The sequence below is a fragment of the Hyperolius riggenbachi genome, chromosome 2 (genome assembly GCF_040937935.1).
Source record: "Hyperolius riggenbachi isolate aHypRig1 chromosome 2, aHypRig1.pri, whole genome shotgun sequence".
Classification (NCBI taxonomy): domain Eukaryota; kingdom Metazoa; phylum Chordata; class Amphibia; order Anura; family Hyperoliidae; genus Hyperolius; species Hyperolius riggenbachi.
Window position 1 is genome coordinate 337,277,232 of NC_090647.1, and position 72,089 is coordinate 337,349,320.

Sequence of the window (72,089 nt, forward strand, 5' to 3'; positions counted from 1 at the left end):
TGGTGCCTTTTCTAAGTGCCTGAAACGTTTTTCTGTTTTTTTTTGTTTTAACTGCTTGCCAATGGGCGTGGCCGCAGCGGCAGCCCCAGGACCAGCTAACGCCGATTGGCGTAAAGTCCTTGGGGCTCGCAGTGCAGGAGATCGCGCGCACACTGCGCGCGCATCTCCTGTTAGTGGGCGGAGCAGAGCTCCGCCTTCAGTCTCCGAGCGGCGGTTGCCGCTCGGGAGACTATTAGACGGCGGAATCGCCGTCTAATTACATTGTACAGCGCTGCGATCTGCAGCAGCACTGTACTGGGGACAGCCATGTGACACGGCTGTCCCCATGGGACACAAGAGAGCGATCGGCTGTCATAGGCAGAAGCCTATGACAGCCGATTGCCGTTATTGGCTGGCTGTGGGGTGGGAGGGAGGGAAAACAAAGAGGAAAAAAAAATGCATTTATTTAAAAAAACAAAACAATATTTGTACCATACAAACACTGGGGAGGGAGGGGGGGCAATCAGACCCCACCAACAGAGAGCTCTGTTGGTGGGGAGAAAAGGGGGGAGGAATCACTGGTGTGCTGTGTTTTGCGGCCCTGCAGCTTGGCCTTAAAGCTGCAGTGGCCTTTTTTGATAAAAATAGCCTGGTCTTTGGGGGGGGGGGGGGGGGGGGGGGTAAAGCCCATGGTCCTCAAGAGGTTAAAGAAGTTGAAATATCTCCTAGGAGAAAAGTCAGGAGAAAAAGTTAATTGCATATGGGTCCAGGCCTGATATGAAGAAATGGGGCTTCTTTGCAACCTGCTGCATGTAAACAATGGAGTGTACCTCAGTATCACATCCTGTTCCAATAGATAAATGAGTAATACAATATGACTGCATTATTGCTAAGGGAGGTTTTAAGCACCACGCCAAAATGTCCTTTAGGTAAGGTGCATACATATGCAACTTGACAAAGTGGCCAGGCGTCTGTCCCTGACTAGAATCTAGCATCTATACAGCATCACAGAAAGATCCAGAGTGCCGGGTCATCTCAGCTAAGCGCTCCTCTCCTGATCATGCCTCTTTGAAGCTGCTCCATTGTTTGCTGTGCCTTCATCCCTCTTGTCCCCACTGTAGCAACAGAATGCATCACTAGGCTGTAGTCTAGTGAGGAGTCTGTAAAGCATTTGGCCACTAACTGTCATGTGGAAGATCAAGTCCCAATCCCTGGGGGCGACAGCTGTGTGTGTGCATGCATGCTTACACTATACCACAGACATACAAGACATGAAATACTATGCCAATTTAGAACACCATGCCAAACACAAAGACCCAATGAAAGTGTTATCATTCAGGGTGTTGAGGGGATAAAGTTGGCCAGGGTAGTAATGAAAGCTCTCAATAAAAATCAAACTTGGTTAAGCATTGACTTAACATTGCATGTTGTAATAGGCATTCTCAGGGATGACAGCTTGTGTAATGGAGATGCTTATTTACTGTGTTTTCATCTCTCACCACACACCTGTCTTTTCTCCCCTCCCAACTTCTGGCAGAGCATCAACTCTGCAAACATAGCCCTTGCCCTGCAACTGAATGACGCAGAGTTTTCAGCTTGGAAAGTTAAATAGCTTGGTTTAGAAAAGATCAGGTGAAAACTTTTCCTTGGGGGTGAGGTGCTTACATATGTTAAAATGCTACACAAGATGATGTGACACTTGCGTGGACTGTAAAAGATCAGTTGAGTTTATTGCTATTAATAGTTTGCAGTGAGTTCTAGCACACAGCTTACAACACAGTTATGTTGCTATGGGTATGGTAGCTGCAACTGATGGTCAACCTGCTGCAAACTTTAAAGAAAAAACTCATGTAAAACGCACACAATTTATCTCAATGGAGACACAGAAGAATACGTTTTTACGTTTTTTTTTTTTTAAAATAGGATACTATATTTTTACTCCATTGATTAAGGAAAACAATAAAAAACACAGTTGTGAAATGCACCAAAATGCATGAAAAATCAAGAGCCATGAACTAATGATGTCACAAAATTGTTGCTTGACTCAGCTTGTACTTTCTAGCAAAACTGATAAGTGGGGGGAGGTTTCAAACATATTTTATCGATAAGTTATGAAAATATCTCCTGAGAGAAAACTTAGGAGAAAGGATAAATTGAATCAGTCTGCAAGATTATCAAGGCAAAATTAAAAAGTTACCCTGCGGGTTTATACTTACTGGGGGCTTCTTCCAGCCCCCTGTAGTCCATTAGCTCCCTCCATTTCGGTCCAGGCCTACCATTGCGACACAGTGGAGTCTGTAATCCAGCCGGGTTGCAGGCCACAGTGCAAGCGCGGCCCCAGCCGTGCACAACCCGATCATGCTCCAGTTCACGGGACCACTGTGTGCAAGCGCAGTTACAGTCTTAGCGATTGGAGGTGTGCGAGGTCAGGACCAAGCATGCACAGTAGTTGTCAAGTGGCTTAAAGTGTACCCGAGACAAACCTATCCTAGAGATAGGTTTGTCTCAGGTACACTTTAACAGCACGTATGATTCTACTGCCCGGTCCGATGGGTGCAGAGTAAGCTGAACCACGGCTCACCCTACTACCGGCAAAATTCAGTGCAGCGTTAAATACTATTCCCCTCCGAGTGGTAGTAATTCGGCGGGAGAAGTCGTTCGGAATCCAGCTATCGCGGATACAAAAAATTACTTTGTAAACCCTGCTGCGCTGCTATAGACGTAATCTATGGTGGCAGCAACCAGAAGAGTGGATAGGGTGGCACTAGATGCCCTGGTAGGCAGCCCCAAGGGGGTAGCAGGGGTTAGAGACCGTGCCTCCGGAAGAGTAGGTAACAATTTATGGCACAAGAAAGTATACAAATATCCGGGCACCAATCAGCAAGATAATGCACAAACTCCTTTAATCCTTCCCCAAGAATTCTGACAGACGAATTGTATGGCCTAACAGCCGTTTCACAGAGAAATCTGCTTCTTCAGAGGCAACAATAATAAGGATTGCCTTGTTGCCTCTGAAGAAGCAGATTTCTCTGTGAAACGGCTGTTAGGCCATACAATTCGTCTGTCAGAATTCTTGGGGAAGGATTAAAGGAGTTTGTGCATTATCTTGCTGATTGGTGCCCGGATATTTGTATACTTTCTTGTGCCGTAATCTATGGTGGCACCCAGGTCAGAGAGCACGCAACCAAATTACCTGCTTCACACTTTAACTACCTTAAGACCGCTCCACGCCCGTGTTCGTGGACGCGGCAGCAGCCCCAGGACCGCCTAACACCAATTGGCGTCAAGTCCTGGGGCTGCACTTTGCAGGAGATCGCGCGCATCTCCTGCTCGGAGGGCGGAGCTCCTCCCCCTCTACAGTCTCCAAGCGGCGCTCGGGAGACTGTTAGACAGCGTGATCGCCGTCTATTTACATGTACAGCGCTGTGATCGGCAGCAGTGCTGTACTGGGGACAGCCGTGTGACACGGCTGGACAGTGATCGGCTGTCATAGGCTGAAGCCTATGACAGCTGATCACCCTGATTGGCTGGCGGTGGGAGGGAGGGAGCAGGGGAGTATAAATAAACAAAAGTGACATTTTTATTAAAAAACAAAGGGAATAAATATTTATATAAAAAATAAATAAACAAATGTGGAGCAATCAGACCCCACCAACAGAGAGCTTTGTTGGTGGGAGGAAAGGGGGGGGGGGGGCAGGGAAATTACTCGTGTGCTGTGTTGTGCTGTCCTGCAGTTTGGCCTTAAAGCTGCAGTATTGCTTCCTTAGTTTAGTGCAGCACACTATCAAAACAAACTGTCAAGCAGACACATTTACAATTGGCACACAGCGTCAACATGTCAATGAAAAAGGAAATACACACCAAGACACATTTATTCCATGTTATTTTATTGATAGAAATATTCTTTAAACGATAAGGAAAAATTTCTCATTTTTTTTTATTTTTTTTTTCAATTTTAACATTTTTAACATGTTTTTTTCAATTTTCCAAGCACTTCATCCCAATCCCGTATAACCACCCTCCCTCCCGGCCAAGGATCCCAAACACTCTGCACACTCATCTCATGCATGTCTGACCCTGAGCACACACCCTACCTACTGAACGCTCACACCATAAAAAAATACATGAAGTAAGGAGCTTTTTATCCCAAAATTATATCTATTTATATATATTTATATATTTTCCTTTTAGAGGCAGGGCTGAAAAGCACATTCCTACAATAAAACCTTTAGTATGTTTCCCCAAATGACAGTAGCCAAGCTCAAAACTACGAAGTGTTCTTGATCCATATTAACTAGCCTACTTCATTTACGTGAGAGGACATGAACATGCGATGGATTTATAAGAACTAGTTTTAGGAATCCTGGTCTTTACCTCGATAGCAACTACACATGTCTGCTAGTACTGGAAAATTGAATGGCATTTTAAAAGGCATCAACAAAGCATACTTTGCAGAGTTTCTTATGGTGAGGTACGAAGTTAGGAGAATGCATCTAACTAGAAACAAGCCAAGATTGCAAAACCTGGGAGATGATGCATTATGAAATAAATATCTTCAACCTCTTACACTTTGGTAGCATTTAATTTATAACATTTGGGAATTAAACGGCATATTCTACATGGAGCTATGAAATGAAGGTATCTGGCTTGCTGCCAAAGGCAACGCCTTTCTACATTTTTGTAAATCTACCTCTGTTAAGCAAAGCAGAAACTCACCATCCAGTTTACTGAACTGTACGTGATGTTATGTTTAAGAACATGTCAGACATAAGATAAAACCTCACTGTCTTTACATTAAGTCATTTGTAATATATGATGAGTACATTTATCTGTGTGGAGAACAGCCTCATTAAAGGTGTTCTCAGTTATACCTGAACATGCCACACACATATATCTCACCCTTCCATTTAATATTGTTGGTAGCCTTTGGCCTGCAGTTTCAGAGCTATTGATTCTCAACATTTGGTGTTACAACTCCACTATTCTAGAGGTGAAATTTGATGGCATACTTGTACCAAAAATGTATACATTTGGTTGCAAGCTACCTTGGTTTTATTGAAGATAACTTTTTGCCGAAGAAGCATTTGTATGTTTGTATGTAGAAGCATAAACTCTCTAAGCATTCTACCTTTCTACAATGGGAACTCAGTTAGCTGAGGTATTCCTTTAACTAGTCGCTAAAACATTGGTATACTTTCTGTGACTCAAATTCAACACCAAGCAACAGAACTAGAAAGTACCCCATATAAAAGGTTAGCTGCACAAACTCCCATATAAATACCAGATATACACTATGGCCTCAATTCACTAAGCTTTATTAAACACTTTATCAAACGTTTGATAATTTACCTCATGGGTAAAATCTAAATTTGAATTCACCAAGTTGTTATAGATTTATTGAACGTTTTATCGATAAAACATTTGATAAATCTATAACACCTTAGTGAATTCAAAATTAGATTTTACCAATGAGGTAAATTATCAAACATTTGATAAAGTGTTTGATAAAGCTTAGTGAATTGAGGCCGATGGCCACGAGAATCTTAATATGCCTTCAACTTAGTGGAATTGGCCAGTTAAAGTGAACATATAGATAGTAAACGATATATCACACATTGTGTCATAACATACACAAGATATCAGGGCACACACTTCAGCTGAACTGCACACCCCCAGACCCTCAAAGTTAATATTCAAATAAAGACCCTTCTTTAGTTCTCTATCTGTATAAGCTTTAGATGCCCAGGGTCATATGCAATTCACCTTTTCTCCTAGATGATATTTTCACACCTTAGCAATAAAATGCATTTTAAGCCAGTGTGCCTCAACCCTGTCCTCAAGGCCCACCAACAGTGCATATTTTGTGGAAATCCATAGAGGTGGTTAATCAACACTGCTAAAGCACTAATTACTGGTACCTCACCTGTAAATGCTTGCGGTTTCCTGAAAAACATGCACTATTGGTGGGCCTTGAGGATAGGGTTGGGGGAACACGGTTTTAAGTCCTCAGCAAGCAAGAAAATACTCAATTTTGACAGTACTTTTTCACTTACTTTTTTAGTACTGTTTCAACTAAAGAGAGTATGAAAAATTATCTCCTAGGAGAAAAAAAAACAGAAGAAAGTGAACTGCTTATGGACCCCAAAGGGCCCATTCAGACTGCAAAACGCGGACGGCCACGCATGCAGAACGCAACGCGTACGAACGCACGCCATCCGCGTTCGTATGCGTTGCGTGGCTGATCCCATCACTGAAAAGTGAATGGGACAGCCGCGCGTTTTTGTAAAATCTGCGTGCAGCATGAGTTCCCGGACCGCACAGGTCTGGAACGCATGCAGTGTGAACATCAGACAGTGCACTCTATACACTGTCTGGTGTCCTGCGTGTCGGCCCCCCGCACGAGTTTCCAAAACGCGGCTGGAAACGCGTGCAGTCTGAACGGGCCCAAAGGCTAATAATCAGGAATATTCACCTAGTCCCACTGCTGCATGACTTGAAGGTCAGGGGTGTAAGCTAAGCTTCTACAAAACAAGAATCTCATGGGTGTACAGTAAAGGTAGCCATACATCTAGTGATTTGGATTCAACTGACTCAGCAATTAACTTCAGTGTGGTTGATTGAAAGTCGGTTGACTTGTGGCCCACACACTACAAGTGATATCCTATGTGATTCACCTTCACCAATCCATCTGACCGATGTTGTGCCTCCATGCTCTGAATGCAAAAATTGTTTCAGTGTCGATAGACTTATACGTGAACAGTAGCAGATTCCTGTGAGATCGACCAAAACCTTCCATTCTGCTTGATTGACTAAGTTGGTAGATTTGACATGATATTGGCCACTTCACATTGCTTGGGAATAATGGAACAAACTCCATTCTCTATTGATTCAATAAAACAATCAAATTGAATGGTCGATCGTACAGCCAAATTTCTAGATGTACGGCCACCTTAAGTGCTGTTTGATAGCAGTTTAACTTCCCTACAGGTTTGCTTTAAGACACACCTTCTGCCAATACAGGTGTATAATTAAGCACACAGCCGAAAGTATACAATAGTAAATATCTCCAATACATGTTAACATGATTAAAGCAATACAAAACATAATAAATAAAAGCATTAAAAGAGGAACAAAATACAGCCTTTTTTTCATTAAAAAAAACCTTTCCCCCCATGTAGTGAATAAAATTGGTAGACCTGGCTGCCACCGTGCAAGAATTATGTAAAATAATCTGCCTCAGTGCTGACTGAATGACATTCTTCAGTAGAAACCAACACTGAACTATAGGCAACTACTGACAGAACACAGCGTTTATACAATTCCCAGACAAATAAGCATGGCTACCAATATGAAAATCAGATTTTCTATACGACTCATTTCTGCTGGGCAGCACTGTCCTTCCACAATTTCAGACATTGGGACAGCGATGGATTGCAAATATGGCAGTGAGACTAGCTACTAGAATAGAATTAACATGCTTTTCGAATGCTGGTAATCTTACAATTCTTAGAGATTTTGACTGAAGAAAGCATTTGTATTACTATGATCATGTTATTAAGACTGTTGATATGGATATACTTTCTTTAAAGGTGATTTATATATAAGCCTGTGCTGTGCTTCATATTTGGGAACCTTTCCTTCTTTCTGTTGCAATTCCTTTTTCTGCTCTCTTGGGTAGCACCCCAATGTGACTGTTGTACACTACTAATGTGGACAGAGATCAGGCACCCAGAGGAGCTCTTTTCCACAACCCAGACCTGTGGTGTTGTATCGTGAAGAAACAAGGTGAGGCCAAGCTAAGGCCTACCCAATGTCTTAATGGGCGACTTAAGGGCCAAGTATCAACTTGTGAATATTACAGTACAATACTTTTATGGAAAACAAATGGATGCACTCCTAGTTGCTTACACTGTCCACATGAGCAGTTTTTATTTGTTGCTTTATTCAGAGCAGGGTGGGATGATCTTGGTAGTTTATAGTTAAATCCTTTCATGGTTCTCTGACCTAGCCAAACCCATCCACTTCCAAACAAAATATTTGCATGTTACCTTAGTTTTGTACTATGCTCTGATGCGCAAACAGTATGAAACACAGCTGGGAAATATGTGCTCAAATTCTCTGCATTTTTAATGAAAGACATTTATTTCCCCTCAATGAGCCACTCTATGCTATCTGGTGAGCAGCTAGGGATATTTCAATTTACCGTAATCTTAAAAACCTAACCAAACTATTGTGATTGGTGTAGGGTAACGAAAGAAAATAGCTCCCTACACAAGACAAAATGACTAGTTACAGAGGAATGCTTGTGGAAAGCCCTCCATAAAATTAAAAGCACAGACAATTTAACACAGTAATGTGAAGTATTATTTCTAAGCTTGAAACATACTATTTTTTTTCTCCATTTTAACAAAGTTAATGTAGAATTTATCTTTGCAACCCCGTACAAAAGGGAAAATAAATCGATAGCGATTTTTTTTTCTCTGTAAAACTGCTGCCACTTATTTCAGGAACTCAACCAAGCACTTTGGGAAATTTAAAAAAAATGTATTGAATAAATTCTAAAAGTTAGTACTGTAACTATTTCTTTTTTTTTTAATATAAACCTTAATAGCTGCATTTGAAATGAGCACAAGAGCAGGATCTATGGATGTGATTTTTTTTTTCTTAAAAGGGAACCCGAAGCGAGGATGATCTGGAGGCTGCCATATTTATTTCCTTTCAAACAAAACCAGTAGCCTTGCAGTCCTTTTGATCCTGTGTCTCCATTACTTTTAGCCATAGACCATGAACAAGCATGAAGTAGATCAGGTACTCTGACTCTGATTTTACTGGACTAGCCATATGCTTGTTCCACGGTTTTGACTCAAACACTATTTATGCCAGTAGATCAACAGGGCTGGCAGGAAACCAGCATTGTTTACAAGGAAATAAATAATATCACTTAAATTCCATATCACTCTCACTTTGGGTTCCCTTTAAGCTGGCCATACACTTATAAATTTCCACTCAACGTTCCAAAATGATTGATTCTTTTCTAAAAAAAAATCTAAAGCTGGCCACTAACGGTCCAATTTCTAGCGAAAAATCGTTCGAGCGATCAGAAATTCTGATCGGACGAAAAATCGTTCACTACACCATCAACTAACCAATCATGGCTTCCTATCTGTCACGACCACCAAGAAAATCCAAATTTTCGTTCGACGAAAATTCATTCGGGCGACATTTTTTCACTCGTTCATAATCAATTGTGTCCACCAATGGAGATTATTTACAACCAATCCGATCAGAATTTATGATCGCTCGAACGATTTTTCGCTAGAAATTGGACCGTTAGTGGCCAGCTTAAGTATACCTACCATACATTGCACATCAATTTTCAATAGATAAAAATTGATTCAACTGCAGAGTTGCACATTTCGATGCAGTGCAAAGCTATAGGCCATCAATCGGTCAATGGTCTTGCCCCGCCCCAATTGTTTTACATTTTCCATCCTGTCAGAATGATACTTAAGATCAATTTTTTGTCAAAATCTATAAAAAAAAAAAAAAAATTGACCTGACATTTTGGGGAACCAATTCCTAGCAGATGAATCGAATCTACAAGGAAGCAAATGAGAAAATCGATGTGTGTATGGCCACCTTATGCCATTTGCAGCTTATTATACATTTGGAAACCATGGCTTTAACGTGAAAAAATAAGAAAAAAAAGCACTGAACTCTTACATATTAACATTTGAACCCATGTTCTTTCTGCCCATTAAATCTTAGCAGACGTGCAAAGGTTGTGCAAAAAAAAAAAAAAAAAAAAAAAAAAAAAAAAAAAAAAAAAAGGAGAAAGAAAGGCAGCACCCGGAATTTAATTATTAGGGGAACCAACACCATTATCCCCCAAATGATCTTCAGTAGGTAACTTGCAGAAGATGTCCTATTTCATGGAGTGGGAAAAGGACACAAGGCATGGGAGAAGACTACAGTTCCTCTTAGGACTCTCCAAAGGGGTAAGGCCCATGCATACTCTGAAAGTAAAGAGAAAACAAAATTAGGTCATATTTGAAGAACAATTCCACATCCAAACCATCCTCTCAGCAAAGCAGTTTTGGAGAAACGGCAGCACGTTCTGAGTAGCAAATAGGAAGTCAGTGTTCTTCTAGATGGGGCACTGCCATGTGCCATATCAAAAAGAACAACATATTAGGTAAATTACTATTGCATGCTGCAAGAAATAGGGATATATGAGACAAACAAGCAGAGCTACAATTTGATCATTCCACAGATTTTAGGTTCCCTTTAAACTTGACAAACAGCTGTAGTATAATACTTAATGGAACCCTAAAGCGATAAAAACAAAAACAAAAAAAACCAAACCCAGTTTAACTTACCTGGGACTTCTACCGGCCCCTGCAGCTGTCCTGTGCCCACGCCGTGAAAAACCAATCCTCCCGGCCACAGGAGCATGATCGAGGACTGGCTCAGTCACCGAAAACGAAACAGAGTTGCGGGGGGGCGGATCATCGGTTTGTCCCTGGGTTTCCTTTAACAGGATTGCTTTAAAGAGGAACTTTAACCAACAATTTAACTTTATTCCAATCAGTACTTGATACCCCCTTTCCCACGGGAAATCTTTACCTTTTCTCAAATAGATAATCAGGAGGGTCTGTATAGCTGATATTGTGGTGAAACCCCTCCTACAACATGTCATGACCAAGGTCCTGACAGTTTGCTGTCTGTGAACCTCATTACATTGTGGGAAAAACGTATTTTTCCAACTGCCAAACAAGGAACCTCTCTGTGGCTACAATTCTCAGTAAACAAACATTCCGTACCGATTACCTGGCAGAACTAAAGAGGTCACCACGTGATACATTTCAGAAAGTAAATCAGGAAGAGGAAAGATTTTACAATGTACAAACACTGACAAAATCATCTATAAATAAATATAGTAAACAATCAATTTTATTCCTCAAGTTATTTTCACTAGTTTCTCTTTAACGCTGGTGCAGTGTGCCCTGCGTTTGAATCAGGGCTGTGGAGTCGGTACAAAAATCATCCGACTCAGACTCCTCAGTTTATAAAACCACCAACTCCCGACTCCAGGTACCCAAAATTGCTCAGACTCCAAAGCCCTGGTTTAAATGTGCAGGTCAAAGCAACAACTTGCTAGCTTTGTATCACTTCACTGCATTTAGGTAAAGTCTTTGTAAAAAAAAAAAAGTTTAAGATGGCTTTCATCCTTCCTGGACATACCCAGGAATATACATACAGGTAAAATGACACAGAGAATAACAAAGAAAAAAAAACCCAAAACACGATGACCCTTATTTAGTTTTTAGACCCATTTAAAAAGACTCTGAAGTCTCCCTATAATGAGGTTTTTAGTTTAAAAACCTCATTAACATTATAGTCTGACCTAAAACTCCGCAGAACCGTGGCTGAAAACCCCCTCGATCACCCCAAACTCATGGGGGTACACAGAGGCAACTTCCGCATAGAGGCAGCACAGCTCTGCCTCTATGCACGTCAATCAGCGCCGTTCGGCGCCTCTCCCCCGCCCCTCTCAGTCTTCCTTCACTGAGAGGGGCGGGGGAGAGGCGGAGATACGCGCTAATTGACACGCATAGAGGCGGGAACAAAATCCACGACCAAGAAAGTCGTGGATTTTGGCCTCGATTCATCATTGTCTTTGAGATAACTTTTTCCAGTTTGTTAAATTACCGAATTTGAAGTTTATCGATTTCTAGTTGTATTCATCAAGGTTTTTCCGCATTGGGTGTGAATTCGATAACATATCGATAACAATTCGGTAACGTGCCGATATTTCCATTTTACAGTGGTAATTTAACACAAGGCCATAAGATTCCCATGGAATGTGGGTAAAAGGCAGTCCTTTGAACACTACATAGCAACATTCTAAATAGGGCTTAACACCTGGACCAGGATTCTGGAAGTGGCTTGGGACAATCCCACAATTTCTCCAGCTGAGGCTTGATAGGAGCCTTTTCTAAAAATAAAAAAAAAATATAGTGCAGCTAGCAAATTAGTTAACCCTGGCACTGCCTGTGTTCTCTTACAAGATGATTCAAGAGAAAAGCAGATGTCCTGTTATAGCAAATTGATATGGTTCTAGACCTTATGCTTGCCCTTCTGCGCCTATGATTCATTCTCAGCTGATACATAACTACTTCAAATGGCTCCACCTTCTCTGTCAGCAATGATCTGACAGGAATAACGACAGAGCAGTGAAGGAGATAACTAATCCTAAATGTAACGCTAAACCACGCCCACTTTCATTTTCATGAATTGCACTTTCTTCTGTTTTAACGCATCACTAACAAATGATTACCGAATTATTACCGAATGCTCGCTGACAGCTGTAAATAAATTTGATGAATCCTGAAATCAACTTAACAAATTCGGTATTTTACCAAACTGTCATTAACCAATTCGATAAGTCTTGATGAATCGAGGCCTTTGTCTGCCCTGTACCCCCGTGAGTTTGGGGTGATCGAGGGGTTTTTAGGTCGGACTATAATGTTAATGAGGTTTTTAAAATAAAAAAACTAATTTTAGGGAGGCTTCAGAGTCTCTTTAAAAGCCTAGGCATTTGTTAAAAGTATTATTATTTATTTTTGGCAAATGTGCATCATTTAACTTATTTCAGCAAAGAGTGGGTCGAATGTACAAAGGATTCCGGAACCTATCCACACATTTCAAGATGTACCGTATATACTCGCATATAAGCCGACCCCCCAACTTTTACCTGAAAAAACAGGGAAAAATGATTGAAGCCGGGGGTAGGAAATGCTGGATTGGTACAGGCCGCGTCATCCCCCCAGTGTGTCCCAGTATAGCTAGTATAGTGCCCAGTATAGCTAGTAAAGTGCCCAGTATTGGTAGGTAGTGCCCCAGTATAGCTAGTAAAGTGCCCAGTATAGCTAGTATAGCCAGTATAGTGCCCAGTATTGGTAGGTAGTGCCCCAGTATAGCTAGTATAGTGCCCAGTATAGCTAGTATAGTGCCCAGTATTGGTAGGTAGTGCCCCAGTATAGCTAGTATAGTGCCCAGTATAGCTAGTAAAGTGCCCAGTATTGGTAGGTAGTGCTCCAGTATAGCTAGTATAGTGCCCCAGTATAGAGCCCAGTATAGCAAGTATAGTGCCCAGTATAGCCAGAATAGAGCCCAGTATAGCCAGAATAGTGCCCAGTATAGCCAGTATAATGCCCAGTATAGCCAGTATAATGCCCAGTATAGGTAGGTAGTGTCCAGTATAGTGCCCAGTATAGCTAGTAAAGTGCCCAGTATTGGTAGGTAGTGCCCCAGTATAGCTAGTATAGGGCCCAATATAGCTAGTAAAGTGCCCAGTATTGGTAGGCTGTGACCCAGTATAGCTGCCCGCTCCCCCCGCTGCTATTACCTGTTTAGGCAGCGGCTTCCTAATCCGGGTTCCCCGCTCTCATGAGTTACGTATTAAGTGTATCACAGCAGCGCGCCCGGCGCTGCTGCTGTGACGATGCAGGGGGGCAGGAAAGTGCGCGGCTCCCTGTAGCGGCGATCTGTATCGCCGTTACCAGGGGAACCGCTCTTTCCTGCATCGTCACAGCAGCAGCGCCGGGTGCGCTGCTGTGATACACTTAATACGCAACGCATGAGAGCGGGGAACCCGGATTAAGAAGCCGCTACCTAAACAAGTAATAGCAGTGGCGGCCGCGGAGAGGGGGGGGGGGGGGGGGCACGGACCACCGACCACCGGGAAAAGACAAGCCGACCCCCCAACTTTTGACCCCCTTTTTGGGGGTCAAAAATTCGGCTTGTATGCGAGTATATACGGTACTCATGGTAAACAAAAGGACCGTTAAAGTACATATTCAGGTTCCAGGGTTGTATGCACATCTGTTGTTCTCCCTACCCATATTTTAAATAGTCCACATTTGCTAAAAATAAATAAATGTCCAGGTTCCCTTTCTGCAAACCTCAGAGTGGTGGTTGAGTGGTCTGTGTGTTCATTTGCAAAAATCTTTTGGATGTTTTTGCAACGACAAACTGTAGCACCTCACCTCTCTATACGTTGCTACAGAACGGCTTGCTGGATGATCCGTTGCACAAATATTTATAGAAGTTTGAGAAAGTCCATTCTGTTCTCTTTCAGGAGTCTCTGATTCAGACCCCCAGGTCCCCATGTCTTCCCCTTCTGGGGACCGATTCTTCTGCGGTGAGGCAAAGGGGTTGTAGTCACCACTTACATTGCGATGAGGTTGAGTGTTGAACTCTGTCTCGAAGGAAGAAAGCTGCTGAGTGACACCTAAGAGGCCACCTGCTTCCACGCTGAGGATAACCCAGATGACATCTAAAAGAATTGAACAATATAAGTTACATGGAAAAACAAAAGAGCATAAGATTGTCATAAAATAGTGATTAAATACAATTTTCTCGTGACAATAAATTGGCATGGATATGGCTCCCAAGACAACAGTTTATATATAATGGCCAAAGTGTGTCCAGTTACCAAATTGAACGCCCAATGTGGGAAGTTGCCAAAGTCAGGTGTAAAAGAACACATTGTACCTTGGCTGGTAAGGCAGAAAAAACATTTTTTTTCAAAATATGCAACCTTCAGGTCTAAGGCTGGGTCCATCTGACTGAGCTTGCGGTCCATCATCCTGGCAAACCTAAACGCAAACGGATCCATGCTGCCCTTTTGCAGCATACGTTTTGGATCCGTTTGCTTTTTTTTGGGGGGGGGGGGGGGGGTCCCCCGTCCCCGCTCTCCCTCCAGCTAGTTGCAATAACTTAAAGAGTAACTGTCAGGCTGCAAAAGCTAATTTAAACCTCTGTTCTCCTGTGTTAAACAGTTTAGAAGGAAGCCAAAAAGGCAATACTGAAGTTAAAAATCTCTCTTACTTTTGATGTGTGCTGAACAGCAAGGCTGTTATTCCCAAGCTCTTAAGTAGGACGACAGGCTGCATAACATACTGCTAAGCATTATGGGGCTGCTTCTCCCCACCTTGGGTAATCCCCTTAATTTCCCAATCACGCCCTAAGGCTGCTAGTGAGAAGTTACAGGCTCAAGTTACAGCAGCTTGTAACGCAGCCCAGCTCACAGCACTGAAAAAATCACAGGGCATATGTTCCCTTAGAGTATACTGCATGAGTCCGCTATTGTTCCTAGCCACATGGCTAATTAATATTCACTGCACAGTAGTGTTGTCCATTAGGATCTTTTTTGTGAGTCGAATCATCAGGAAGCAGGGAGGACATGACGACACAATTGGCTTCATAGGAGAGAGACAAACATGGAACCTGCCATGAGCTGTCAGGAGCATCATTCTCTGCAAATACTATACAAAAATTCTGTGAAATCCAAACGTGGACAGTGAAATGCATATGTAATGTAAGTACAGCCAATATTTACCTACTGATATATGTGTTTTTTTTCTCTGAGACCTTATACCTAACAGCTCCTCTTTAAAGAATTGAAAATGTACCTAATCTATCAACACAGCAAGCGGCGGCAAGCAAGGAACTTACTTCCTGTAATGCTGCCCTCTGTTGTTCATTGGACGGCATTACAGTTAGTGACGCGGCAGCGGTGGGACGCAAGGAAGTAATTTCCCCGCTCACTACATTAGCTCGCCGCTTGCTATATTGATAGATTAGATTCATTTTAAATTATTTAAATGATTGAAACCATCTGGAGGGGCGGGGGACCGAGGTGAGGGGGGCGACCCCCCGCCGACCGCTGTCACCCTCCAGCATGGTGGCTCCCTCTCTCCCCACAGGCTGGGACACAGAAAACGGATCAGTTTCTGTGTCCAAACTGCCTGTGAAGAGGGGGATCCATTTTCCTATTGCCTGCCACTACCCCTGCGTGTATCAGGAACCATATGCGTTGTGGGAAAATGCAGTAAAATCCGGACCTTCCGTTTTGAAAACGGGTCCCCACAAACGCATACGGATCAGTTTTTTGTTTGGGAGAAGACGGCTGCTATTTTTAATATGGCTATCCGTGGCTCAGGTTTTAAAAACGGAGCCACTGATACATTTCCGGACCTAGTGTGAACTAGCCCGAACACTAACCTTCACCTCTAGTGCCTAACCCTATTCTCCACTCTCCTCTGCCTCCCATTCACTTGGGACTTGCTGTAAATTTACGGCAAAATAACCTCCCATCTCCTCTGCTTATAATTTTTTATCATTTTAAACTTCCTTATTGAGAAAATGCAAATGTCATACAAAGCAGCATCGTAAAGTACAAAGAAAGCAAACAAACAGAATAGATCAATAAACAACAGGCATAATGATAGAAAACACAGAGAAGACTCTGTGGCTAAAATATCATAGTATATCTAAGTCGCCTACCAATTGGACGTTTTACACTACCTTTTAAAAAGGTAACAACCGAATTGGGACAAAAAAAAAAAAAAAGAAGAAGAAAAAAAAAAAAAAAAAGTCTTCAGGTGGGTACACACATCAGATAAAAGTCTTTGGAAAATGAAAGATCACAGACCAATTTTACCCCCTTCCATGTAGTATGAGAGCCATACTCTACACAGTCTAGTCCATTGAGCTGAACTCCCCATCAGATAAAAATCTTTGCAAGATGCTGCACACAAAGATACTGTACACATGCAACAGGTCAGTATCTGCAAAAGATCAGTATCTGCAAAAGATCCGTTCCTGCAAAATGCATTCATAGTCTATGATATCTGCAGATCTCATACACCCCTTGTTTAACGGACAATCTGCAGATCAGATCCACCAGGATGGATCTTCAGATCTGCAGATAATTGTCTGATCTGCAGATGAATGTCCGTTAAACAAGGTGTGTATGGGATCTGCAGATATCATAGACTATGAATGCAATTTGCAGGAACTGATCTTATGCAGATACTGATCTTTTGCATGTATACAGCATCCTTGTTTTCAGCATCTTGCAAAGATTTTTATCTGATGGGGAGTTAAGCTCAATAGAATAGACTGTGTAGAGTATGGCTCTCATACTACATGGAAGGGGGTAAAATTAGTCTGTGATCTTTCATTTTCCAAAGACTTATCTGATGTGTGTACCCACCTTAAGTCCTTTGGAACAAGCCTGGATCAATCTGGAACAAGCCTGCAGCTAATCTTGTCAGAAACCTCTGATGTGCATGCTTATTCAGGGTCTACGGCTAAATGTATATGAGGCAGAGGATTAGCAGGACTGCTAGGTAAATGGTAAAACAAATAAATATGGCAGCCTCCATATGACTTTTCCAGTCACTGACCACTTAGAGCTAAAATTTATAGTAGTTATGGGAGGAAAGAGAGAGTGAGAGTGAGTGAGTGAGTGAGTGAGTGAGTGAGTGAGTGAGTGAGTGAGTGAGTGAGTGAGTGAGTGAGTGAGTGAGTGAGTGAGTGTGTGTGTGTGTGTGTGTGTGTGTGTGTGTGTGTGTGTGTGTGTGTGTGTGTGTGTGTGTGTGTGTGTGTGTGTGTGTGTGTAAAATAATACTTATTCCCACCTCCAAAATACAAGCCGGTAGCAGTACACATTCTCCATTGGCCCTGGTACATGCCAGGCTGATTGGGGCTGCACATTGGCACACTGACATCGGTCATCTCCTGGGTATCTAAGGAGCGTACCAAGACCATATTGACATGGCCAAACTGATCGCCTCCCACATACCGCAGACATACACCTGGCGGCCAAGCTTCAGATCCTGGAAAAGCAAACATGAAAAAGTATTGTAGAAATATCATGCAAGGATGACACAAATTTCTGTGCAAGATTTCAAACCAATACATTTTGCTAAGCCATCAAGTTCACTGGTAGTGTAAAGGCGCATACACAAGCCTGATTCATTCAAACGACGGGTTGTCAAACCCGCCCGCAGGGAGGCTGTTCTGTCGACAGTTTCCCCGCATGTACAGTCTGTCGGCAGGCTGATAAGGCTGGTTTTGACAGATCCGCCGACCAGTCGTTTGAATGAACCAGTCGTTTTAACTTTTATGTTAGAAATGGAAACAGGTTTCCTAGGAGATATATCAAGTAAATGACTGTAAAGTTAAAGCTGAAAATGTGCTCTGAGCCAGTGCTTCTGGATGCATGCCTGCTTACAAGGACAGATAACGATCTTATGCATATCTTTGTCCAATTGTCCAGAAGTGAAGTAGTATGGGCTTGCTTCTTAAGGTGCGTACACACGCTCTATTTGCAGGAACGACGGGTCCGTCGGACCCTCCCGCTGGGCGGGCGTTCCAGCGATAGTAGAGCGTGTGTACAGTTTGTCCGCAGACTGATAAGGCTGTTTCTGAGCGATCCGCTGAGCGGATCGTTCAGAAACAGTGTCATCAGTCTGCAGACAGACTGTACACACTCTCTACTATCGCTGGAACGCCCGCCCAGCGGGAGGGTCAGACGGACCAGTCGTTCCTTATAGTAGTGCGTGTACGCACCTTTATTGTGCTGGAAGTGGGAACTTGCACTTACCTTCTGAAGCTTTTGTTGTGCCTTATGCTGGGAACACACAATGCAATTTCCCGTTTGATCGACAGGTGATCAGACAGGAAGTTGTAGCATGTGTACATGTCCACACTGCTCCAGATCGATAAAGGGCTCGATTTTTCAATGATAACTTCACAGAACCGATCCCTTTCTTGATCGGAAATGGATCGGACATGTCGGAAATTAACGTCCGCCGATCGGGAGGAAATTGCATCGTATGTTCCCAGCATTACACTACAACTTCCAAACATAATGGTGTAAAAAAAAACCCTCATTGTGTGAAAAATATTGATCTTTGTGGCCGATTGGGCACGATTTCCTTAAAGCTTATGCTACACAGCAATGCTTAAAGTAGAAAAGTCCAGGTATGGATCACCTTATTCTGCTTGCTGTAACACAGCAACAGTGATTACTAGGTTTCATTGCTTACAAGTACACTTTAAAGCTTATTTAAACCGACATATAAAAAAAACCAACCCTGCAGCAGAGCAAGGTCTCGTTAGTTGAACTGCCTTGCGTTTCTCATCTCTTCCTGCTGCTGCTGTTTTCCATAGTGTGGAAATGATAAATTCTTATTTCTGTTTTAAAATGAGGCCATGATCAAGAATATACTTGCATTACTGACATTAACAATACGGATGTATGGTTTACATTACTTTCAACAAGTAGTAACTACCACTGACACAGACTGCATGCTCTGGATTTGCTGAAGTGTGGGTAAGATCTGCACAGTGGTGCAGACACAAACTGTACAGTAGATGCAGTCGGAACATGTTAGAAGTGAAGTTTTTGAACAAGAGACTGTAGCTCGTTTACTAATAGTATAGACACAAATAATCACCTTACACTGTGTATAATGGGGATGACATGCCAACATTTTAAAACAGAAATACAATAAAAATGTTAGCATATTTAAAAAGCATTACCTGGCAAGTGCCAGTATTTAGATAAATCAACTAGAGCCCCCTAGCTACGGAGTCATTATAAAAGTAAACAAGTGGGTGCTCTATTGTGCAAGCTTGTAGTGACAGCTGGTTTGCCCATTGCCCAGATTAGCACCCCTTTGTTTGTTTGCATTAAGTTGCTAGTGCTAATTATACTGTATTTAAATATTGCTACATCTCATTTACAGATTTTGAATTTTAGAAGGGTAAATGTGAAATCTGTACCAGACTTCATAAGTAGATATATCCTTTCAAAATACACCTGAAGTATCAAAAAAGCAAACCTCAATATTGGGAAGCCACTGAAGAATGCAGATCCTCCTGCAGCCCACCAATTCAGCATAGGTACCCTCTTTACCTACTCAACTTCGCACAAGTCGAAAAGGTTTCTTCTTGGCATGCCCCTGGCCATGGATGAGCGCAACCATACTAGGCATGCACAAGTAAGGTCTGCAAACAGGCATTTGAATGCAGTTCTCACTCATGGAGGAAAAAAAGACTTGCATAAGCGGCTTTGTTCCACTGGGCATGCATAGACCTTCCACATGCCCAGTACAGATGCGCTCGTCCATGGTCGGGGGCGCGGCCAGAAAAATGTCCGACTTACAATGTGTTGAATAGGTAAAGTGGGAACCTAAACCAGGGCTGTGGAGTTGGAGCAATTTTGGGTACCTGGGAGTTGGTGGTTTCAATAAACTGAGGAGTTGGATGATTTTTGTACCAAATCCATAATCTTTGTAAGAATTAGACAATGCAGAACAGGATGGATTGGGAACCAGGAACGCTCTATGGTATTCAGAGCCTTCCCTCTATATGGGTCAGTATCCAACCTTTCCTCACAAATGTTCTTGAATGTTGTCAGGGGGATAGGAAAGTCAGAGTGGCTGTGAAGCAGAGTTCTAATATGCATATATCTGAACTGTTCGACCGGCAGGATTTTATTTTTCCACTTAGATGTAAGTGGGATTTTTTTTACATAAAGCATGAAGTCCAATACAACAGTGCCACACAGTGGACATATGAAATGGAACTGCCAGGCCCATTGATGTCCTTCAACTCATATAGTCAGACTTATGAACTAGGATTCTGGCTATTCAATATTGATTACATAATTCTCTGACAGTAAATAGACCTCAGTATTCTTACCAAACATGGAAGTGTATCAGCTGGGCAACATAGAAGATCGCCTTACAGTGCTAGGGTGCCTGGGTCCAATCTGGATCAGGACACTATCTAGTGAGGTTGCAGTTTTTCTTGTAAATCAGTCCCAAGGGTCTGTGTCCACTGGCTTTCAATATCTACCCTCCCCCCCCCCCCCCCTCAAATATCCAGTAAAAATGGAGAGAACACAATGGCATTATCAGCAGGGGTTGGGCTATGTTTCCAGAAGCTGGCAGACAGAGCTCCAGGACTGATTCACAAAAAGACCCGGCTGTCAATAACTTTACAGTAGAAGAGGACCCAGCAAATATGTGAAGTGCACTGGAGGTCCGCTTTAATCTTGTGTGGGTTTTCAAATGTAAATAAATTAGAGGTGTTAATCAGAAGGAATTCGGAGTGGAACTAGGTTTCTGAACCACTAAGAAAGATGAACACAGATACATATTTACACACTGTTTGTACTTCACTTCCATTCAATTATCAAACTTAATACAGAGATTACCTGCACCTTTTTAGAGAGAAATTAAAGTGCTTTATGGAACTACCGTAATTAGATGATCAAAACTTTACATTTATTGATGAATCTTAAAGTCAGGGGCGTTTGCTGCATGTTGTCCTATATTTGATCCTTTGCCAAAAAGCAAACTTGAGCAGTAAACTTACTGTATATCATCAAATATAAGTTGAGCCCATGTATAAGTCAACCCCGATATTTGACCCTCTGAAGCTGAAATTCTTTAATTACTCAAATATACATCTATAAATAAAACTCTGCACCTGATTGCACAGCCTAAATAAACCTCTTAAAGAGAGTCTCTCCACAGGCAGAAGAGACAAGTTGTGAAAAGTGGAACAAAGCAAACTGGTGTTGTCCATAGCTGCCAGACTCCTTCATCCACTACCCAGTGTGGTTCATTTATAATTACAATTTCATGGCACTGACTGCAATCCACCACTGCTGTTACCTGTGATAAAATGATGCGCAACCTCTCTCTCCCTGAAGCTGTGACCTACTCTGACCCCCTTCCCACCCACCACAACCTAAGGAGGGTCCGCTTCTCACGGTCTCACCCCTCCCTGTGATACAACGCAGAGCCTGCAGCAGAAGCCTCTTCCCTCACTATTCCCACCACCATGCACTGTCTCCTCTCCCTTACTCACGCTGGTCTGCCTATATCAGCGTAGCTGAAGCTCCTGATGTCACCACACTTACACTACGCAGACCAGCGTGAGGTAGGGAGAGGAGACGACGGGCTCTGTGTTATATCACAGGGAGGGCAGGAGATAAGCAGCCTTACTTTAGATTGTGATTGGGGGGGGGGGGCAGGGTGCGTGTAGTTTGTCAGAGTAGGTCACAGCTTCAGCGCTGTGGGCAAACAAAGGGAGAGAAAGGTGCCCCCCCCCTCCTATAAATGGCTAGGTATAGGACTGACTACACTTTTACATCGTGAGTCAGTGCCAAATGTCTCAAAGCAGTGTTCCATACTGTAATATTCCCAAAGGTTTGCCTTTCTGTTAGCCCTGGACTGGTTCCTGAAGAAGTGGATTCTGACTCACTCTGTGTGGGCACACTGGTGAGTTTCTCTCCCCAATAAAAAAAGCTTGGGGGCAGACTGTGTGTACTGTATACATGCAGACTGTATGCATACTGGTCATCATGCTTAATTCGCATGACTGCATTCAAACGCCTGAAGGAGGAATTCTGCAACACCATTGTTTTTTTGATGGATTGAGTGGACTTCTGGGTTTAATTTTTTAATTTCAAATAAAGCTGAGTTTACCTTGTGGGCAGAGTACTGATGCTAAGCACATTTAGCAGGGTTATGTGGTGAGGACTGCTAGCCTCTAGCCACACCTTGAAGAAACTCATTACTTTGAGGGAAACGTGCAGGTGGGCAGTGCATTGTGATCCTAAACTTGCCCCTTTATGTGGCATGGGGAGACAGGATGCTGGAACACAGTACACTGGATTACAGCCGGATCTAAAAGTGCAAACTAGGCCTGTAATTCCAGTCTTGCAGGCACATGATGCTGGATACCAAAAGTTGATCCTGCGTATGCCTAAACCTGGCATCGTATGCTGTGTGACTTGCCAGGCGCCTGATGCGATTATGGCTGTTATAGTGTGCTACTGCTTTTGTGCTCAAAATGTATTCGAGGTGGCAGAAAAGAAAAAAATTATACATACCTGGGACTTCCTCCAGCCCCCTTCAGGCTAATTTGCCATCCTCCTCTGCCTCCTCCATTAGAAGCCCCGTTAAGTTCACCAGTTGGCGTAGTCCAGCCCTGCACGCTCCCCCGTCGCGCTCGTGTGCAGGGGGCATTCTGCACCTGCGCAGTAGTACCGAGGATTCTAACAGAGGATCCAAGAGGCTGAGGAGGATGAAGAGGGACCAATTAGCCTGAAGGGGGCTGAAGGAAGTCCGAGGTATGTATATATTTTTTTTTTATTTTCTGCCATCTCAGGTTTCCTTTAAAAGGATATGCAAGTTAAAAACAGGCCAAAAAAACAAGCAAACAAAAAAAAACAAAGTATAGAGAGTATATACACATACATCCACCAAAGGTATCTACTCCAGGACGACATCCTCTCAAACCCTGCAAGGCTCCTTTGTCACATTACGACCCCTCCTAGGCACCGCCCACAAATGATCAGGACCTTTGAACCAGAGATTTAACCTTTCATGCAAGCGTAGTTGGCTCCAGGATGCCCTCGCTCCCGGCAGCTTCCTGATTGCAGCGCTCGCTCAAAGCACTATTATGCATTAGTGCATGTAAAGATGGAAGAGTGGCCAGAGTGGCATCCTGGAGCCAACTGCGCACACACAAAAGCTAGAATATCGAGTTCAAAGGTCCCGACCACTGGTGGTTGGGGCCTAGTACTGGACGAATTGTGAAAAATAGAAGACTTGCGGGCATAAACAGAGGACGCAGTCCTAGAGCGGATACCTTAGTGGATATATGCATGTAATCTTTTTGGCCCCTTTTTCCTAACTCTGATATCCTTTAAGGAATAAGGTGCTTTTACCAATGGATACAGCCTTTTGGCATGTAGGAAACACTTTAAGGGGGCTTTAATCACCTTTATATCATGTTGGTAGAGCATGGGTGGAGACCGTTTGGCATGACGAAGGTGTCATTTGAACTTACACAAGTTATTTGGTATTCCCATAATGATGTTCTACTAGGCCTGAACGATTTTATGAAAATATTGAATTGCACGATTTCTGCTAGAAATTGCGATTTCGAGTCGATCCACGATTTTTGATACACAACGATGGATCAGCACTCCAATGGTAAGTATTAGTGCCCCCAGAACAGGTCAGCCAGCTATAGGTGCAGCAATACAGGTTAGCCAGCTATAGGTGTCGCAGTACAGGTTAGCCAGTAACGAGGGAGCAGCGCATGCGTGGGGAAAAAAGTCTTCAAAGAAGTTGGCTGCCCTCGGGTAAGTTGATACGTATGGCAGATCACTCGTGGGTTAGAAGTCGGGGTTGCCTTACAAACGATTGACAATCAACTGAGGCGGTCATTATCGGCTGCCTCAACTGCCTTTAGCAACAAAAACAAAGGATGCTCCAAAATACTGCACCACTCACTGTATACTAAGAAATCATCAATCTTTATTGTATCTCGAATGACCAATAAAAACAATTAAAATAAGAGTATAGTGCAATGAATAATTCATGGTGCTGGCAACAGCCCAAAAACAAAAATCGCCATATGCCAGTCAAACAATAATACATAATCAATCAGAAGCTCATTCCATTACAAATGCAATAATAATTTGACATGGTTATGATGGATGAACAAATACACTATGAACAGTACATGTAGTGCCATAATATATAAAGTGTCTGAGGTAGATAATATATAGTCACCTAATAGGTACATAAAAAGTGCTGCGTGCATGAGGTAGAAAAGGAGTGTTAACACAAAGAAAACCCTGAAGGGTTAAATGAATCAGCGTGGGAAAAGTAATTCCCATAGATAAAGTGGAGGGGACGGTGAGAGAAGGGGGAGTAAAAGATAGGAAAAAAAGACAGCATGAAACATGCTGTGCAGAATAGGGAGACCTGGGTCAAGTGAAGATACCTATTGTGGAAGTGAAAGAGCATGAGCCTGGAACGAGCTTACCGAATTCTGAAGGTAGACCGGCAGTGCTGCTAGATCTCCAGTGTTTCACCCAGTAACGCCGGGGCCTGTAACAGGAAGTGAGATCACATCACTTCCTGGCGGCCATCGTTGCTGGGCAACGCTTGCCGCCACTTCACAGCGGCTCTCCGCGCAATGCAGCAGAGGAGGAATCGGGACTCACAGGAGCAGCACTAGCCGGAGCAGAGCAGGTACAGGGGGCAGTGCGGGAAATATGTGGTTTTGACGATCTCAAGATCATCATGCCGCTGATCGCAATTTCGGTTTAAAAAACGAAAATCGTTTAGGCCTATGCTCTACTACACAAATGTCAAACTTCAGTCCTCAAGTCCATATCTAAGCCAGTGTTTAGGATGGACTGAGAAATGGAGACGTGTTCTACTTGATGAAGCACATCTTTCCTGATTCAGTTGCACCAATTCATTTGAGCTGTGACAAAAATGTACAAGGACCTTGGCCCTTGAGGACTGGAGATCGAATCTACTAAATTTACTTAGAAAGAGCATAAAGATTCCCTCCCCCAACTTTTCAATCAAAAGCCAACACATACGGCATGACCAGCAAACGAAGTAAAGGGGAGCTGTTAAAATAGAACTATGGTAAATCAGCTCAGCAGAAACATGTATTAGGGCTTGTACACACAACACTGATGTCACTGGTCGGGGATCAGGACCTGATCCCCTTGGTTGACATCATTGGCCCGGGCTGCATACACACACATACACACGTGTCAGCTGTGTATCTGACTATAGGCTGTGTTGCGATGTGAGGGAGGGAATGGAGGGACAACAAGCGGCGCATGCGTGAGGTCACGTGGCGGGTGGGGGATAGGCGCAGACAATGGGATCGACATCGCTGGGGTTGAGTAGATCCGTCGGCAGAGGCAGCCGTTATCAGCCGCCTCAATTCAGACGTGTGTACGAGGCTTTAATAACAGCATATCAAACATCACATGAGACAGCGCACAAGATAACATATGCTCACAGATTAGCCAAACTCACACTTGAGACAATTTTTGGTATATAAAAGTAGAAAAACTGTGTGTATAAATACTGCTGTATTAAAGTGTGAAATTTCAGCAAATGTTAGCTTATTTTATTACCTGTGTTCTGAACCCTCCAGGTTTTGGTAAACTGGGTGTCTGGAGGCACAGACTCTCCTTCACCAATAGTTACATCTTCTACAAAGGACATACAAGGGATATTCACATTTGGACTTTCAAAGTCATAATATGCACCAATTGCTGCCTGTAAGTTCCTGAAAGAAAAACAAACACAAATATTAACCGAGAGGAAAACAACTTAAGAGGGTAAATGCCTTCTAAACATGACACCAAACTTGTTTATCAGTTTCAGGGCTGTGGAGTTGGAGCAATTTTGGGTACCTGGAGTCAGAGTCAGTGGTTTCATAAACTGAGGAGTTGGATGATTTTTGTACCAAATCCACAGCCCTGGTAAGTATGACTAAGGAATCAGAGTCGAGGAGTCGGAAGCATTTTCGGTACCTGGAGTCGGAGTTGGTGGTTTCATAAACTGAGTAGTCCGAGTTGGATGATTTTTGTACTGACTCCACAGCCCTGATCAGTTTCCAGCATTTACCATTGTTTCTACATGTATAAAACAATCTGTTCAACCCTACTCATCCAAACCAGCAAACAATGTCAATGCAGGAATTCATGAACTGGCAAAAGAACATCTGCATTAGTGACAGCCATGTCTAGGAGATCTTATGGAGAAGCATGTGATTTGACTGATCAGCTGATAGATTTGCAAAGCTCTGATCATATCCTGCTTTAGCACATGATCATGACTAGCAATTTAAAAACTTACATTATCCATCACCTGAACAAACTGACCACATGCTTTTCCACGATTTCTCCTAGACATGACCATCACTAATACACAGCATACCAAAAATGACAACGAAAAAGCTATTAGGTTATTTTTGGTCGCATATCAGTATAAAAAAAGGTTTACATGGTTTAGGCATATATTCAAGAGCTGCTCCAACACTATGGAACTCCATACCTCCCCCCATTAGTGTTCCCCCTCCTTCAACATCTTCAAGAAGGCCATCAAAACTCACCTTTTCACTCTGGCCTACACCCCTCACTAGAACTCTAAAACCGCAGCTGAACTCTGGTCCCCTACCTTTCGTGTTCTTACCTCTCCCTCTAGATTGTAAGCCTTCGTGCAGGGTCCTCCTTATGTCTCCTACCTGTTCACGCACCATTACCGTACATCCATTCTATGGATCTGAGTGAACTCGACTTGCTTAATCTCCATGCTCCATCCAGTGACTGACTAGGCATTACCTTGTACTCATACTGTGCTGCCTGATCTGGTTTTCATGTATTCCTGTATTGTCTCATTGCAGTATGTCACCCCTATAATATTGTCTGTAACCTTAACTAATGTCCAGCGCTGCGTAATATGTTGGCGCTTTATAAATAAATATATATACAGCCTTAAATCCTAACCATCACCAAAAACAGAAAAAAAATTCCAACATCAATTAGGTTTATAAGTGAACATAAACAGTGTATAAAAGTGGTTAACAGAACACTGTACCTCTTTTCAAAAGGAGAGAAGTGCTTAGAGAATCTAAAATACAAAAACATTCCTGCCCTGCCTGGAATCAGCTGGAGTGCAGGCGTTATCATGTGTCTACCAAAGTAATATAAACAAAGGCTAGACTACATTTTTCAGTATTACAGTAGGAATTGTGGCTGAAAGTGGTGACAAAGAGCCATGACAGAGGGAGTAACAAGTGGAGCTTGGAAAGTTTGCACATTTGTCTCTTGATGCTCAGCATGTTGCCCACCACAACGCTAGTGGAATTCCATGTCTATAGTCAGCAAGTGCAGGGTTATTGCATCCATATGGATAGGTGTAAAGCTGCAGGCAAGCACAGCTATAAAACATTTTAAAACATTTTAAATTGGATCCGAGATAGAAAACTAACTAGGACAAGTAAGTTGTCTATATATCTTATCAAAAGTTTTCATTGTTTGCAGCTAGAATTGTGTAAACAATCTAAACTGTAAACAGTTGAAACAGTATATGATAATTTCTTCCTGTGATACAATGAGAGCAGCCATATTCTGCTTGTCATCATTACACACAGGCAAGCTGCTCTGCATCTCCACCCCTCAGCCTGTGAAAACTCCACTCCTCTCCTCCCCCTTGCCTCTGAAATCTCTGGCTGGTAACGCCGCCTCCTCCTTCGGGAAAAAACTCCTCCTCCCCAGACTGAGCTACCATGAGCACTTGGGCTCATGAGCTACATGGGACTCAGAATGCCTAGGCGCTGGAGGAGCTGTGGGCGAGGCTTGTTTAGTTTATAGGGAATTAGGGTATTAACCACTTCACCCCAAAGGTGTTTTTACCCTAACAGACAAGAGTGATTTTCACCTTTCAGTGCTCATCCCTTTCATTTGCTAATAGCTTACACTACTAATCACAATGAAATTATCTATATCTTGTTTTTTTCACCACCAATTGGGCTTTTTGGGGTTGATATTTGCTTTCAGTAATTACTTTATTTTCTATGCATTTTAAAGTGAAAAACAAGGAAAAAAAAATACACTATTTCTCCAATTTCATACCCTATAGTTTAATATAAACACTGCTACTGTGCATAAAACCCACACATTGTATCTGCCTATTTGTCCTGGTCATCACAACATTTTAATTATATCCCTAGTACAAAGTATGGTGACAATATAGTATTTGGAAATAAAGGTGTATTTTTTCTTCGGTGGCTTTTATTTCCAATTTTTTCCCGTGCACATAAACAGGAATGCACATGCACAGCGGCAGCTTATCATTAAAGAGAATCTGTACTCTAATATTCTTACAATAAAAAGCATACCATTCTATTCATTATTTTCTCCTGTGCCCCTCTGTGGTGTTTCTGCCACTCTCTGCTGCAATCCTGGCTTGTAATTAACAGTTTTAGGCAGTGTTTACAAACAAACTAACCAGCTTCTAATAGGCTCAGCTAAGCATAGTGTATGAGTCATTCAGAGTATGCAGGGGGCCTGCAGAGGGTGTGTATCGCTTCTACCAATCACAAGCAGCCCTGCACATTCCACACAATCAAGCTTTAGCCCGACAAACAGGACAGAGGAAAGATACATTGATTTATTACAGAGACAGTGCAGTTAGGAAAGACTGCAGTAAGCCAGAGCAGATTAGAACAGGCATAGGAACTTATAGAATAGAAGAACTAAGGCTGAAAAAATTGTTACAGAGTCTCTTTAAGTTGAAAAAAAAAGGAAACGTTTCACGTAGTCCTTATACTACCTGGAAAAAAAGAGTGCTTTCTTACAGGAAGCAAAAAAAAAAATTTGACTGAAGCCATCTTGTGGCCAAATAGTAAAACTACATACATACAACTACATACATTTTTTAAAAATAAAATAATAATAATCCGAACATTTATATAGCGCTTTTCTCCTGTCGGACTCAAAGCGCTCAAGAGCTGTAGCCACTGGGACGCGCTCAGGAGGCCACCCTGCAGTGTTAGGGAGTCTTGCCTTGAACTCCTTACTGAATAGGTACTGACCCTAGCCAGGATTCGAACCCTGGTCTCCCATGTCAAAAGCAGTGCCCTTAACCAGTACTCTATGCAGCCACATCACAAACAATTACATTTAAAATTAACGGTTTACCTCCCACACTACAAAAAAGACTCAAATAAAATTATTATAATTAATAAAAGTATTATTTTAAAGCTATACTGGCTGAAAACTGAGATATAATGAATTTTTTTCAGTTTTCTTCTTCATATTCCCATTAAAATGCATTTAAAAAAAAAATAATTGTTAGCAAAATGTACTACCCAAAGAAAGCCTAATTGGTGGAGAAAAAAAAAGAAGATATAGATCAATTCATTGTGATAAGTAGTGATAAAGGTATTGGCGAATGAATGGGAGGTGAAAATTGCTCGGATGCATAAGGTGAAAAAACACTGAAGGCTGAACTGGTTAATTTTGGGTTTAGCCGGGCTTTAATCATAATCTTCAAGGCATAGTACATGGTTTCTCCTGTAGCTGCATCCCGGATGCAAACATGGAGCAAACGCCAGGTTACTGCACAGACATGAAGGACACTTTGCAAAGCAGTAAGGGCTGGTTCACAATACAAGAGCTTTTCTAAGCACTTTGTTATTTTAAGAGCTCTTGCTAATGTAATCTTATGTGTGTGTTCTCACTGGAGTGATGTGATTTTTATAAAAATCCCCTATAGCACTGCATTAGCAAGAGCTTTTTAAATCACTAGAGTTTAAAAAAGCTCTTGCATTGTGGACCAGCCCAAAGGGCCCGTTTCCACTAGAGAGAATCTGCATGCATTTCCTGCATGCAGATTCGCATAGACAATGCAAGTGAATGGGACTGTTTCCACTTGTCAGGATTTCTGAGCGTTTTTCTGTGTAGAAAAAATCTGCACGGCAGAGCCATCAGAATTCGCACACCGCCTTGCAGTGTGCGATTCGCATAAAATGTATTTAGTAGGAAATTCGCATGCGTTTTCGTATGCACATTTTATGCAAATTCACGGGCGTTTTCACGTAAAATCAATGTAAAAGCATACAGGCGCTGACATGGTTAAATTCACATACTCAGTAACATATGCGAAAACACCCGCAAATTCGCGGTAAAATTCACATCCGCGTGCGACTTCGTTTTTGCGTTTTCTGCAACTAATTCGGTGCGCATAAGTGGAAACGGGCCCTGAGAGGTCATAGTGGAAAGCTGATGTGAATGCCTACGGGCATATGGGGTTAGTAAATATTAGCTTTTTAGCTCAGTATGGCTGCATGCCTCTTTATAATTCAGGGTGTCCGTCTTTATTTATAGCCATTTGTTAAACTGCATAGATATACAGTATATTTCTTCTCCTTTGTCTATTTGTTTGTAAATACAATTGTTTGCCTACCCCAGGCTTTCTCAACCAGGGTTCCTTGAGGACTCTGCAGGGGTTCCTTGGCATTTTACCCCATCGTGGGGGAAGTATAATAGAGCACACTAGAATAGGTGGTACTGTAACAAGAAGCACTAAATTAGGGGGTCAGGAGACAGTATAATGAGTGGCTGTGTAATAGGAGATAGTGAAATTAGCAGCCTAACCTATTTAAAGACCATGCCTCCTGAAAAATTGTTGGCAGGGGTTCCTTGAGATCCAAAAGTTATTTACAGGGTTCCTCCAAGGTAAAAAGGTTGAGAAAGGCTGGCCTACCCTAACAGAACAGATAAGAAAAAAAAAAAAAAAAGCTTGTACCTTTCTGGTTTCACAGTGGGACGTTAAAGTCCCACGTTACAGCAGCCAGTAACGCAGCCTAACTCGCAGCACTGTAAAATACAATTGTGCTTTTCACAGTGCACACGTTGCGTTACGTAGTAACGCAGCACGTTTAAACAAAGTGCTGCATGCTCTACGTTATACTCGGCTAAGCCACGTTAGACTGTTTGCACATGCTCAGTAATGTTGGAGGAGGAGGTCTCCCCTCCTCCTCGGCGGCCAGCCACATGGCTAATTAATATTCACTGCACTGTGTGACTCGTGGTGGGACTGTAGTGTTGTCCGGATCATGAACGAGTCGTTCATTTGATCCGAATATTTTTGTGAGTCGAATAATCCGGATCACCACAATGAAAGATTCGGTTCACAGTGGATGTCTGATTCTCGTAGATGCAGGCAGCGGAGGACGGCAGCGGCGGGGAATCGATCAGAGCGTATGAGACTGGAGGAAGCCCCAGGTATGTATAACATCTTTTTAATTTTTAAGGTTCAGGTTCATCTCTGGTTCCCTTTAAACAGGTACATAAACAACTATCTAAAAATTGAAAGGGACGATATAATAAAATTACTCAATGGAACATCTTAATCCCAAGAACTCCATCATTCAAGAGATTGTTGGTCACTTACTTGCTTTAAAGTTAGATCAAACCGCCCCATATCCTACCCTCCTTTATCCCCCCCCCCCCTTCTCCCATTCCACTGAATTAGCAGGCTCTTAATAACACTGCCTACCCTGCTCAGGGACTAGTACTGTCTCGAGGTGCGAGAGTAGGTAGTGCATTGAAATAATTATCTACCCATTGTCAAAGATATAGAAGGCTTTAAGCCGCATCTACACGCGTAGATGCGGCGGCGATGTTACTTATCAATCGAGCCGCTGATGCGGCGCGATTGATAAGATCCGACAGGACGGATCTCCCCACCGCCGATTCCTTGCTCGCTCCCTGCGAGGGGACAATGGCAGGGAATCGAGCGGAAGATAAGCGGCGCTGGCGGGGAATCGAATCCGGCACACGTGTGGTGAGGCGGAAGAGGCGATCCGGCGGCTAATCGAGCCGCCGGATCGGAGCCTCATCTACTCGTGTAGATGAGGCTTTATATCCAAAAATCTAGATCAGTTTCTTATTAGATACCACTTACCTTACTCCTAGTTCTAAACAGTTTTTATGTTAAAAAACTACACCTGCTCCACACAACTTAAGGGCTCTTTCACACAGGGACGTTGCATTGCAGGGGACGTTAAGGTCGCATAACGTTCCCCTAACGCAACGCATGGTGGTGCTAAAGTTGGATGCTACATAGAGAAGCGTTATGAGTCTCTTGGAGTAAAAAGTCAAAAGACTGTGGAGACCACGTGGTCGGAACACTCCGCATCACGTGGTCCCGCCAGCCAATTGTCGCACAAAGCGGCCAATCCAGGAAGAAAAAAACGTTACGTCAGCACAGTGCAGTGAATATTAATTAGCCATGTAGCTAGGCACAATAGCGGACTCTCCCCTCCTCCTCTCCTGCACTGAAAAAAACAAAAATTACTGAGCATGTGCAAACAGTTTAACGCAGCTAAAACCGCGTATAACGCACAGCATGCTGCACTTTCATTGAACGTGCAGCGTTACACTGTAACGCAACGTGGGCTCTGTGAACAGCTCATTGATTTTTTATTATTGCGAGTTGGGCTACGTTACAGGCTGCTCTAACGTGCGCCTGTAACGTCCCACTGTGAAAGCAGCCTAAAGGAATACTATCGATCTATGGATTTATTTTTAAATGCTATATGTTGTAGCACACATTAGGACAAGTACTAGGAGCAATTTGATTCCTCACAAAGCTGTTCCTCTCAGCTGTAAAATCCTCCATCAGTTTTAGATACAAAATGTATCTAATACTGACGGCTCCCAGAGGGCTAGACCATGTCTCTGCACAGGGGAGTTGCTATCAACTCCTCAGTTTAGGGTCCGTTTCCACTTGTGCGGTGTGGAATCGCCGCTGACAAAATCGCATGCGGGTGTGATTACGCATGCGTTTACCGCGATTTCGCATAGGTTAGTATTTATGCGATTTTAACCATGTCACTGCCTGTGTGATTTAACATTAGTTTCTATGCGAAATCGCATGCGAAATTGCGGTAAAAACCGCATGCCAAAACCGCATGCGATTTCCCTATTAAATACATTAGCGGCGATTCGCATAGCGGTGTGCGAATTCTGTGGGCTCTTCCGTGCAGATTTCTCCCGCACAGAAAAACGCTCAGGATTACTGACAAGTGGAAACAGGGCCATCCACTTGTATTGGCTATGCGAATCCGTATACAAACACATGCGGATTCGCGATAGTGGAAACGGGCCCTTATAGTTTAATTATCACCTTGCTGAAAGAATATTATTGATATGGTGGTTAGGGGTTAAAGATTCTAGCAATGTGTATTTATTATCTTTGCTTCTCTTGACTGATAAAGATACTAATACTGCTAATTGTAAACAGTGGTCTGCCCCTCTCAGCAGCTTGCAAAGTGGATGCAGCCTGGAGTGAATGATCATCACAAGCAGGCAGCCAGGCAACCAGTCTGAGTGTAAACACAGACTAGTGTTATAGCTAGTTATGTTCCAGCAATATTACAGCTCATTTAGTTACCTGTTACCAACACAGATCAGCCTATTTCTCCTCATGTCTCCTGCATGCTGTGAGTGACACAGTGAAATATATTTCTGAGCTGTGTAAGAAATGGATTTTTAAGCAGGGATAGAGGGAGAGAGACCTGGGTAAATAAATAAAGTGCTGAACTACAAAACATAATCCTGGTGCACTAGTCTTCAATCATTGTATGGCATTAACTCCCTTGGGAGGAGAACATGAGATAGCTAAATACTTCTCAAACAAAAAAACCTTCCAAGTTCTCAATCTGCATAACAAAATTTATTGTATCAAAATATACACAAGGTTCCCATAAAAATATGTATAAATAAAGTGCCCCTAGCACTAGTGGTAATGTGTACACTAATATAGAGTATTTAAAAAAAAAAAAAAAAAAAAAAAGTAGTTTCAAATCGATAGTATAGTATAGTAGGTACATAAACATGATGGCGTTTTATTTTTTTTCAATTTTTTTTTTTCTGGTTGGACTTGGTGGGCGAATGTCTTTTATCAACCAAACTATGTAATTATGTATGTAACGTTACTTCAAATATGTGGGCCGATGACAATGGTATATCAAAAAAAGGCTGTCAGTCATTTGTGTAACCTAAAGCCTGGTACACACATACGAGGCAAAAGTGTCAGGGGCCACTGTATACACACTAGATTCTCAGCAGAGGCTGTTATTGGCCGCCTCAGATGAGTTTCATCTAGGGTGCATACGAGGCTGAAGGCTGGCCATACATTTCTGGATTTTTGTGTTCAATCAACCCTCATGATTCAATTCTTTAATGTAAGATCCAGACTGCTACACTGTCTCGGCTGAGCACATTGCTCCCCTCCTTACACCTCCTGCTGGAAGCCAATACATCTTGCACCAGTCATGCAATCAAATGCGTTTACAGGCATGTATATGGTTGAACAGAAGCTGAGGTGAACAAATCTGTGGCCAACCCTACAGAATTTATGAATTTATTGTTCTGATTTATTCCAGTATCAGTAATCAGTTAGGAATGTCAAAGCTATTTACAAAAGTGTACAATGGGTCTTCCATCTGTGATTTGGAGTCTGTTTCTACCCCACCCATTGAAAGGCGCTCATTCATGCACCATCCCACTGTCCTTCCTCCCTTTTCCATTGATTTCCTGAGGATAGGACTTTATTGTCAACATAAATAGAAACTCAGTTGGGAAGAACCTCACTACAAAGACTTCATGAGAGACATCAGAAGTCACCCACTCTAGATCCTCAGAGTGAGGTGTACTGTGTTTCCCCGAAAATAAGACACTGTCATATTAATTTTTCTTACAAAATATGTGCTAGGGCTAATTTTTAGGGAGATCTTATATTTTGTGGGGGTAGCCAGATCCACTTTAGTATTTAGCCAAATCCCCCCTGCATATAGCCAGATTCCCTCCATATATAGGCACATTCTCCTATATATAGGCAGATTCCCCTGTATATAGTCTGATTTTTCATGTATATGACCAGATCCCCCTGTATATATGCAGATTTCCCAGTATATAGGCAGATTCCCCCTGTATATAGTTTGATTCACTGTGTACTGTGTTTGGCCAGATCCCCCTGCATATAGGCAGATTCCCTCAGCCACCACACCACCTGCCCGCTTTACCTCCTCCTGTGCCCGGCTCCTGGCCCCCCTCCTTAAAAAGTCAGATCCCCCCGATGTTTATGCCCGGCATAATTCAATCCGCAGATCAGTGGTGAATGCAGCGAATGCAGTTCAGTAAGCACTGGCCTATACAGGAAGTGATCTGTGTTTACTTCCTGTACAGGCCGGCGCTGTTACTGAACTGCATTAGCTGCTTTCACTGCTGATCTGCGGTTTGAATTATGCCAGGCATGAGCAACGGGGGTCTCTGACTTTTTAAAGAGACTCTGTAACAAATTGTTTATCTTTATTTCTTCTATGCTATAAGTTCCTATGCCTTTTCTAATGTGGTCTGGCTTACTGCAGCTTTTCCTAATTGCACAGTAGCTGTGTTATCTCTGTTATATGATCTAATCTTCTCTCTATAGTCGGCACAGTCAGGCTGAGGCAGTCAGACTGGAATGTGCAGGGCTGCTTGTGATTAGCTAGAAGCTGTACACACCCCCTGCAGGCTCTGTGTGACTAACACACTCTGCTTAGCTGAGCCTATTAGAAGCTGGTTAGTTTGTTTGTAAACACTGCCTAAAACTGGCAATTACAAGCCAGGTTTGCAGCAGAGAATGGCAGAAACAGCACAGAGGGGACCAGGAGCACATAATGAATAGAATGGTATGCTTTTTATTGTAAGAATTTCAGAGTACAGATTCTCTTTAAGGAGGGGGGCCAGGAGCCGGGCACAGAGGAGGTAAAGCGGGCGGGAGAGGAAGCAAGTAGGACCCCAGTGCCGATTGTGTCCCCGCCTTGTCCACAGCCACTAGTGCTTATTTTAGGGGGATGTCTTATATTTTGAGTACACTCGAAATATATGCTAGGTCTTATTTTCAGGGGATGACTTAAATTCAGAGGGAGTGGGGGAGAACAGCATAAGTCCTAATGCAGATAGCAACAGGTAGGGGATGGGTGGTTAAACATAGCTGACCGTATTATTCTCCTAGATGTGGAGGACAGACTTCTGTACAGACATTCAGCACTGAAACCACACAACTTATTCCTGTGGGGAACAGAGTTTACCATAATGGCTTATAATAAACAAGGGAGAAGGCACACAACAGGCTTTTCGACTTGCGTTTATCTAAACTTTAGCAAATACACGACATGTTTCAGGGTTACCCCCATCAGGACACCTGACGAAGGGGGTAACCCCGAAACATGTCGTGTTATTTGCTAAGGTTTAGATAAACGCAAGTTGAAAAGCCTGTTGTGTGCCTTCTCCCATTTTTATTGGATTATTTGAAGTGGATTTGTGACCCACTGGAGGATCGAGCACTGGCGACTCAGGATTACCTAACCTGAGTAGGTTACATCTGTTTGTTCTTACTGTAATGGCAGTATGAGATGTTAAGTTGGAGGTCGGAGTTAATTTTGAATTTAGCAACCACTGACCGCTTCCAAATGCTTTTTTGCATGCTAGAAGAAAAGCTTTTGACCGAGACACCGGGCTCTTGGTTCTTAAGAGCTACATTTATTTTCTAGTACTTCTTAAAGTGAACCTCCGGACTAAAAATCGACTCAGCAGCACTGAAAATGCTTTGTGTTTCTTTAACAGTTTCACAGCATCAGAACTTTGTTTCTCTTATACAAGCCTCATTTTTAGCTGCACAGAAGAAAACTGCCCGGGCTTTTTTCCCTTGATGCTGTGCAAAGCATGATGGGATTTCTGATTTTCTTGTTCTCGTTCTGCTGTTTTGGTGCAATTTTTTCTTCTTTTACATTTTGAATTTGACATTTGAAGCCTAGCGTGTGCAGCTGGGAGGGGTAATCAGGACACAGGATAGTTGAAACTATGTCTCCTGCTCCTTGTCACCTCCTTTCAACCAAAAAGATGGCTGGCCCCATGACAAAGATGCCAGCCCCCATGAATCACAAACTTTTGCCTGTTCTTTTAAAACAGGGTGGGTAAGAGTTTATATTACCTATCTATTCAATTAACATAACTAATGTAACTTGATGACAGTATGTTTGTTTAGGCTGAAGTTCCCCTTTAAAAAGAGGAGCTGTCAGCCATACTATCCCAGAAAAAAACACATATATAAGAGAAAAATACTTGCTCTACTTACATAACATACCCCGTATATACTAGCATATAAGCCGACCTGCGTATAAGCTGAGGTACCCACTTTCCCCTTAGAAACCAGGAAAAAGTGATTGACTCGCATATAAGCCCCCTCCCCAGTATAGCCCACTCCACAGTAGCCAGATGTGCCCCCAGTACAAGTAAGCACCCTTCCCCATAGCCAGATGGGCCACCTGGATGATACAGCTGTGCCACGACATAGCATCATAGATATGAGACAAAGCGATTGCCACACAGGAAGAATCATTGCACCACTGATACATTGCTTGCACGCTCTGCTCCACAAGCCAGGGCACATAGATAGCCCTGAGCAGTGCACTCTGCACACCATGTTGCAAGGGATGGTGGCCATGAACACAGCAGGGAGCCAGCTGGTAAGAGCAGGATCACTAGTGCACAATATGATCCCCTGTCAGTAGCAAAACATGCTCCCCTATCTGTTCTGCTCCACACTGACTCGCATATAAGCCGAGGGGTACATTTTAAGCACATTTTTGTGCTAAAAAAAATAGGCTTATACACAAGTATATACAGTATGTATTGCACTGTCCACATTTTGATTTTAGTGATTTTTTTCAACAGTAAAAAGAGAAAATCCTTCTTAGCATTTCCCATTTTAAGTGTGGCTACTTTGAAGCCAATCCAGAGGTCATTTCCTGCCCTACTCTCCTCTGCCTGATTTGCCCGCCCTTCACTATACAAAGTGCATTGTCTCAGCATGAGAAATATTGGCCAATTAGAGAGGAACAGAGGTGTGGGAGGGAAAAACAGGAGGAAAAGAGTCTTCAGCCAATCAGGCTGCATTAGTTAAGTCTGAGGGGAAATAGAGAAGCAAATAAGGACAACCCAGCACGCCCTGCAACTTTCTTTTTGTGTACACCAAATAAGAGTCAGGTAAACTGGGGAATGATCAGGGTAAACTGGGGAATGTTTATTTATCAAAAAGTAATAGTGATTTTAACTTTTAAATTGCCTGGTTAGCATCCTTATTACTACTTGTTTACCAGATAAAAATAACGAATTGATTTTATGCCCGACAGTTACACTTTAAGTCATTTTCTAGGACCTCATAAGTACAGTACTACTTTGAGTATTGGTAGGAAATTAAGAGAAATCTGTCCAAATGTAATTTAAGCAGCAATAAACATAACAGAACCACTCTGCTTTATCCAGAAAAGGGTTTGGTGATTCACAACTTAGCAGCTATGATCCAAAGTACAGTGACCCTCAGGCTCAAGGTAACACTTGCGAAGCAAGACAGCCATGCAAAATATGTAAATGTAATTTAGTTAATCATCAACATCGCAGATACATATGGAAGAATGCCATAGTCCAGAGTCCATCAGTGAGCTAGCAAAATACTCAAGTGGTAGCTTTTCTTGCATGCGCAATAAAATTTGAGGCTATAGTACACAACCTAAATGCACATTTAAAGGATACCCGAACTGACATGTGATATGATGAGATAGACATGTGTATGCACAGTGCCTAGCACACAAATAACTATGCTGTTTTCCTTTTTTTCTTTCTCTGCCTGAAAGAGTTAAATATCAGGTATGCAAGTGGCTGACTCAGTCCTGACTCAGACAGGAAGTGAATACAGTGTGACCCTCACTGATAAGAAATTCCAACTATAAAACATGTTCCTAGCAGAAAATGGCTTCTGAGAGCAAGGAAGAGGTAAAAAAAGGGGAAATTTCTTATCAGTGAGGGTCACACTGTAGTCACTTCCTGTCTGAGTCAGGACTGAGTCAGCTACTTGCATACCTGATATTTAACTCTTTCAGGGAGAGAAAGAAAAAAAAGGAACACAGCATAGTTATTTGTCTGCTAGGCACTGTACATACACATGTCTATCTCATCATGTCACATGTCACTTCGGGTATCCTTTAAAGAGGAACTGTAACGACAAAACGGCCCCTGGGAGGTACTCACCTCGGGTGGGGGAAGCCTCAGGATCCTAATGAGGCTTCCCACGCCGTCCTGCGTCCCTCGGGGGTCTCGCTGTAGCCCTCCGTACAGCGGTGACGCAATATTTACCTTCCTGACTCCTGCGCAGGCGCTCTGATGGCTGTCGGCGCCGAAGTAGGCGGAAATACCCGATCGCCGTCGGGTCTGCTCTACTGCGTAGGCGCAAGTTTCCGGCGCCTGCGCAGTAGAGCGGACCCGACGGAGATCGGGTATTTCCGTCTATTTCCGTGCCGAAAGTCGCCACAGCTCCCCCGCTGGAGCCAGCAAAGGTAAATATTGAACTGACAGTCGGCACAGTCGCCGGCTGTTCGGAGGGCTGCGGCGAGACCCCCGTGGGACAGAGGACGGCGTGGGAAGCCTCATTAGGATCCCGAGGCTTCCCCCACCCGAGGTGAGTACCCCCCAGGGGATGTTTTTCATGTTACAGAGTCTCTTTAAGGCTGGGAACATACTTGTCTGTGCAGAAAACCATGTGTTTTCTGGCCAATGCGTTTCAGTTGGGTTTTTTCCGTGTTTGCATTTTATGTGTGTTTTTCATGCATTTCTGCTTTAATAAATACTCAAGTGAAAGGATGCATCAGATTGTTGATTTCTCATATGAAAGCATTGTATGTGAACTGCATGCGATTTGCATACAGTATGCAAGAAGGAACTACACATAAAATAGAATTGGAAAATGCCAATGTGATTTGTGCTGCCCATAGACTTACATTGTATGCGATTTTTTATGCATTTTCCGCTAAGTGTCAAATAAGCGTGCGCCTAGCCTAAACATGCATTTAGTGTTACAGGGCCAAAAAAGTAAACAAGATAAGCATTATGGGGCTGAGGAATAATTCATAGATGTATCTTGCTCCCGATTTATATGAAAGCGAGAAGTCAATTGTGATTGTTAGGTGAAGCGTAAATCTCATGTCAAGCATTTAGCCCCTTTAAAGAGACACTGAAGCGAAAAAAAAATTATGATATTATGATTTGTATGTGTAGTACAGCTAAGAAATAAAACATTAAGATCAGATACATCAGTCTAAGGGCTCTTTTCCACTATGAAATGCGCGTTTTAATTTCCACCATGCGATTGCGATTGAGCTACTATACTCATAGTACAGCTCAATCGCATACAAAACGCGGCAGGACGACGATTGCGCTTTGACCAAAATCGCATCGCAATCGGATCGCACTAATGGAAATTGCTGCTGCAGTTTCCATTAGTTTAATGTACCTTGCGATTTGCGATCGGAAGCAAATGGCAAATCGCAGGCTAGTGGAAAAAGGCCCTAAGGGCCCTTTTCCACTAGCGCGTTTGCGCTGGCCGAATCGTAAAGTCGCAAACCGCTAGCGATTTTACAATCGCTACGGTTTGCTTTTTAACATAGGAATCGCGGTAGGTCATTTCCACTACCGCGATTCGTTTTTGACGCGAACACGCGGCGGAGCGATATTTGCCGCGATTTTGCTATGCAGTGCATAGCAAAATCGCGGCCGCAAACGTCGGGAAATCGGCGGAATTGCGATTCAGCAATCGCTAGCGTTCAGCGTGAACGCTAGCAACTGCTAGTGGAAAAGGGCCCTAATTGTTTCAAGTACAGGAAGAGTTGAGAAACTCCAGTTGTTATCTCTATGCAAACAAGCCATTAAGCTCTCCGCCTAAGTTAGTCGTGGAGAGGGCTGTTATCTGACTTTTATTATCTCAACTGTTCCTAGACTATTTACTTTTCCTCTGCCAGAGGAGATGTCATTACTTCACAGACTGCTCTGAAAGAATCATTTTGAATGCTGAGTGTTGTGTAATCTGCACATATTATATAATGCAATGTTAGAAAAAAACACTATATACCTGAAAATAAAAGTATGAGAATATTTTCTTTGCTGCTAATCTTCTAGTAATTATTCATAGTACACAACCAATTCATTATATCATATATTTTTTTTCGCTTCAGTGTCTCTTTAACACTATACACAGAGACAATCAAACTGCACCTGGTCAGGATGCTAGGTAGAGTGGTGCATCCACCATTACTAAATGGTGCTGAGGGTACTCTTAAAAGATCGGAAAAAAATGGGACAGGTGGGGTGAACAATGCCTTCTCTGGTATTGTTTAAAAAAAAAAAAAAAAAATAGCAGCCTCCATATCCCTCTCAGTTCAGGTATACGTTAACCCTAAGTTTCTGTTCGCACTAGAGCGGAGAACGGATAGATATATATATACCAGGCATTCACACTTGTCACTGTGGGATCCGTTGCAGTAAGCAGATCGTTTTTCTGTGCCGTCCGCGATAATGGAAGGCAGGCAGATGCATTCCCCCATATAGCCTATGTGGGCAACGCTTCTGCCCCAGACTACAGCCGGACCATCGGAGTGGACATTACACCGTACGCTCCCACTGTTCCGGTGCAAGTGGGAACCGAGCCAAACTGGTACTCGCTTGTCATTGTCTACAATGTTTTCCTCTCGGGATCAAACCCAAGCACCAGGGACTGGTATCTTGATAACCAGTCTGTCACACAAATTAACCACATGCAGCTAATATCTTTACAACCGAAGCCCTGCATCTACATGCAACCTTTACAGCTGATACAAGTGTTTCATCTATCTAATTCCCAAATTTATATTTGTAAACATGGGTTCATTTCATGAATAAACTGAATATCAAGCTGAACAGCAGCTTCATAGGTAACCGCTACTGAAAATGAAATCCTATGGAAAATAAAAGTACACCAGGTTGGGATTATGAAATCACTGGTTTGAGAATCCACTGAAACAACAAATTTGTTTTAAAGAGAATCTGTATTGTTAAAAATCGCACAAAAGTAATCATACCAGTGCGTTAGGGGACATCTATTACCCTCTGACACAATTTCGCCGCTCCTCGCCGCATTAAAAGTGGTTAAAAACAGTTTTAAAAAATTTGTTTATAAACAAACAAAATGGCCACCCAAACAGGAAGTAGGTTGATGTACAGTATGTCCACACATAGAAAATACATCCATACACAAGCAGGCTGTATACAGCCTTCCTTTTGAATCTCAAGAGATCATTTGTGTGTTTCTTTCCCCCTGTTCTTATGCACTGAAGTTTCAGGCTGCTTGTTTCTTCCTGCAAACAGCTTTGCCCTTTTCTGTAATTCTTCAGTATGTGAAAGCCCAGCCAGCTCAGAGGACGATTTATCCAGCTTGTAAAAGATAAGAGAGAAGAGAGAAGCTGCTCTAATCCTAAATAACACACAGGCAGTGTGCATAAAGGGGCCTGGAAGGGGGAGTTCATAGCAGAACCACAACACTGAAGAACTTGGCAGCCTTCCAGACACAGGCTGACAAGTCTGACAGGGGAAGATGCATTGATTTATTACAGAGACAGTGATAGTATAAAGTGCTGCAGTAAGCCAGAACACATTAGAATAGCTTTTTGAACTTGTAGGATGATAAAAAACAGGATGCAATTTTTGTTACGGAGTCTCTTTAAGATTGGACAAGCACTTCTACTACTTCAGTGCTCTGCTGCAAAGTTTATCAAGCAGGATTTACACTTGAGGGAATTGCACGTGGTTTCCCCCTATGTAGAATCACACCCAATGTAAAAGTCCATGTTAATCAATGGGCTTGTTAAAATCTAGTGCGGTTCCCACAGGTGGAGAAAAAAAAATTGCTGCCTGCAGCATAATATTTAATGCATGCGATTCATATTGCCGACAGTCTACTGTTATCAGCTGGCAGTGGGTGATGTGTGCGTTATAACATGCACTGCAAACAAAAAGTAGTCCTCAGAAAACTGTGGTTGTTTTCCACAGAAGCAAGCAGGGCTATGGAGTTGGAGTCGAGGAATGAAAGCAATTTTTCAGTACATGGAGTTGGAGGTTTCATAAACTGAGGAGTTTGATGATTTTTGTACCCACTCCATAGCCCTGCCAGGACTGTGGAGTCGGAGTTGAGAAGTCAGAACAATTTTGGGTACCTGGAGTCAGAGCTTTCAAAAACTGAGGAGTTGGATGATTTTTGTACTGACTCCACAGCCCTGGACGTAAGTGTGAACCCTCACTAGGCTTTTTATAAAAGCAAAGTTGAGCTTTGGCATCACGGATAAATACTACTCCACCAGGGAGTTATGTAGTAATACATTAATCTTGCATGCATGCTGTCACGTAACCATCTATGTGTGGCATCAAAATCATTAGTTTCAGTTTCACTTTGTAGAATCATGGAAAGAAATGACAGCATTTTTGACTGAAAATGACAATGATAATTTCCAACATGCCTGATCTGCTCCTGATTGATCTTCAGATCACTACTGAAAAAAAAAACATCTATTACATAATCGATTGGGAGCAGATCAGACATGCTGGAAATTATCTGTTAGACCGATCGACGGGAAATTGCATTGTGTGTACCTAGCATTAGGCATTGGCGAGAGGAAAGTTAGTGTTAGGCAGGACAGGGAAAGGGTTAGTGTGAGGTAGGGCAAACAGGAAAGTCACTGTTATGTATGTTAGTTTGACAATGTAGGCCAATTCAAATGCAGCCAAATGGCAGTGCTTGTAGCACCATGTGTCAGCATTTGACATGCAGTGGCATTACCCAGTGGTAGAAAAACAGAACATGTTGTGTCGGAGCACGGCCGTGCTTAGAGGCGCTTCCATGGGGGTGGGGGTTTAGGTGGCGACTATTCATTACTGGCACTGAGAGCAAGCAAGCAGCTGGCAGGCAGTGGATTAAGCGGTTTAAGACTACCATGTAAAAGAGGCCTTCCACTAACCTTTCCCCTTTGCAATGGCCATCCTCTCCCTCTAATCTGCTTAACGTGGACTTGAACTCTTGCATAGGACAGAAGAAAAACATAGAGAAAGGCACCATGTTTGTATTTAAAGAGTTTAGCCTGTTGAATTCTCCCTCATCTGTGTCTAATCACAAGTTGCAATTTGATATCTACACTGTGGTCACATGACTGCCATGGCAGAGATGGCAGATAAGGTCATTTGAAAGCACAGGCTGGTAACACCAAACTCTTTTGCCCTTGCACGTAGGCTGCATTGAGGCATAGGCTCAAATGATCCCATATGTAAACAAATGTTTGCTTTGCTTAAGCAGCACATTCCAGCTTACCCAGCCATCAACAAACAAAAGACTCAGCTGAATTAGGTCAACACTTCCAACACCCAATTATAGTACAGTATAAAGGTTCGTACACACGCTCTATTTTCAGGGACGACGGGTCCATCCGACCCTTCCACTGGGCGGGCGTTCCAGCGACAGTAGAGCGTGTGTACAGTCTGTCAGCAGACTGATAAGGCTGTTTCTGAACAATCCGCTCAGCGGAAGGGGTGGGGGGATGCCACTGCACAGCGGCTATCATGTAGCTAGCGCTAAGCCAGCTACATGAATTAAAAAAAAAAAAAAAAAAAGTGCTGCGCCGCCCCCCCTGGCGGTTTTCATAGACCGCCAGGGAGGTTAAATATGTGTATTTTTTTCCCCCCTGGCATAGTAAGGGGTCTCGGGGGGGGGGGGGCCTCTAACGCGGCGGGTAGCGGCGAATCGACGCGAAGCTGCGGCGATCGGCTTGTACACACAGCTAGCAAAGTGCTAGCTGCGTGTAACAAAGCAAACCGCGTGGAAATTGGCCCACCAGGGGCTGAGAAATCCTCTGCAGTGGCTTACCGCTGAGGAGGTTAAGTAGATACTTACTTGCATAACAGATGTATTGCACTGTTCACGTTTTGATTTCAGTGTATTTTATATAGTGAAATGGACAGAATTGTGTCCACGGCAGGGGCCATCTTGGATCCCACAGGCTTCGGCATCCACCTCCCCCTCGCATCTCCTCTCCTCCCCACACTATTATAGAGCTTAGCGGGGAGGAATAAAGGCAGTGGGCGCAGACTCATCTGCTCAGGATGGCACTGGAGTTCCTGTCTAAAAACTCTGCAGTACCGCCGGCAGTAGTGCAGTGTGTATAGACAGGAACTCCAGCGCTTGGAACCATATGGAGGAGAGTGTGTGCGCACTGCTTTTATTCCTTCCCGCTTTGCTGAATAACAGTGCGGGGAGGAGAGGAGATGTGAGGGGGGATGCAGGGCGAGGGGGGTGCAGCAGGAGTGCGGAGAGGGGCACACAACCGGAGGAGGGCTGAGGAAAGCTTCTGCCCCCCCCCGCATCATACCAGCTGCAAGTGACCAAAAACAGACGGCCAATCAGAGAGTAACAGAGGTGAGGGACAGAGGCTTCAGCCAATCAGGCTTAATTTGCATGCATTACATCTTCTCTACTGCGGCAAGCATACGAGAAAAGAGCCTGGGGGTATGGGGACTAAATAACCTATTCAAAATAAAAGTGAAATCGATTTTAAACTTTATAATTGCCTTGTAATAGAGAAATAATTATGGATTTTATGCCTGACAGTTACTCTTTAATGCCTGGTACACACCACTTCCCATCCAACAGGTCCAATCTAATTTTTGAGTCATTTTTTCTGACTGATTTTGTACATAAGTGATCAGAAAATCAATCGGAAATCAGACCTGTCAGAAAATGATCGACTCGACCCAAAATCTGACAGGACATTGCCTGGTGTGTACCAGGCATAAGACTAGAGTAGGTTGACAATAATGCTTGGTGCTAGTGAACCAGGTAGTCTAAAAATCCCTGACTGACACCCCCCAAATATTGTCTAAACAATTAAAATATTTTCCTGGACACTGTGGGAATCTTGGTAGTTTGAAGAAACGATGGACGCATGTAAATATGTACATGTGACAGTCCTATTTCACTGCACATGACTGGGTGTTTAGACGGAACAGAAGGATGTTTTCATTTCATTTTAGTAAATCACAGGCGTTTTGATTCATACAATTTCCTCCATCCATAGTAAAGTGAAGGACCACTTGCCAGTTAGTCATGTCCAAGAAGAAAGCACAGCCTGCAGGGTTAAGCTGGAAGCCCAGCAGTCGCTGAAACTCGGAGATGAGGACATCTTTATCGGTGGTTCCCAGACAGCTGAACTTCTGCATGAGCTCCTGATCTAGATCCACGTCCATACCCTCCATGACAAAAGGCCGGAGGGAGCAGGTGGCTCCTCGCAGCACGTAAACACGACTAGGTGTCCTCCACAACCTCTGTCCTGGCCTCAGGTGCCACTAGCATCCACTCGTTGCGGCTGGGGAACCACCGCCAAGGCGGACCTGGTCGGTCCCACTCACGGTCTGCTCCACCCAGGCCTCCTCTGTGGCTTCTGCACCGGCCACTTGTCCTGTGTGTGCGAGTCAGTCCACCTGCAAGCCCGAATGTGACCTTTGACCTCTGAGTCGATGACCCTTGACCTGAGGTCAATCGATTTGGGTTTATCGCTCCACACGAAACCCCGTCACCGCGCCCGGGACCGTTACTCAAGGGCCCCGGTCTCCGGCTCCGCAGCAGGCCGCTCGGGGCCTCCCCGCTTCCTGAGCGTTACACACGTCATGACGTCACCACAGGCAAGGTTGAAACGCGCGTTTGCGAACACCAGCCCCCAACAAAATCAGCACCGGAGGAACCTGGCTATATTTTCCAAAGATCGACCCTAGGGGCTCCTAAGCGCCACGATTAGGCTGTAAATACAATTGTAAGGACATGCAGCCGACTGCGTGGCCCACTGGCAATGGCACTCATTTCCCCTTAAGCAAGATGGAGGTCAGCAAACTAAGGGCATTCTTGTGACGCAACTTCCTGTCGACATTTACACCGGCGGGCTGCAGTGCATATTCGCCGTTGCTTCCGGTCGAGACAAAGGTGAGGACTGTGCCATCGGAACCATGCCCAAGTAAGTACGGGAGTCCGTGTTCGGGGCTAGGGAGGGTGTGGGCGCTGTGTGCCGCCATGGAGCGGAGGAGCTGTGTGTCTGCTGAGCTGCACGTGTTGTTCTGGGGCTGGCTGTTGGCTTTCCGTGCCTAAACTAACCTGCTCTCTGGCTCTACAGGTTTTACTGTGACTACTGTGATACCTACCTCACCCATGACTCGGTAAGTAAAACGGTTAATTTTATCCAGGTCATTCAACTTCCTTCTTGTATGCACTTTTATAGCTAATTTTAATTACGATAGTACATTAAATTGCTTTATATTTTATTATTCTTTGTATATTGATTAGCTTCTTGGGATTCTATAATAGTGATTAAGCTGGCCATGAACTGGCCAGATTTTTACCATTGATTTCTGGCTGATTCGTCTGATTGAATTTGCTAGGAATTGATGCCTCAATATGCTAGCCCGATCACTCAATTTTAGGCTGGAATTGATTGAATCGGTCAATCGTACTGGACAGAAAATATTGTTCCGCCGCTGGTTAGAAGCCTTCTCTTGTGTCACATGTATTCACATCATAAGGCCTGGTTCACATTAGCGGTGGCTATCCGGAATAGCCGTGCCGGAGCCGCACCGCATGCTGGCCGGACGAAACGGACGCACGGCATAGCAATGTAAGTCTATGCCAGGGTTCACATGTGTCCGTTTCGTCCGGACCGGAGCCGGACCGGATCCGGACTCCGGTGTCCGTTCCAACATGCGCTATTTTTTGGTCCGGCTCCTCCGGCAGCCGTATCCGGGGCGGAGCCGGACTGCACCATCCGGCCAATGAGAACCGGAGAGCGCACAACACACTGGCAAAAAATCCGGATGTTCTACCCCACTTCCTATGCGGATTTTTGCGGCGATATTGGCTGGGGACACATGGGCAAGCATTTTGGAGTGGAGCAGCACAGCTGGATCCGGATCCGGAGATGTTGGCAGCATGTCGGAGGTGGAGGTGAGTGCTAAACAGCAGAGGGCCTGATTCCACAGGTCCCCCTTCTGCTGACCTCCCAGACCCCAACATTTTTTTTTTTTTTTATACAGGTTGTTAGAATCCGGATCCGGACCGCAACCGTGTTCATACCGCACGGAAACCGTATGCAACCGGACCGGATCCGGACAGGAACCGTACGGTTCAGGTCCGATCCGGCTCCGGTGCGGTCCGGACATCCGGTGCGGTTTTTGCAAAACCGCAAGTGTGAACCGGCCCTTAGAGAAGGCTTCTGACCCGCGGCAGGTCAATATTTTCTGTCCAATATGATCGTCTGATTCAATCAATTCCAGCCTAAAATTGATTGTTCGGGCCAGCATGTTGGGGTATCAGTTTCTAGCAGATTCAGTCGGTGGGGACACAGGAGCAGTAAAGCAGTGCTGGTGGACAGGTATGCCTGCAACACTCTGCAGTGTTTACATTGGGGGGGGGGGGGGGAACCATCTGGGAGCCTTCCAGTGGTCTGGAAATTGAACACTGTTACTTTAGTGAACCTGACCTAGTCCTTTCAAGCGATATCTTTACAGCATGCTGGATTGATTATGTCAACCGATCTCCAGCCTAAATGCAAAATAAATCAATTCAGCATACTGGAAAGATTACAAATGTCAGGCCGTGTTGCATCCTCTATTTCTGGCAAATTCTTTCACGTTCAAACTCCCACCACCTACTTTCACTTCGACGTCAGGCCTGGCCACGCGTAACGTTCTACTTGTTCCCGTCCACAATAGCGTCCTGCGCAGGGTGCTATTGTGGACAGGAACATGCACAAGGAGACGTGTGGCCAGGCCTGCGCAGTAAGCCTGTCGGCGAAGTGAAAGTAGCTGGGGGGGGGGGGGGGGGCAGGAGGATCCGATCGTGACTGCGAGGGCATGGGACAGCTGCAGGGGTGTGGTAGATGTCCCAGGTGATTAAAACTGATTATTTTTCTAGATAAGCCAAAGCGAGGGAAGAGAACGCTACCACTGCTGAGAATTGCTTTATTTAAATTCCAAGTGGTTTACATCATATTGATAAATATAGTGAGAAACGTGCATATCACATACCGGAAAGTATCTGGAAGCAAGGTGCGGTGGGTGCTGTGCTTTCAAGCCCAGCACCGACCGCACCCTGCTTCCAGATACTTTCTGGTATGTGATATGCATGTTTCTCACTATATTTATCAATACGATGCAAGCAACTTGGAATTTCAAAAAAGCAATTCACAGCAGTGCCGGAGATCTCTTCCCTCTCTTTGGCTTTTATAGATCTCACTATAGCCTAAGCATGCTAAAAGGATTGCCGTTACATCAGAGGTCTGTTTAGCCCCCCCCCCCCTGTTGCCTCCACCACACAATATCATCGCAGTGCCAGAACTTTTGTTTGTTTTTTGTTTTGTTTTTTTACATGGACATTGTGCCAATTCGATCATTTTAACGAATCTGCAAGGAGTTGATGACCCAACATGCTGGCGCAATCAACATATTTTCTGCCAAAATCAATAGAATTGGTCAATTGTACTAGATAAAAGATTTATATCAGTGGAAGATTGAAGGTCCATAGCATTGCACTGCGCTGTATCGAACAGTGCAACGCCGCAGTTAGGTTTTTTTTTTTTTTTTTTTTTCCCTAATAGATTTGAAGTCTATCGAAGATCTGTGTGTGGAGGGATTGTATCAGATTGATCCCTCTCTGATCAGATTACTATTTGAGAGGGATCTATGTTATGGCCACATCAACTAGTGTATAGATAGCCTTAATGTGCCCATACATCTAGCAATGTAGGGGCAGATTGACTAATGCTGGGAATACACGGGTCGATTCTGGTGCTTGATTCTGTGCCCGATCATTTTGCCCGCTCGATTCTTTTCTGCTTGTTTTCTTGTCTTAATTGAAAAAAAAAAAAAAAAAAAACTTTATTGGTGAATCATGCTGCAAAATGATCAAACGGTGATCGGACATTTCGGAAACCTATCGAGCCAACTTAATGGCCCAGAATCAAGCCTTGTATTCCCAGCATAAGATAATCTAATTGGAGAGAGATCTGTTGGCTGCCCAGACAATTCACAATCAATTTCAGCTTGAATCTCTCGGCAATTTACCTTGTGACTCTGCAGCCTGATAAAAACTGCTTGCAGGTGATGTCCTAGCCATAATGTAAGCCTTGGATTTTAGCACAAAAAGGCACCAGAAACCACCACCAAACTACCAGTGTTTGAGATTTTTCTTTTGGTCTCTGCAGATATGGGCTTTTTTCTTTGGTGTTATTTCATATTCATATTTTATTTTGCATAAGCATCATTTTTTCCCCATGTTTCAGCCTTCAGTTCGTAAAACACACTGTAGTGGAAGAAAACACAAAGAAAATGTAAAGGATTACTACCAGAAATGGATGGAGGAGCAAGCACAGAGTCTTATTGATAAGACCAGTAAGTTGTCTTCTACACACACACACACACACACACACACACACACACACACACACACACACACACACACACACACACACACACACACACACACACACACACACACACACACACACACGTACGTACGTGTGTGAATGCATACTATTATTGTGCCACATGGGGTGTCAATTACACTAATATTCTCACACGTGTGTGTGTGTATATATTATGTGAATTTATTTGTATGTATATGTGAGAATAGATGGATAGATAGTCTGGCTTTTCATAACAGATGCGGTGTTCAGTTATGCTAATATTCACATGTGTATATGTTGTGGATTTGGCTTATCATGAATATTTACTGGTCTGCAAGTCAAAAGTAAGTTACTCCACAGGTGTGACTAGTGCTTTAATAAAAAAAAAAAAAATAGAGATCGATAGATAGATATATCTATATCTATATGTATGTATGTATGTATGTATGTATGTAGATATTATAATATAGCCAGGCTTGGGTGTTTTTGTTTTTTAAACCATTACTAGCTCTATAACTAGAGTTACAGATGCCTAATATTTAAGGATGCATGAGGAACAGAGAATGCTGAGGTATACTAGGTCAGTGATATGCATACTTGGCTCTCCAGCTGTTAAGGAACTACAAGTCCCACAATGCATTTGCCTTTATGCATCATGACTGTGGCTGTCAGACTCCCGCAATGCATTGTGGAACTTATAGTTCCTTAACAGCTGGAGAGCCAAATTTTCAGATCACTGTACTAGGTGGTAAAGGGGAAAAGTGGGGTATCGGACATGGTCTTAAGGTCTCATGTTTTTTTCTTATTTCTGTGTAGGGATGTTGAAGCGTTTGGTGTATTGTCAAGCTGAATAAAATTTGTGTCTCCTGCATATCTACAGTATATTACTAGGATTAGAACAAATTTAAATGCATGTTTGCAGCAAAACTTGCTTTCACATGAACATGTAATGCAAATTACATTCAGCATGTAACTGAACTAATTAAGTTGCATATAGTTTGCATTAAAATTTGCATGCAAGTTGGAATTGCATCCCACTAAGTCTGTTCCTGGAGAGCAAGCTTGTTTTTTTTTTTTTTTTTTTTTTTTTGAAACCATGTGCTGTCTCTGCACATTTTCTGGGGGGGATCAGGAGTGCTAGCAAATCTTTCTTCTCCCCCTGACTATCCCAGCCACTACTCGCCTTCCCATTGGCTACCCACTTTTTAGGTTGAATTGGGGAGAGGAGCTCTCATGAATGCTCATATGACAGTACACTGTCTCTGGATGATGGTGCAGTTGGCTACATATGACTTGTGATGTGTACATTTAGTTATGGTTTATGAACGTTTAGTCTGGTCTGCACTCGCCAAGTAGGAAAGTGGTGTATTCTGACCCTCAGTGTACTGAGTGTATTGCTAACCTGTAACTGACTCTCATAACCACAGTTTCTAAAGGGTACTTGTAAAGGCATAGAGGCTGTTGCTTTTGTATGAGTAAATCAAAAAGGTTAATTATTTGTAAGAGGAATTGTGTTTTTCAGCTCAATAAGAGGCCCTTGAGTGCCTCCCACCTCCATATTAATTCAGCCAAGTAGCAGCATTTGTAAGTACACATCAGTGATTGACACGCAAGTGAGCAGAAACTGCCACATAACATGTCTAGGTGTTGCTGCCGCCATGCTTATATGTGCATCTATAGGGTGGACACCATGGGACTGCCTGTGCCAATTGTTCAGTAGCTGTCAGCTGGTCCAAATCAGCTGCTTACAAGTGCAGTGTTCTCCCCAGAATTTTCTTCCAGCCGGGTGGCATGAAAAAGTAGCTGGGTGGGGTGAGATGAGAGAATGCAGGGCCAGTGCTTTTTCTGCGTAATTCTGCTTACGGAAGTGCATAATTGTAGTGTGTAATTCAATATGCTCCTGTTTATAAACATTTGCCATATGATGTGGATCTCTTCAAATGCCAATGTATCTTCTGTTCTTAAATGGCTCAATGCAATTCTTGTAATAAAGCATTGAGAGTTGCATTCTCTCATTTCATCAAGAGAGGGCTCACTCACACTGCAAAGAATAAAAGACAATGCTGGCATTGATGTGTGCTTCTACAGGAGTTCTCTGAGGTTGAACAGAAATTGAGACTGGCGTTTACTAGTGATTTCACTACGTGGCACCAGCGCCAAGCTGGAAGAGTGAACGGTTCTCATTAAAAACAATGGAATTTTAATGTGGGCTGTCCAAGCAAGAAATCACTGCAGTGGTATTAATAACCTACTGTATGGACACTAATGAGGAAGTAACACACTAGCCACTTAGTATGATCTGCATTGATGAACATTTAGTAGATGTAAATGGTTGTACATATGGGGGAGCGGGGTTTCAGTTGCACCAAAGGCAGTGGGGGTTATCTTGGGGAGGGTAGAAAGATGTGAATTATGCCATGTTACTGTTAGCATCCTGTTTTTGACTGCAAACAATAAAAATGTTTCAGTTTAAGAATCAAAGCTAACAGTCTGAACTCTTCATTTGTAGCTGCTGCGTTTCAGCAAGGAAAGATACCACCTACACCTTTTGCTGCCCCACCAGCTGGAAGTGCCATGATCCCACCTCCACCCAATCTAGGTATATCTTCCTTACATAAGACTATTTCATATCAAATCCCTTCTTAAAATTCCATGTATTGATTATATTATTAAATTTGTAGGTGGACCCCCGCGACCAGGTATGATGCCAGCACCGCCTATGGCTGGGCCCCCAATGATGCCAATGATGGGACCTCCTCCACCAGGAATGATGCCAGTAGGACATGGTAAGTTTGTTCTTTCTTTACAGAAAATTTTACTGGTGCCTGAAGACTGGGCTTCTACATTTCTAAAACTCTTTTTAAAGACCTCAGCTTATGTATTTCTTTAGTATTATACAACATGGGACAAAAACTTTTCCCAGAGATGTGCAAAGCAACCTGGGACTTGGCAAAACAAAAAATTCTGATAGACTATGAGCATTTGACTATCCTACAAGCCCTGTTGTATGCTGTACACCGCACTGTGCCCACCTATGCCTGTTACCAATTCCTCTGCTATGCTGTCGTTCTCCATTCTATCCCACAACGCTCATCTTTCCTACCCATCTACACCACACTTCTGCTATCGCCACTATGGTGTGTCTCACACTTTTTTACTACTAGCACCACCACCAATATGTGACTTACTTGCACTACTACCACTTCTAACACCACCAATATGGGCTCTGTTCACAAAACCTCTCATAAATGCCTTATTTATCACCTAAGTGATAAAAATAACCTTTCAGCAGCTTTATAAGCAAAATAATCACTCAAAGTAAGTTGTTTCTGATTAACTTAATCTCAGTATTACTTTTCTTACCATAAATAAAAAAATAGTATATTATATTTTTGGTTTGGGAGCTGAAAATGTAACATAAGGTAAAAACAGGTTAAAAAAAAAAAGCTTTTGTGAATCATGTCCTAAGTGTCTTAAAGGGATACTTAAGTCTTAAAAAAAAAAAAAAAAAATATTTTTACTCACCTGGGGCATCCCTCAGCCACTTGAAGCTGTATGGTAGCCTCGCTCCGATCCTCCTGTTCCCGCCGGTGGCTACTTCCGGGCTCGGCTACAGCCGCCGACAGGCTGGGAACGCGAGCGATTCTCCGCGTTCCCTGACGCTATATCACCCTCTATGCTGCTATAGCGTATACCGTAACATACAGTACACCCTCTATGCTGCTATAGCGTAAAACTTACCTGCAGGAGGGGTAAGCCTCTGGATCCTAAAGAGGCTTCCCCTGTCCTCCGCATTAGAGGGGATCAATCGCTGGGCCTGCTGAAGAACTCCTTGTCTGTGTGCTCTCATGCACACAAGCAGCTTCCCACTCTGGCAGAAATAGCTGTGCCTGATTGGGCCTGCACTACTGTGCATTTGCTTGCACAGTGGAGTTGACCCAATCCCAACCTAGTTCTGCTGGAGCCTGAGCGGGAATCGGCTACTGTGCCTGCACGCAGCGGGGATTGTTATTGGTTTGTTTTTGGCTGGGGTCCCAGCAGAAGATCGGGCTGGCCGAAGAGGAAAGGGGAAGCCTCATTAGGATACAGAGGCTTCCCCCCCCCCCCCCCCCCCCCCCCTCCTGAGGTAAGTACCCCCCCCCAGAGGCACTTTCTTCCTTACAGGTGTTCTTTAAAGGGAACCTGGAGAGAGAGGGATATAGAGGCTGACATTTATTACATTTAACAATACCAATAGCCTGGCTTCCTGCTTATCCTCCACCTCTAACCTTTTAGCTATAGACCCGGAACAAACATGCAGATCCGATGTTTGTGATAAAAATTTGACAAGATTCGTTGCATGCTTGTTTTTAGATGTGTGATTAAGACACTACTGCAGCTAAAGAGATCAGCAGGATGTCAGGAAACTGGTATTGTTTAAAAGGAAATAAATGTTAGCCTTCATATTGCTCTCAATTCAGATTCCCTTTAATTTGTGCTACATTGGACTTCAATGTAGCACTAACCAAGCAAACCTGATGGAATTTTTATTTGTGCTGATTGTAGAGGAGCCAGGTTCACAGAGCCAGCAAGGTGCATTGCTGTGGGATGTTTTTGTGAAGTGAGCAGTAACTACTCCTGGTCTATCAGAATTCTCTTGGACTGTGTGACATCATAACCTAGGCTTAGCATCATTGGGAGGGTGGGGTTACATGGCAATATATAGCCAGACAACTGGCATTGGTTAAAAGAAAACAAATATGGCAGCCTTCATATCCCTCTCAGGTCAGGTGTCATTTAAAGACTTTGGTATACGAGTTTCAAAAAGTGAGTTTCACCCCATTTTAATGCACAGTTTAACCTCTTGACGACCAGCTAACGCCGATTGGCGTAAACTGGTCGTCTGCAGGTTACCATGGAAACGGCCGCTCGATCGAGCGGCCCTTCCATGTCAGTTCACGGAAGGTGTCAACGTGAACAGCCGGAGAGTCGCCGATCGCGGCTCGCTGGCAAAATGTAAACAGGCGGGGAAGAAATCCCCGCTGTTTACATCATACGGCGCTGCTGCGCAGCAGCGCCGTAAGGCAGATCGGCGATCCCCGGCCTCTGATTGGCCAGGGATCGCCGGCATATGATAGGCTGAAGCCTATCCTTCAATGCGCAGGACGGAAATCCGTCCTGCGCAGCTCACAGGGGGAGGGAGCGGGAGAGACGGCGGAGAACGCTGCGGAGGGGGGCTTTGAAGAGGCCCCCCCCCCCGCTAAGCAACTGCAGCCGGCGGCGATCAGACCCCCCCCCCCCCCCCCCCCAGCAGGACATCCCCCTAGTGGGGAAAAAAGGGGGGTAGTCTGATCGCCCTGGCTCACTCCTGATCGGTGCTGCGGGCTGGAGAGCCCACGCAGCACCGTCCAGTGCAGAAAGCCATGGTCGGCAAGTGGTTAAAAGATCATGAAAAAAATGTAACATTTTAAATTACATTCATATAAGACATTTGTCCCTGAGTATAATGCACGGAAAATTACTTTATTCATATAAAGCTGTCCTTAAAGAGACACTGAAGCGAGAATAAATCTTGCTTCAGTGCTTATATTCAGCAGGGGCATGTGTGCCCCTGCTAAAACGCCGCTATCCCGCGGCTAAACGGGGGTCCCTTGCCTCCCAAATCCCCTCTGTGCAGCGGGGGATTTCTTCCGCATTGAGGCATGGCTAATGGCCGCAGCCCTGCCTCACGTGCGTCTGTCAGCGCGTATCTCCGCCTCTCCCCTGCCCCTCTCAGTCTTCTTTCACTGAGGGGCGGGGGAGAGGCGGCGATGCGCCGCTGATAGACGGCGCTGAGGCACGGCTGCAGCCGTTAGCCCTGCCTCAACAGCAGCAAAATCTACGTCCAAGCTGGTCGTTGATTTTGCAGGGGGGGGGGGGATTTGGGGGGTAAGGGACCCCCGTTTAGACGCGGGATAGCGGTGTTTTAGCAGGTGCACACAGGGGCTGAATATAAGCACTGAAGCGAGATTTATTCACGCTTCAGTGTCTTTTTAAATACTAGATCCAGTAATCGGACAACTCTGACTAGTCTAATGCTAGGTACACACCATGCAATTTTCTGCCAGATTTACCTGGCAGATCGATTATTTCCAACATGACCGATCTGAATTTCAAATTTTTTTTTTTCCGATTATTTTTCAAACGATTTTTGTTCAGTTCTATGAAAAATCGATTAAAAAAATCGATCGAAATTTAGACTGAACATGTTGGAAATAATCGATTTGGCTGGTAAATCTGCCAGAAAATTGTATGGTATGTACCTAGCATTACTCCTCATGGGGGGATTATTTAGGAATTCAGTTATTTTCACAAGCACGCCCTCAGTGGCAGAAGCACAGTCCAACTGCCAGAATAGTGTGCAGTGAGTAAACGGGCCAACCAGCATCACTGATTAGCTCCTTTTCAAAGAATGCAAAAAAATAAATGAAATTTTGGGAATCCACCAATAAGATGAGCTCCTGCCTCGTGCCTTTTGTTTGGTTTATCAGATTGTCTGTGTTTAAGTCTCTGAGGTTTTAATCTGTATTTTTTTTATTTCATTTTGCAGTTGGTCCTGGTATGAGACCGCCTATGGGAGCTCACATGCCAATGATGCCAGGTCCTCCAATGATGCGGCCACCCGCCCGTCCTATGATGCTTCAGGCTCGCCCCGGCATGGCACGTCCTGACCGATAGGCCTCTTTAAACCACAGTCAGTGGTGGATGTTAATACGGGGTCAAGAAATATTTGACAGAAATGTTTATTGCAGTTCAGTTATATTGGTTGTGGATGCCATTTCCCCCCCCCCCCCCCCCCTTCCTTATTCAGTCATCAAAACTTTAAGCAATGTTAGTTCCTTTTTATATTTTTCTTTAAATGCATTATGGACTGCTTAAAGGTAACCTGTCCCAAACCCAGTAATATTAAATGACATCTGTAATGAGAGGGATATGCAGCTTGCCATGTTAAATTCCTTTTAAGCAATGCCAGTTGCGTGGCTGTCCTGCTGATCCTCTGCTTCTAATACTTTTAGCTAAAGCCCCTGAACTAGCATGCAGCAGATCTGGCATTTCTGACATTGTCAGATCTGACAAGATTAGCTGCATGCTTGTTTCAGGTGTTATTCAGACACTACTGCAGTCAAATAGATCAGTAGGGCTGCCAGGCAACTGGTATTGTTTTAACAGGAAATAAATATGGCAGCCTCCATATTCTTTTTCACTTCAATTGGTCTTTAAACAAAGTTAGGCTAAATACATGCATAATTGGAGAGGATTTTCTAGTGGAAATTACGAGTTTAAACTATGAGTAGTTTCAGAGGTCTATGCAGAAAGTCACACCTTAACTCAATTTACATCCATTTAATTTCAGGGCTTTGGATACATTCAGTTGTTTGAATACAAACACTTTTAAAAAAAAATTAAACAGAGCTCTCCCTTTCCTACTAATTATTTTAGTTAACCTTGACGTGTAAAAGAATGTGAACAGCGGTGGTCAGATGACTGCTGATTTATCTTGGGCACGGAGTCCTGGTATAATAGCATCTCTAAAGGTGGGTACACACGTCAGATAAAAGTCTTTGGGAAATGAAAGATCACAGACCAATTTTACCCCCTTTCATGTAGTATGAGAGCCATACTCTACACAGTATATTCTATGGAGCTGAACTCCCCATCAGATAAAAATCTTTGCAAGATGCTGGACACAAAGACCGCTGTACACATGCAACAGATCAGTATCTGCAAAAGATCTGTTCCTGCAAAAGATCATTCCTGCAAAACGCATTCATAGTCTATATCTGCAGATCTCATACACACCTTGTTTAACGGACAATTATCTGTAGATCAGATCCACCAGGTTGGATCTTCAGATCGGCAGATAATTGTCTGATCTGCAGATGAATGTCCATTAAACAAGGTGTGTATGGAATCTGCAGATATCATAGACTATGAATGCATTTTGCAGGAACAGATCTTTTGCAGATACTGATCTGTTGAAAGTGTGCAGCATCTTGCAAATATTTCTATCTGATGGGGAGTTCAGCTCCATGGAATAGACTGTGTAGTATGGCTCTCATACTACATGAAAGGGGGTAAAATTGGTCTGATCTTTCATTTTACAAAGACTTTTATCTGACGTGTGTACCCACCTAAAGCATGAAAGTGTTAATAGCTTTACCTTTTTTTTTTTTTTGAAGCAAGAGATTTCACATACATTTTTGCTTCTTCCAGCACGTCTACTTTTATAGCAATAGCTGTACAAATGCTACTTGCAGTGCTTTTTGCAGCTTTTTTTAAATTTTTTTTTTTTCCCTTCCCAGTTTTCACCTGCAGTGTGAAAAACTGAAAACTGTGGTAGGATTACATAGTCAAAGCACTTTTTGATTTGCCGGTGATCAGAAAATCACTGGAAAGTGCTTGTAGTGTGTTGCAGCAGCATTGTCAGTGTGCTCAGTGAGTTGAAGGGACGTCTGAGTTCTCCAGCCTGCCACAATTTTCTTTCTTCTCAAACTGCAGAAGATGAGGCTGATTTATAGCCATGAGTTCATGTATGAAAGTTAGGCCCCTTTCGCACCTCCATAAACTCAGATCTGAGCTCAGCAGTGCTCAGACTCGACATGTTGCGGTCCTCTGCTGCCCTGTAACACCACCTTGTGTTAGTGCTGGACATGCATGGTGTTACTACCGCTGCAATTTGTCTGCATTTCAATGCCACTGGCAGCTGGGGAGACTTACCGTATATAATCGCATGTAAGCTGACCCGTGTATAAGCCGAGGTACCAACTTTTCCCTCAGAAACCAGGAAAAAATGATTGACTCACTTATAAGCCCCCTCCCCAGTATAGCACATTCCACAGTAGCCAGATGTGCCCGCTTTACAAGTCAGCCTCCCTCCCCATAGCCAGATGTGTCACAAGGATGATATTTGTGTCTCAAGACACCACTAGATGGTGTCTTGATAGATGGGGTCATAGATATAAGACAGCGATTGCCACACAGGAAGAATCCCTGATAATTACACCACTGACACATTGCTTGCACGCTCTGCTCCACAAGCCAGGGGACACAGGTAGTCTTGAGCAGCGCACTTTACACACTATTGTGCAGAGGATGTGGAGCACGAACACAGCAGGGTGCAAGCTGGCAAGAGCAGAATTTCTAGTGCATGATCCTTACACTCCTCTGCCAGTAACAAAACTTGCTCCACCATCCGTTCTGCTCAACTGACTCTCATATAAGCCGAGGGGGGTAACTTTTCAGCACATTTTTCGTGCTGAAAAATTAGGCTTATACGCGAGTGTATACAGTAACTGCTCGGCTAGCGTGCAGTTCAGCCTCCCATCTGAAAGAGGCCTTACACAGAGTGTTTTTCTGACTGCAAAGCTTCCTGGTTAAAATGGATATTTATGCAAAATGGCTATTCCAGTATGCTGACTCTATAACCAGAGGATGTTGTGATGGAATTACATTATTATTTTAGATTTGGATCAGTAGGCAAATAGGAATTGGGAGACATTGTATTTTTATTATATGTAATGCAAAGTCTATTTCCCCCCATGTTTGGGGCAATTTTAAGGTTAATCTTTCCTAAAATGACTAGTGTGAAAGGGAGCAAGCATTTACTTTTACTTTCAATTCCCATTTTCTGGCAAACTTGTTCATCTGCTGCCTTCAGGAGGATTGTGGGGGTGGCAGAATTTTTAAACGGTATGGACCTATCATAACCCCCTTCCCAGTAATGCAGAACAGAGCACAGTTTTAGTGGATTGCCTCTTTAGGGAGTTGTGTGGTTGTATTTTGACTGCTAGAACTGATGTCTTTAGTTTATCAAAAATGTTCATTTCCATTCGTGCTTTTCTTAAACCTGTTAGAGGAATGTAGGTGTCTCCTTTGCCGGCCACCTTGTGAAATATAAAATAAAATCTGTAAAACTAAATACAGGCTGTAATGGTTCTCTGGCTACAATACTAAGCAGGTGGTCAGTATTGAGGCTTTAATCATATTCGCTTTAAAAGTCAAAGTATTGTGGGGTTCACAGAGACAACAGGTTGTGGCAGAAGTATGACATTGCATGTTTACATACAACACAGGTTATTCAGTGTTCCAAATCGATATAACTGAACTTTTGTTTAAAAAAAAAAAAAAAATGTTTTTATGTTTTCAAGTTTTTTATTTTTTCCCCTCTTCCCTTGAGAACGTTTCATAAGTTCAAACAGCCTTTTTTTTTTAAATTAAAGATTTTGTGTAGTAACTGTGTCTTTTATGTTTTTTGTTTTTAAGCTTGCTTAACGAATACACTGAAAGTAAAAAGCAAGTAGAAGGTTGTTCCGTATGTAGTAAATATACTGCTCTCTGGTGGTTTGATTGTCTGATTCCACTTCCCTTTGCAAAATTGTGTGCTCAAAAAGCAGGAATCTAGGCTAAATCTGAAATAGATTTGAGTTCATGCAGTACATTTATATGCTATTAAAATCTTGGTTATTTAAAGTTATAAATCGCCTGCTTTTTAGTAAATCACCCCTGGGGCTGTTTGTGCGTCGACCGGTATGTAGCCCTTGGAAGTTGAACATGTAGCCCTGGGGTGATGTACTGGAAGACACTTGCTATTTAAATACTCCTGTAAGTTTTCTTCCCTGTCATGTGTTCACACATACAATTTTAGGCTTGGTTCACATATTAAAAGATGTTCTGTGAGTTTTTGACAGTTGGCATCAGTTTTGCATGCGTTCCTATGGCCGTGTTAACACAAATCTGTACATTTCTGGTCCAGTCCTGTCTGTTTCATGTGTTTCAATGGGTGTGCTCACACACAAAGGGTGTACATTTTCATTCCAGTCAGGTAAAACGAATAGAAAACTGATGGACCGGAAGTGTACAGATCTATGTGTTAACCAATTGCATGTGTGTCCTGTCAGTTTTCTACAGTTTACCTGACAGTATTGGAATCCCTGGTGTAGTAAAATAGAAATATCATCCTTTCACACACCAACTCTTGTGCCTGATTTTTGTGGGGTAAAAAAAGGTGCCAGAAACTGCAGGGGACAGACAAGAATCAGAGCTGTCACCATGGCAACTAGGTCTGGCATCAGCAGAAATTCAGTGCGCAGTAACATCTGGGGCATAGTGACACAGGGCTGCATGTGGGAGCCATCTACCCCACAGAGCTGCATAGTTGTCATCTTGGATTACTTTGCAGCTCCTCTTGCAAAAGTCTTTCTACTTCCTGCTTCCTGTACAAACGTACTGCCTGTAAAAACGGAAAGTACTGTTGAGTATTGTGTGAATGGCTACTGTCAATTCATATTCACTAGCAATGTCATGTTTCTCTTCCGGTCCAGAAAAATGTGCACATCGGCACTGTGTCATTCATGGAACGGATATATAGGGAAGTGTGAACCGTTCCCTGCAAAAACATTGGATCCTTTTTGCTTGTCCAGTACTATACAGTATGTTTTTTCATTGTGCGTGAACCAAGATTAAGAGGATCCCTAGGCACCTGTTATGCCTAGTACACACCTTGCAATTCCCCATCAGATTTTAGGTTGAATTGATAATTTCCAACAGGTCTGATCTAATATCCGATCTTTTCTTTGATTGATTTTTCCAATCACTTCTGTACAAAATTCATCAGAACAAATTGAAACTAGAACGGACTTGTCGGAAATGATTGATTCAACTGAAATCTGACAGGAAATCGCATGTTATGACTGAAAGGACAATTGATGTGCAAGGTAATATCCATGTTTCCTTACGGCCTCTTTCACACTGTATGCTGAAGCTTTATCACAATGCACTGCTATGGAAATACTGATCTGTTAAAAAGTATAGTTTTTCAGCGTGTGGTGTAAAAGAGGCCTTTCAGTTTTATTAATAAAAAAAATGGTAGAATAGTAACATAGGCAGGTTCTTGTGGCAATTGCTAAATTTTGTCTTTAGGGTATCTGTGATTCATGTATTGCAGGGAGATAAGTCAACAGTAGTTGAATTTCATGTAAACATATAAAATGAGTAGGGTATTGTAAGCTTGAAAAAAGTTATTTTAGGGGATTGGGTATAAAGCAGGTAATTTGGGCAGCAGTGGGCACATGGAAAAATGACACTACATATACCACAATGCTTATTGTGGCAATATCAGTGCCTATCAGGAAATTTGAGTACCGCAATTCATGAATTTTAGTAGTAACAATGAAATTGCTATTGTCATTGCTGACAGTTTATGACGATGCATGGATTTTAAAACTATTACCGAAGCTATGTTGTGGCAAGCATGCGCGTAAGTGTATTTTTACAATACACTTCCGTTTACTTCTGCATACGCAGACAACAAGCGCGTGGCACTTCCTGCTTGGCTGGTGGCCAGATAGGTATCAACGCATACTAGTGCAGTGTTCCCTGAAGGCCTATTTCTGGCGGTGCGGTGGAAGTGATGCACCGCATCGCTAATGCTGGTTTACAGTGTGAAACCAGCCAGAGGGTGGGCTTGTGTGAAAACTGGGTTCAGTTTAGCGATTGTAAAATATCTAAAAATTACCAATGTTTTACTATTGGAATTACCTCTGACCAATAGTAGAACATCAGCAATTTTTCAGTGCCCTTTTTTAAATGTACTCATTACCTAAGTTCAGTAAAAGTAGATTTTTCTTTCAAACGCTCCATGCTTTTCATGAGAACCTCCCTAGTGACAAATTTGTTTCTAAACTGAATTAGGAAGGGATGATCTGAATGAGTGGAGAGATTGGCTGATTTGATTTCCCTTCCCACCCAACGACCAACAGTGCCATACAACAGACTTTGGCTGCAATTCTTATGGAAAAGATGGATAGAATACTATAGGAAAATGTAAACTACGGAGAAGAATTGGAGGAGCATAATGCAGTGGGCAAGATGATGAAACCAGTAAACAAACCTTTGTAAAAGGGAGAGAATGATCGTTGGATAAAAAATATGGAGACCAACACTGCTCAGCTAAAAAACGCAAGGTTCTTACATCTATGGTCTTAAATACATCCTTAGTCACTTACCTGGATGTAGTAGGCAGATGAATGTAAAAAAAAAAAATTATATATATTGTTCAAGGTGAGCAATTTGGAATGTCATTGATTGTAACCTCCATATTTGCCATGATGGTTTTAAAGACACTCTGTACTGAAAAAAAAAGTCCCCCTAGGGGGGTACTTACCTCGGGAGGGGGAAGCCTTAGGGTTCCAATGAGGCTTCCCCAATCCCTGTAGCTGCAGGCAAGCCAGTGCTGGCTTCCCCTAAGTCTCCTGTAATCCTCGCGCAACAAGTCTGACAAGGCTTCATATATTTACCTTCCCTGGCTCCAGCGGGTGGCGCTGTTGTGGCTCTCAGCATGGAAATAGCTGATCTCTGTTGGGTCCACTCTACTACGCAGGCGCAGGAGACTTGTGCCTGCGCAGTAGAGCGGCCCGACATCGATCGGTTATTTCCACCTATCTCTGAGCGGAGAGCCGATACTGCGCCTGCGCTGGAGCCGGGAAGGTAAATATTTACATCCCCACTGTTTGGAGGGGCACAGCGAGACCGCCGTGGGACACAGGACGACGGGGGAAGCCTCGATAGGATCCGGAGGCTTCCCCACACCTGAGGTGAGTATCCCCAGGGGAACTTTTTTTAGTTACATTTTAAGACTAAAGGTGGCCCCACACGATATAATAAAAATGATCCGATTTTACAGCAATTTGATAAGAAAAAATCTGACTTCCCGAAAAATCGAAAGTTTTTTTGTTTTATCGAACAAGAAAAACAATTGGATTTCCTGTTGCTCTAACCCCTGTCATCGCCAAGTGCTTTGAACGACTGGTAGCCACACACATCAAGGCCTCCATCCCAGCAAATCTAGATCAACACCAGTTTGCTTACCGAACAAATAGATCGACTGAGGATGCCATCTGTGTAGCTCTCCATGCTGCCTTCTCACACCTGGAAAAGCCCAACTCCTATGTTAGGATGCTCTTTGTTGACTACAGCTCAGCATTTAACACCATCGTATCTAGCCAGCTGACCAACAAACTCCATGCACTAGGTCTTGCTCCCTCCATATGTACTTGGTTATTGGACTTCCTTACTAATCGCCCTCAAACTGTCAGACTAGGAAAACAGACATCCTCCACCCTTACCCTGAGCACTGGCGTGCCACAGGGCTGTGTATTAAGCCCTCTGCTCTATGCACTTTTCACCCATGACTGCCAGCCTACCCATACCTCAAACATAATTGTTAAGTTTGCAGATGATACGACTGTCATTGGGCTTATATCAGACAATGAGGAAGCTGCATACAGAGAAGACCAAAGAAATTATTCTGGACTAAAAGACCACTCACCTACCGCTAATGATCAATGCAGAGGCTGTGGAGAGATTTTTGGGAGTCACCATCGCAGAGAACCTGTCCTGGGCTGACAATGGTTTAGCTCTAACTGGCAAAGCACAACAGCGAATCTACTTTCTGAGAAATCTAAGGAGCGCTAACCTCCTACAGAAGCTGCTAGTTAATTTCTACAGATGCACTATAGAAAGCGTTCTGACCAATTGCATGACGGCCTGGTACAACAGCTGCACGAAGGCTACTAGAGAAGCCCTGCAGCGAGTTGTTAAAACAGCAGAAGCCATTATTGGCACTGAACTACCATCACTGGAACTTTTGTATAATACTTGCAGCGTGAGAAGGGCCAAAAACATTATCAAGGACAACACTCACCCTGGAAATGCCTTGTTTGAGCTCCTTCCATCAGGTAAACGTTTTAGATCAATCCGCACACACACAAACGGACTGAAAGACAGCTTTTTCCCATCCGCCATAAACTTGATGAACTCTGAATCCTCTCGGAAATAATTAACACTGTGTACAAATTGTTTAAACATCTGTAATACCTGGCATACTTGTATAATTTCTTCTCTTCCTTGTTACTATCACTATGTTCCCTATATGTACCGTGGGGTTGTCATGAAAAGTAATTTCGTTGTGTTACACAATGACAATAAAGTGAATTGAATTTATTTGATAAAAGTTGATCGGGAATGGTGGATCTTTCTGATCAATTTTGTATGAAAATTGGTGTGTGGTAGATTGTTACTGTAACTTATTATTCTATAAACCCAGCAATTTTCTCAGTGTTTCCAATCATTTTTATCATAATTGAGGAAAAATTGAATATATGTGTGTGGTACATTGGTCAGATGTTTGAAATGTTACAGTCAGAAAAATTAATTGCTATTCTTGAATTGAGCAGATATTTAAAAAATTGTATGATGTGTGGATATATCAAATTCTCTTCCAAAACGGTTACTCAAGTAGTTTCTTTGTGAGTATGGTAGGCCTTTTAGGAGTCTGGAGCAAGTGGAAGGAAAAGGAAATTTAAATTAATGGGCTTTAAAATTTTGGTTTCTATTTGTAGTTTGTGTGTCATGACTAGTGTTGGGCGAACACCTGATGTTCGGGGTCGCGAACGTTCGCCGAACATGGCCGCGATGTTCGGGTGTTCGCGCCGAACTCCTAACATAATGGAAGTCAATGGGGACCCGAACTTTCGTGCTTTGTAAAGCTTCCTTACATTCTACATACCCCAAATTTGCAGGGTATGTGCACCTTGGGAGTGGGTACAAGAGGAAAAAAAATATTTGAAAAAGAGCTTATAGTTTTTGAGAAAATTGATTGTAAAGTTTCAAAGGAAAAAATGTCTTTTAAATGCGGAAAATGTCATTTTTCTTTGCACAGGTAACATGCTTTTTGTCGCCATGCAGTCATAAATGTAATACAAATAAGAGGTTCCAGGAAAAGGGACCGGTAACGCTAACCCAGCAGCAGCACACGTGATGGAACAGGAGGAGGGCGGCGCAGGAGGAGAAGGCCACGCTTTGAGACACAACAACCCAGGCCTTGCATGAGGACAAGAAGCGTGCGGATAGCAATGCATTTTGTCGCCATGCAGTCATAAATGTAATACAGATAAGAGGTTCCGTAAAAAGGGACCGGCAACGCTAACCCAGCAGCAGCACACGTGATGGAACAGGAGGAGAAGGCCACGCTTTGAGGCGCATTCCAGGCCTTGCATGAGGACAAGAAGCGTGCGGATAGCAATGCATTTTGTCGCCATGCAGTCATAAATGTAATACAGATGAGAGGTTCAATAAACAGGGACCGGAAATGCTAACCCATCACAGATGTTCATTGTTCATGTTACTTGGTTGGGGTCCGGGAGTGTTGCGTAGTCGTCTCCAATCCAGGATTCATTCATTTTAATTTGAGTCAGACGGTCTGCATTTTCTGTGGAGAGGCGGATACGCCGATCTGTGACGATGCCTCCGGCAGCACTGAAACAGCGTTCCGACATAACGCTGGCTGCCGGGCAAGCCAGCACCTCTATTGCGTACATTGCCAGTTCGTGCCAGGTGTCTAGCTTCGATACCCAATAGTTGAAGGGTGCAGATGGATTGTTCAACACAGCTACGCCATCTGACATGTAGTCCTTGACCATCTTCTCCAGGCGATCGGTGTTGGAGGTGGATCTGCATGCTTGCTGTTCTGTGGGCTGCTGCATGGGTGTCAGAAAATTTTCCCACTCCAAGGACACTGCCGATACCTTGTGTTGTTTGCTGCCCTCCTGGTCGTCCTGGGTTTGCGGAAGTCAGTCTGTCGGCGTACAACTGGCTATAGGAGGGGGAGGATGTCAATCTCCTCTGTAAAGTCTCCACAAGGGCCTGCTGGTATTCTTCCATTTTGACTTGTCTGACTCTTTCTTCAAGCAGTTTTGGAACATTGTGTTTGTACCGTGGATCCAGAAGGGTATAAACCCAGTAATTGGTGTTGTCCAGAATGCGCACAATGCGTGGGTCGCGTTCAATGCAGTCTAGCATGAATTGAGCCATGTGTGCCAGAGTCCTGCCAGAATCCTCATCATCCTCTTGTGAGCGTTGTGATAGTTGTGATGCATCATAGTCGTCACCTTCTTCCTGGTCTGCTTCTGCTGACCATTCGCGCTGAATTGTGGAAGTCCAACGTGCACCGCTCTGGCCCTCGTCAGTGGTGGCATAAAATTCCTGCTCCAACTCCAGCTGTTCCTCCTCCTCTTCTTCGTCATAGCTGCTGGGGCCAGCGTTTCCTGAGGCAGATGGCCTGATGTTGGTATCATCACGCTGATCGTTTTCTCCTTCAGATTCCCCCAGTTGCATCATGACAGCTGTTTCCTTGATTTTCAACATTGACTTCTTCAGTAAACACAGCAGTGGTATGGTAATGCTGACTGAAGAGTTGTCACTGCTCACAAGCAACGTGGATTGCTCAAAATTTTGGAGGACTTGGCAGAGGTCCAACATGTTGGCCCAATCGGATCCACAGAAGCTTGGCAGCTGTCCGGATGCGCCTCGGTACTGCGCCGTCATGTACTGGACCACTGCACTATTCTGCTCGCAAAAGCGGGCTATCATGTGCAGCGTAGAATTCCAGCGCGTAGGGACATCACACAGCAAGCGATGGTGGGGGAGATTGAAGCGCTCCTGCATCTTGGCGAGTGCCCCAGAAGCAGTACTGGAATTTCTACAATGTTTGGCCACTCGTCGCACCTTCAACAGAAGATCGGCCACGCCTGGGTATGTCCTCAGGAACCGCTGAACTACTAGGTTCATCACGTGCGCCAGGCAAGGGATGTGTGTCAGCTTAGCCTACCTTAAAGCGCGAATGAGATTACTCCCATTATCACACACAACCATGCCCGGTTTCAGGTCCAGCGGTGCCAGCAACAAATCCGTCTGTTCCTTTATTCCCCTCCAAATTTACTCCCCTGTGTGCTGCTTGTCCCCAAGGCAGATCAGCTTCAGCAACGCTAGCTGACGCATGCCAACAGCTGTGCTGCACTGCTTCCACGATCCTACTGCTGCTGGGTTAGCGTTTCCGGATGAGGTACAGCTTTGAGATGCGTTGGAGGAGAAGGAGTCAGAGAGGTAGGTGCTGCTGTTGTTATCCAGTGGGAGGGACGGCGGTGCAGCTGTTTGCGGCGTGGGCAACACCCGCGCCGTAGCAGGTGAGGAATCGCTGCCAGGCTCCACAAGGTTCACCCAGTGCGCGGTAAGGGAGATGTATCGACCCTGGCCGAACGCACTCGTCCAGGTGTCAGTGGTGAGGTGAACCTTGCAGGCAACGGCATTCTTCAAGCTTCGGGTTATTTTGCTGACCACGTGCTCATGCAACTCAGGCACTGCAGAGCGCGCAAAGTGGTAGCGGCTGGGAACCACGTAACGTGGGATGGCCACTGACATCATGCCCTTGAAGCTGTTTGTCTCCACCACTCGATATGGCAGCATTTCGCAGGCCAGAAGCTTGGCTATGCTGGCTGTTAGTGCCACGGCCCGGGGGTCATTTGCTGGCAATTTCCTCTTGCGCTCCAACATCTCCGAGACAGACAACTGAACCGTAGGGCTGCACACTGAAGGGCTGTTGGTTGTTGTGTTTGATGAAGACTGGGAGACCTCAAGAGCACTATTCCGGAAAGTGACAGTGTCAGCGTCGTCTGATGTTTGTGAATGTTGTTGTGAACCACGCAATGGCTGGGCTACTGCTGCTGCTGAGGTGGGTCTGGTGGTGAGTCTGGTGACCCCAAGGGAGGCAGTGTTGCTGGTACCCTGTCCTGCCGCGTTTGCCCACAGAGTGGGATGTTTGGATACCATGTGGCGGGTCATGCTGGTGGTGGAGAGGTTGTTAATATTTTTCCCCCCGCTCAGGTGGGTCTTGCACACCTTGCAAATCACCATGGTACCATCCTCACTGCAGTCTTCAAAGAAAGATCAGACTTTGGAGCACCTGCCTTGCTGGCGATTTCTGTTTGCGCCTCACTTGAACTTTCACGCTTGTGGTGCCTGAAATTTCGCGCCGCCTACCTTGTGGCACAAGGCGAACTCGTGCAGAAGTGGGTTCTTCAACAGACTCATCTGTGCTGCTACGACGACGATGTTCTCCTTCACATACAAAATCTGGGTCTGTGTCCACATTGTCCTAACCCTCCTCTTCCATCTCCTCAAACTCGTCATATGTGATTGTGGGCCGCCGCCGTGGAGTAGAGCTCCCCAGAACGACCTCTGCGCAGCTCACTCCAACGTCGTCTTCCAGATCTTCTCGGCCGACCTCCTGCAATTGAAACCCCTCCTGCCCAACTTGCTCTGGGATTTGGGTTTCAAAGTCTTCGGACTCACCTTGCATTTCAGTGCGCGGTGCATTTCCCACAGTAAATGGTTGTGAATCCGGGCACAACATTTCTGGCTGTTCCATTGACCTTTGAAAGGTGGAAGTTTGTTGGGCTGGGAATAGCTCCTGCGAATACCCCATTGTGTCCTGAGGAAATTCTTCGGACTGGTTATTTGGCAGTTGTGTGTGTGGTGTCGCTGCCGGTTGTGTCAGCTTTGTGCCCACTGGCTCCTTGTAACTGGCTGAGGACTCGGACCTCGTGCGTGATGTGCTGGTGCTGCTTAACCCACTGCTGGACGCTTGAGAGGTCATCCAATTAATTATCTGGTCCTGTTCTTTTGGATTTGTGAGGGTTGATTTCCTGGACAACATGGGCGGTATTGAGTGGGTTTTCTTCGGTGCTCCACTGTGGCCTGTACGTGAACCGTCAGGGGAAACACCTCTTCCCTTGCCCCTCCCTCTTTCACAGGAGTTCTTCTTCATTTCACTTATCCTTAAAGTACACGCTGACTGGCAGCAGTACAGTGGCAGTACAGAAATGCTATATAGTGGTGGGTGAGCGGTGTACTACTATTCCCAGCAGCGACACAGAGCACAATGCTATACAGTGGTGGGTGAGCGGTGTACTACTATTCCCAGCAGTGACACAGAGCACAATGCTATACAGTGGTGGGTGAGCGGTGTACTACTATTCCCAGCAGCGACACAGAGCACAATGCCATACAGTGGTGGGTGAGCGGTGTACTACTATTCCCAGCAGCGACACAGAGCACAATGCCATACAGTGGTGGGTGAGCGGTGTACTACTATTCCCAGCAGCGACACAGAGCACAATGCCATACAGTGGTGGGTGAGCGGTGTACTACTATTCCCAGCAGCGACACAGAGCACAATGCCATACAGTGGTGGGTGAGCGGTGTACTACTATTCCCAGCAGGGACACAGAGCACAATGCCATACAGTGGTGGGTGAGCGGTGTACTACTGTTCCCAGCAGCGACACAGAGCACAATGCCATACAGTGGTGGGTGAGCGGTGTACTACTGTTCCCAGCAGCGACACAGAGCACAATGCCATACAGTGGTGGATGAGCGGTGTACTACTATTCCCAGCAGCGACACAGAGCACAATGCTATACAGTGGTGGGTGAGCGGTGTACTACTATTCCCAGCAGCGACACAGAGCACAATGCTATACAGTGGCGGGTGAGCGGTGTACTACTGTTCCCAGCAGAGACACAGAGTGGCAGTAAACACAATGCTATACAGTGGTGGGTGAGCGGTGTACACAGAGTGGCAGTAAACACAATGCTATATAGTGTGGGTGAGTGGTGTACTACTGTTCCCAGCAGCGACACAATGACTGGGGGGAGAACTACCTGCCTGCATACCCAAAGCTAAACCCACAGACAAATGGCGGAGAAATGACGTGGATCGGGTATTTATTTACCCGAACCACGTGACCCGTTCGGCCAATCAGAGCGCGTTCGGGTCCGAACCACGTGACCCGTTCGGCCAATCACAGCGCTAGCCGAACGTTCGGGGAACGTTCGGCCATGTGCTCTTAGTTTGGCCATATGGCCAAACGGTTTGGCCGAACACCATCAGGTGTTCGGTCGAACTCGAACATCACCTGAACAGGGTGATGTTCTGCAGAACCCGAACAGTGGTGAACACTGTTCGCCCAACACTAGTCATGACATGATGTGTCATGGCTTGTAAAAGGTTATAAACTTTTAATAAAGTGTTGGACTCTAGGCTGGAATAAGCCCTACAATTAAATTTGGTTTGGTGAGAACAATGTACTGTAATAACATTTATGAACAGACGAATAATAATTCCTGCAACGTAGTAAAATTTAGAAACTATACAGATGTTGTTGGGACATTTTATTTCAAAAGCTGCTGTGAGTAAAGGGCCTGTACACACTGCTGTGCTTACGCTGCACTTTTAAAATCGCATGCATTTTTTAATAGCAAGGTCTTTTAAAGAATCATGAAAATCGTGAAGACCTGTACACACTGGTGTATAACTGCGGAAAGCAGGGGGGGGGGGGGGGAGGCGGGGAACATCTAGCTACCTATACTGCAAAGGTCATTTGACTACCTATATGGGAGGGGTGGCACACTACCTCTAGCTGCCTTTCTGCCAGGGCTGTGGAGTCGGAGTCAGTGCAATTCTTGGGTACCTGGAATCGGAGTTGGTGGTTTCATAACTGAGGAGAAGATCATTTCAGTCGATTTTTGTACCAAATTCCGCAGCCCTGGTATGTATTAAGGTGGTCACTAATGATCCAATTTCTAG

The 72,089-nt window shown here is 43.9% G+C and overlaps 2 protein-coding genes across 2 annotated transcripts; one reads left to right on the forward strand and one right to left on the reverse strand.

The window, feature by feature from the left end:
- Positions 1-9,820: 9,820 nt before the first annotated feature.
- ILRUN (inflammation and lipid regulator with UBA-like and NBR1-like domains) lies at positions 9,821-47,015 on the reverse strand. The gene is made up of 5 exons (XM_068269401.1): positions 46,245-47,015; positions 25,817-25,971; positions 17,472-17,669; positions 14,031-14,320; positions 9,821-9,995 (listed from the first exon to the last, which is right to left on the reverse strand). The coding sequence occupies exons 1-5, from the start codon at positions 46,400-46,402 to the stop codon at positions 9,960-9,962; spliced, it is 837 nt and encodes a 278-aa protein (XP_068125502.1). The 5' UTR covers positions 46,403-47,015; the 3' UTR covers positions 9,821-9,959.
- Positions 47,016-47,072: 57 nt separating this feature from the next.
- Positions 47,073-58,202, forward strand: SNRPC (small nuclear ribonucleoprotein polypeptide C). Its single transcript, XM_068269402.1, has 6 exons — positions 47,073-47,154; positions 47,311-47,353; positions 50,470-50,578; positions 53,102-53,191; positions 53,274-53,378; positions 57,161-58,202. Exons 1-6 carry the CDS (start codon positions 47,147-47,149, stop codon positions 57,286-57,288), a joined length of 483 nt encoding a protein of 160 aa, XP_068125503.1. The 5' UTR covers positions 47,073-47,146; the 3' UTR covers positions 57,289-58,202.
- Positions 58,203-72,089: the final 13,887 nt, after the last annotated feature.

What these genes read in the sequence shown, in the direction of transcription:
- ILRUN (XM_068269401.1), bottom strand. Translation starts at nt 46,402, where the DNA reads ATGGAGGGTATGGACGTGGATCTAGATCAGGAGCTCATGCAGAAGTTC. An exon ending in TTCTTGGACATGACTAACTG is followed by an intron (nt 25,972 to 46,244) that starts GCAAGTGGTCCT and finishes TTTTTCTTTCAG; the next exon opens with GAACTTACAGGCAGCAATTG. An exon ending in CTGTAGCAACGTATAGAGAG is followed by an intron (nt 9,996 to 14,030) that starts GTGAGGTGCTAC and finishes CTTTACTTTCAG; the next exon opens with AGTATGCATGGGCCTTACCC.
- SNRPC (XM_068269402.1), top strand. An exon ending in GAGTCTTATTGATAAGACCA is followed by an intron (nt 50,579 to 53,101) that starts GTAAGTTGTCTT and finishes CTTCATTTGTAG; the next exon opens with CTGCTGCGTTTCAGCAAGGA. An exon ending in AATGATGCCAGTAGGACATG is followed by an intron (nt 53,379 to 57,160) that starts GTAAGTTTGTTC and finishes TTCATTTTGCAG; the next exon opens with TTGGTCCTGGTATGAGACCG.